The sequence below is a fragment of the Salmo salar genome, unplaced genomic scaffold, assembly GCF_965601325.2.
Source record: "Salmo salar unplaced genomic scaffold, fSalSal1 ptg000335l, whole genome shotgun sequence".
NCBI classification, from domain to species: domain Eukaryota; kingdom Metazoa; phylum Chordata; class Actinopteri; order Salmoniformes; family Salmonidae; genus Salmo; species Salmo salar.
In genome coordinates, this window is record NW_027675353.1 from 411,431 (window position 1) to 472,378 (window position 60,948).

Here is a 60,948-nt window from a genome sequence, read left to right on the forward strand (position 1 = left end):
AAGTTATGGGTCCTACAGCAGGTCTATGTTGTTGCTAGGTGAAGTTATGGGCCAATTTGTCAGCCGCTTGATATATGATATAGGAGGGAGAGTGGGGTTAAACTCTCGTTGGGGAAAAGGCGACAAAACCAATAGATAACGGATAAGGAAAGCTATATGTAAAAATAGAACATTGATATAATAAAGTATGTTGAACTGATAAACCTGGGAAATACATAGGATACAATAAAAAGCAGTAAACGCATACACATAGTGTGTAGGCAGGAAAAACATACGAATAAAATATAAACTACAGATTTAAATAAAGGTATTTTATTCTAGCTAAGATAAAACACCCAACCGCGATATAAAGTTATAGCATAGCGCAGTAGAAACACTAGTAAAGAATAAAATATAAACTACAGAGAGTAGTTAAATAAAGCCAAGTTATTTTATTCTAAGATAAAACACCCAACCGCGATATAAAGTTATAGCATAGCGCAGTAGAAACACTAGTAAAGAATAAAATATAAACTACAGAGAGTAGTTAAATAAAGCCAAGTTATTTTATTCTAAGATAAAACACCCAACCGCGATATAAAGTTATAGCATAGCGCAGTAGAAACACTAGTAAAGAATAAAATACCATAGAGCTGCTGGTTCCCTAGGGGGCCGCAGCCTAGGGGAAAAAGGATCAGATTACGATAACTAGGAGAGACAGAGAGGAGCTGGAAAAACCCTGAAAAATAGGAACCAGGACTAAGATAGACAGAATAAAATAAACAGACAGAATAATAAAATAGAATAATAAAATAGACAGAATAAAATAGGAACGAAGCAATAAGAAGCAATAAATATAAAAAGAAAATAATAGACATTATAAGGAAAAAAAAAAGGATTGAATAAAGTAAAGCTGAGGTATAGATAACCCTCAAAATGAATAGGACGCCAGTAGAAACCTTGGGGGCCAGACACCCCTTAAGTAAAGATGAAATAAAGAAAACGTCTGAAAAATGGGAAAAAAACGCACCAGAAAATTTAACACTAAGTGGCCTGCAGTGGGGACATTGGATGTCTCTGTGTGTGAGGAAATGGAGATTTTAATAAAGAACTATAAACCAAACGACAAAAGACAGAAAAGAAAGGACAAACGGGAAAGAGAAAATGAAATATTAAAAATGTTTAAAGAAGAAGGAATGGGCCTATTACGAAGCATGAAAACGGCAAGAGAACGAACCCCCACCTCACTCCCATGGACAGATTCCCCCACCTCACTCCCATGGACAGATTCCCCCACCTCACTCCCATGGACAGATTCCCCCACCTCACTCCCATGGACAGATTCCCCCACCTCACTCCCATGGACAGATTCCCCCACCTCACTCCCATGGACAGATTCCCCCACCTCACTCCCATGGACAGATTCCCCCACCTCACTCCCATGGACAGATTCCCCCACCTCACTCCCATGGACAGATTCCCCCACCTCACTCCCATGGACAGATTCCCCCACCTCACTCCCATGGACAGATTCCCCCACCTCACTCCCATGGACAGATTCCCCCACCTCACTCCCATGGACAGATTCCCCCACCTCACTCCCATGGACAGATTCCCCCACCTCACTCCTATGGACAGATTCCCCCACCTCACTCCCATGGACAGATTCCCCCACCTTACTCCCATGGACAGATTCCCCCACCTCACTCCCATGGACAGATTCCCCCACCTTACTCCCATGGACAGATTCCCCCACCTTACTCCCATGGACAGATTCCCCCACCTTACTCCCATGGACAGATTCCCCCACCTTACTCCCATGGACAGATTCCCCCACCTTACTCCCATGGACAGATTCCCATGAGGAAAAGGGAGAACGAACCCCCACCTTACTCCCATGGACAGATTCCCATGAGGAAAAGGGAGAACGAACCCCCACCTTACTCCCATGGACAGATTCCGAAAAGGAAGAGGGAGAACGAACCCCCACCTTACTCCCATGGACAGATTCCCATGAGGAAAAGGGAGAACGAACCCCCACCTTACTCCCATGGACAGATTCCCATGAGGAAGAGGGAGAACGAACCCCCACCTTACTCCCATGGACAGATTCCCATGAGGAAGAGGGAGAACGAACCCCCACCTTACTCCCATGGACAGATTCCCATGAGGAAGAGCAGCTGTACATTTCAATGAAACATGGTGAAGCCCCAAAATTGCCCTCGCTAGAAGCCTGTGTTTCAGACATAAAGAAGTGGATGGCTGCAAACTTTCTACTTTTAAACTCGGACAAAACAGAGATGCTTGTTCTAGGTCCCAAGAAACAAAGAGATCTTCTGTTGAATCTGACAATTAATCTGGATGGTTGTACAGTCGTCTCAAATAAAACTGTGAAGGACCTCGGCGTTACTCTGGACCCTGATCTCTCTTTTGAAGAACATATCAAGACTGTTTCAAGGACAGCTTTTTTCCATCTACGTAACATTGCAAAAATCAGAAATTTTCTGTCCAAAAATGACGCAGAAAAATTAATCCATGCTTTTGTTACTTCTAGGCTGGACTACTGCAATGCTCTACTTTCCGGCTACCCGGATAAAGCACTAAATAAACTTCAGTTAGTGCTAAATACGGCTGCTAGAATCCTGACTAGAACCAAAAAATTTGATCATATTACTCCAGTGTTAGCCTCCCTACACTGGCTTCCTGTTAAGGCAAGGGCTGATTTCAAGGTTTTACTGCTAACCTACAAAGCATTACATGGGCTTGCTCCTACCTATCTTTCCGATTTGGTCCTGCCGTACATACCTACACGTACGCTACGGTCACAAGACGCAGGCCTCCTAATTGTCCCTAGAATTTCTAAGCAAACGGCTGGAGGTAGGGCTTTCTCCTATAGAGCTCCATTTTTATGGAATGGTCTGCCTACCAATGTGAGAGACGCAGACTCAGTCTCAACCTTTAAGTCTTTACTGAAGACTTATCTCTTCAGTAGGTCCTATGATTAAGTATAGTCTGGCCCAGGAGTGTGAAGGTGAACGGAAAGGCTGGAGCAACGAACCGCCCTTGCTGTCTCTGCCTTGCCGGTTCCCCTCTTTCCACTGGGATTCTCTGCCTCTAACCCTTTTACAGAGGCTGAGTCACTGGCCTACTGGTGTTCTTCCATGCCGTCCATGGGAGGGGTGCGTCACTTGAGTGGGTTGAGTCACTGACGTGGTCTTCCTGTCTGGGTTGGCGCCCCCCCCTTGGGTTGTGCCATGGCGGAGATCGTTGTGGGCTATACTCGGCCTTGTCTTAGGACGGTAAGTTGGTGGTTGGAGACATCCCTCTAGTGGTGTGGGGGCTGTGCTTTGGCAAAGTGGGTGGGGTTATATCCTGCCTGTTTGGCCCTGTCCGGGGGTATCATCGGATGGGGCCACAGTGTCTTCTGATCCCTCCTGTCTCAGCCTCCAGTATTTATGCTGCAGTAGTTTATGTGTTGGGGGGCTAGGGTCAGTCTGTTACATCTGGAGTATTTCTCTTGTCTTATCCGGTGTCCTGTGTGTATTTAAATATGCTCTCTCTAATTCTCTCTTTCTCTCTTTCTGTCTTTCTCTCGGAGGACCTGAGCCCTAGGACCATGCCTCAGGACTACCTGGTATGATGACTCCTTGCTGTCCCCAGTCCACCTGGCCGTGCTGCTGCTCCAGTTTCAACTGTTCTGCCTGCGGCTATGGAACCCTGACCTGTTCACCGGACGTGCTTGTTGCACCCTCGACAACTACTATGATTATTATTATTTGACCATGCTGGTCATTTATGAACATTTTAACATTTTGACCATGTTCTGTTATAATATCCACCCTGCACAGCCAGAAGAGGACTGGCCACCCCTCATAGCCTGGTTCCTCTCTAGGTTTCTTCCTAGGTTTTTGGCCTTTCTAGGGAGTTTTTCCTAGGGAGTTTTTCCTAGCCACCGTGCTTCTTTCACATGCTTTGCTTGCTGTTTGGGGTTTTAGGCTGGGTTTCTGTACAGCACTTTGAGAATATCAGCTGATGTACGAAGGGCTATATAAAAATAAATTTGATTGATTTGATTGATTGAAGAGGGAGAACGAACCCCCACCTTACTCCCATGGACAGATTCCCATGAGGAAGAGGGAGAACGAACCCCCACCTTACTCCCATGGACAGATTCCCATGAGGAAGAGGGAGAACGAACCCCCACCTTTCTCCCATGGACAGATTCCCATGAGGAAGAGGGAGAACGAACCCCCACCTTACTCCCATGGACAGATTCCCATGAGGAAAAGGGAGAACGAACCCCCACCTTACTCCCATGGACAGATTCCCATGAGGAAGAGGGAGAACGAACCCCCACCTTACTCAAATGGACATATTCCCATGACGAAGAGGGAGAACGAACCCCCACCTTACTCCCATGGACAGATTCCCATGAGGAAGAGGGAGAACAAACCCCCACCTTACTCCCATGGACAGATTCCCATGAGGAAGAGGGAGAACGAACCCCCACCTTACTCCCATGGACAGATTCCCATGAGGAAAAGGGAGAACGAACCCCCACCTTACTCCCATGGACAGATTCCCATGAGGAAAAGGGAGAACGAACCCCCACCTTACTCCCATGGACAGATTCCCATGAGGAAGAGGGAGAACGAACCCCCACCTTACTCCCATGGACAGATTCCCATGAGGAAGAGGGAGAACGAACCCCCACCTTACTCCCATGGACAGATTCCCATGAGGAAAAGGGAGAACGAACCCCCACCTTACTCCCATGGACAGATTCCCATGAGGAAAAAGGAGAACGAACCCCCACCTTACTCCCATGGACAGATTCCCATGAGGAAAAGGGAGAACGAACCCCCACCTTACTCCCATGGACAGATTCCCATGAGGAAGAGGGAGAACGAACCCCCACCTTACTCCCATGGACAGATTCCCATGAGGAAAAGGGAGAACGAACCCCCACCTTACTCCCATGGACAGATTCCCATGAGGAAGAGGGAGAACGAACCCCCACCTTACTCCCATGGACAGATTCCCATGAGGAAAAGGGAGAACGAACCCCCACCTTACTCCCATGGACAGATTCCCATGAGGAAGAGGGAGAACGAACCCCCACCTTACTCAAATGGACAGATTCCCATGACGAAGAGAGAGAACGAACCCCCACCTTACTCCCATGGACAGATTCCCATGAGGAAAAGGGAGAACGAACCCCCACCTTACTCCCATGGACAGATTCCCATGTGGAATAGGGAGAACGAACCCCCACCTTACTCCCATGGACAGATTCCCATGAGGAAGAGGGAGAACGAACCCCCACCTTACTCCCATGGACAGATTCCCATGAGGAAAAGGGAGAACGAATCCCCACCTTACTCCCATGGACAGATTCCCATGAGGAAAAGGGAGAACGAACCCCCACCTTACTCCCATGGACAGATTCCCATGAGGAAAAGGGAGAACAAACCCCCACCTTACTCCCATGGACAGATTCCCCCACCTTACTCCCATGGACAGATTCCCATGAGGAAGAGGGAGAACGAACCCCCACCTTACTCCCATGGACAGATTCCCCCACCTTACTCCCATGGACAGATTCCCCCACCTTACTCCCATGGACAGATTCCCATGAGGAAGAGGGAGAACGAACCCCCACCTTACGCCCATGGACAGATTCCCATGAGGAAGAGGGAGAACGAACCCCTACCTTACTCAAATGGACATATTCCCATGACGAAGAGGGAGAACGAACCCCCACCTTACTCCCATGGACAGATTCCCATGAGGAAGAGGGAGAACAAACCCCCACCTTACTCCCATGGACAGATTCCCATGAGGAAGAGGGAGAACGAACCCCCACCTTACTCCCATGGACAGATTCCCATGAGGAAAAGGGAGAACGAACCCCCACCTTACTCCCATGGACAGATTCCCATGAGGAAAAGGGAGAACGAACCCCCACCTTACTCCCATGGACAGATTCCCATGAGGAAGAGGGAGAACGAACCCCCACCTTACTCCCATGGACAGATTCCCATGAGGAAGAGGGAGAACGAACCCCCACCTTACTCCCATGGACAGATTCCCATGAGGAAAAGGGAGAACGAACCCCCACCTTACTCCCATGGACAGATTCCCATGAGGAAAAAGGAGAACGAACCCCCACCTTACTCCCATGGACAGATTCCCATGAGGAAAAGGGAGAACGAACCCCCACCTTACTCCCATGGACAGATTCCCATGAGGAAGAGGGAGAACGAACCCCCACCTTACTCCCATGGACAGATTCCCATGAGGAAAAGGGAGAACGAACCCCCACCTTACTCCCATGGACAGATTCCCATGAGGAAGAGGGAGAACGAACCCCCACCTTACTCCCATGGACAGATTCCCATGAGGAAAAGGGAGAACGAACCCCCACCTTACTCCCATGGACAGATTCCCATGAGGAAGAGGGAGAACGAACCCCCACCTTACTCAAATGGACAGATTCCCATGACGAAGAGAGAGAACGAACCCCCACCTTACTCCCATGGACAGATTCCCATGAGGAAAAGGGAGAACGAACCCCCACCTTACTCCCATGGACAGATTCCCATGTGGAATAGGGAGAACGAACCCCCACCTTACTCCCATGGACAGATTCCCATGAGGAAGAGGGAGAACGAACCCCCACCTTACTCCCATGGACAGATTCCCATGAGGAAAAGGGAGAACGAATCCCCACCTTACTCCCATGGACAGATTCCCATGAGGAAAAGGGAGAACGAACCCCCACCTTACTCCCATGGACAGATTCCCATGAGGAAAAGGGAGAACAAACCCCCACCTTACTCCCATGGACAGATTCCCCCACCTTACTCCCATGGACAGATTCCCATGAGGAAGAGGGAGAACGAACCCCCACCTTACTCCCATGGACAGATTCCCCCACCTTACTCCCATGGACAGATTCCCCCACCTTACTCCCATGGACAGATTCCCATGAGGAAGAGGGAGAACGAACCCCCACCTTACGCCCATGGACAGATTCCCATGAGGATGAGGGAGAACGAACCCCTACCTTACTCCCATGGACAGATTCCCATGAGGAAAAGGGAGAACGAACCCCCACCTTACTCCCATGGACAGATTCCCATGAGGAAAAGGGAGAACGAACCCCCACCTTACTCCCATGGACAGATTCCCATGAGGAAGAGGGAGAACGAACCCCCACCTTACTCAAATGGACAGATTCCCATGACGAAGAGAGAGAACGAACCCCCACCTTACTCCCATGGACAGATTCCCATGAGGAAAAGGGAGAACGAACCCCCACCTTACTCCCATGGACAGATTCCCATGAGGAAAAGGGAGAACGAACCCCCACCTTACTCCCATGGACAGATTCCCATGAGGAAAAGGGAGAACGAACCCCCACCTTACTCCCATGGACAGATTCCCATGAGGAAGAGGGAGAACGAACCCCCACCTTACTCCCATGGACAGATTCCCATGAGGAAAAGGGAGAACGAACCCCCACCTTACTCCCATGGACAGATTCCCATGAGGAAAAGGGAGAACGAACCCCCACCTTACTCCCATGGACAGATTCCCATGAGGAAAAGGGAGAACGAACCCCCACCTTACTCCCATGGACAGATTCCCCCACCTTACTCCCATGGACAGATTCCCATGAGGAAGAGGGAGAACGAACCCCCACCTTACGCCCATGGACAGATTCCCATGAGGAAGAGGGAGAACGAACCCCTACCTTACTCCCATGGACAGATTCCCATGAGGAAAAGGGAGAACGAACCCCCACCTTACTCCCATGGACAGATTCCCCCACCTTACTCCCATGGACAGATTCCCCCACCTTACTCCCATGGACAGATTCCCCCACCTTACTCCCATGGACAGATTCCCATGAGGAAGAGGGAGAACGAACCCCCACCTTACTCCCATGGACAGATTCCCATGAGGAAGAGGGAGAACGAACCCCCACCTTACTCCCATGGACAGATTCCCCCACCTTACTCCCATGGACAGATTCCCATGAGGAAGAGGGAGAACGAACCCCCACCTTACTCCCATGGACAGATTCCCATGAGGAAGAGGGAGAACGAACCCCCACCTTACTCCCATGGACAGATTCCCATGAGGAAAAGGGAGAACGAACCCCCACCTTACTCCCATGGACAGATTCCCATGAGGAAGAGGGAGAACAAACCCCCACCTTACTCCCATGGACAGATTCCCATGAGGAAAAGGGAGAACGAACCCCCACCTTACTCCCATGGACAGATTCCCATGAGGAAGAGGGAGAACGAACCCCCACCTTACTCCCATGGACAGATTCCCATGACGAAAAGGGAGAACGAACCCCCACCTTACTCCCATGGACAGATTCCCATGAGGAAAAGGGAGAACGAACCCCCACCTTACTCCCATGGACAGATTCCCATGAGGAAGAGGGAGAACGAACCCCCACCTTACTCCCATGGACAGATTCCCATGAGGAAGAGGGAGAACGAACCCCCACCTTACTCCCATGGACAGATTCCCATGAGGAAGAGGGAGAACGAACCCCCACCTTACTCCCATGGACAGATTCCCATGAGGAAGAGGGAGAACGAACCCCCACCTTACTCCCATGGACAGATTCCCATGAGGAAGAGGGAGAACGAACCCCCACCTTTCTCCCATGGACAGATTCCCATGAGGAAGAGGGAGAACGAACCCCCACCTTACTCCCATGGACAGATTCCCATGAGGAAAAGGGAGAACGAACCCCCACCTTACTCCCATGGACAGATTCCCATGAGGAAGAGGGAGAACGAACCCCCACCTTACTCAAATGGACAGATTCCCATGACGAAGAGGGAGAACGAACCCCCACCTTACTCCCATGGACAGATTCCCATGAGGAAGAGGGAGAACAAACCCCTACCTTACTCCCATGGACAGATTCCCATGAGGAAGAGGGAGAACGAACCCCCACCTTACTCCCATGGACAGATTCCCATGAGGAAAAGGGAGAACGAACCCCCACCTTACTCCCATGGACAGATTCCCATGAGGAAAAGGGAGAACGAACCCCCACCTTACTCCCATGGACAGATTCCCATGAGGAAGAGGGAGAACGAACCCCCACCTTACTCCCATGGACAGATTCCCATGAGGAAGAGGGAGAACAAACCCCCACCTTACTCCCATGGACAGATTCCCATGAGGAAAAGGGAGAACGAACCCCCACCTTACTCCCATGGACAGATTCCCATGAGGAAAATGGAGAACGAACCCCCACCTTACTCCCATGGACAGATTCCCATGAGGAAAAGGGAGAACGAACCCCCACCTTACTCCCATGGACAGATTCCCATGAGGAAGAGGGAGAACGAACCCCGACCTTACTCCCATGGACAGATTCCCATGAGGAAAAGGGAGAACGAACCCCCACCTTACTCCCATGGACAGATTCCCATGAGGAAAAGGGAGAACGAACCCCCACCTTACTCCCATGGACAGATTCCCATGAGGAAGAGGGAGAACGAACCCCCACCTTACTCCCATGGACAGATTCCCATGATGAAAAGGGAGAACGAACCCCCACCTTACTCCCATGGACAGATTCCCATGAGGAAGAGGGAGAACGAACCCCCACCTTACTCAAATGGACAGATTCCCATGACGAAGAGAGAGAACGAACCCCCACCTTACTCCCATGGACAGATTCCCATGAGGAAAAGGGAGAACGAACCCCCACCTTACTCCCATGGACAGATTCCCATGTGGAATAGGGAGAACGAACCCCCACCTTACTCCCATGGACAGATTCCCATGAGGAAGAGGGAGAACGAACCCCCACCTTACTCCCATGGACAGATTCCCATGAGGAAAAGGGAGAACGAACCCCCACCTTACTCCCATGGACAGATTCCCATGAGGAAAAAGGAGAACGAACCCCCACCTTACTCCCATGGACAGATTCCCATGAGGAAGAGGGAGAACGAACCCCCACCTTACTCCCATGGACAGATTCCCATGAGGAAGAGGGAGAACGAACCCCCACCTTACTCCCATGGACAGATTCCCATGAGGAAGAGGGAGAACGAACCCCCACCTTACTCCCATGGACAGATTCCCATGAGGAAGAGGGAGAACGAACCCCCACCTTACTCCCATGGACAGATTCCCATGAGGAAAAGGGAGAACGAACCCCCACCTTACTCCCATGGACAGATTCCCCCACCTTACTCCCATGGACAGATTCCCATGAGGAAGAGGGAGAACGAACCCCCACCTTACGCCCATGGACAGATTCCCATGAGGAAGAGGGAGAACGAACCCCTACCTTACTCCCATGGACAGATTCCCCCACCTTACTCCCATGGACAGATTCCCATGAGGAAAAGGGAGAACGAACCCCCACCTTACTCCCATGGACAGATTCCCCCACCTTACTCCCATGGACAGATTCCCATGAGGAAAAGGGAGAACGAACCCCCACCTTACTCCCATGGACAGATTCCCATGAGGAAAAGGGAGAACGAACCCCCACCTTACTCCCATGGACAGATTCCCCCACCTTACTCCCATGGACAGATTCCCATGAGGAAGAGGGAGAACGAACCCCCACCTTACGCCCATGGACAGATTCCCATGAGGAAGAGGGAGAACGAACCCCTACCTTACTCCCATGGACAGATTCCCATGAGGAAAAGGGAGAACGAACCCCCACCTTACTCCCATGGACAGATTCCCATGAGGAAAAGGGAGAACGAACCCCCACCTTACTCCCATGGACAGATTCCCATGAGGAAGAGGGAGAACGAACCCCCACCTTACTCAAATGGACAGATTCCCATGACGAAGAGGGAGAACGAACCCCCACCTTACTCCCATGGACAGATTCCCATGAGGAAAAGGGAGAACGAACCCCCACCTTACTCCCATGGACAGATTCCCATGAGGAAAAGGGAGAACGAACCCCCACCTTACTCCCATGGACAGATTCCCATGAGGAAGAGGGAGAACGAACCCCCACCTTACTCAAATGGACAGATTCCCATGAGGAAAAGGGAGAACGAACCCCCACCTTACTCCCATGGACAGATTCCCATGAGGAAAAGGGAGAATGAACCCCCACCTTACTCCCATGGACAGATTCCCATGAGGAAAAGGGAGAACGAACCCCCACCTTACTCCCATGGACAGATTCCCCCACCTTACTCCCATGGACAGATTCCCATGAGGAAGAGGGAGAACGAACCCCCACCTTACGCCCATGGACAGATTCCCATGAGGAAGAGGGAGAACGAACCCCTACCTTACTCCCATGGACAGATTCCCATGAGGAAAAGGGAGAACGAACCCCCACCTTACTCCCATGGACAGATTCCCCCACCTTACTCCCATGGACAGATTCCCCCACCTTACTCCCATGGAGAGATTCCCCCACCTTACTCCCATGGACAGATTCCCCCACCTTACTCCCATGGACAGATTCCCATGAGGAAGAGGGAGAACGAACCCCCACCTTACTCCCATGGACAGATTCCCATGAGGAAGAGGGAGAACGAACCCCCACCTTACTCCCATGGACAGATTCCCCCACCTTACTCCCATGGACAGATTCCCATGAGGAAGAGGGAGAACGAACCCCCACCTTACTCCCATGGACAGATTCCCATGAGGAAGAGGGAGAACGAACCCCCACCTTACTCCCATGGACAGATTCCCATGAGGAAGAGGGAGAACGAACCCCCACCTTACTCCCATGGACAGATTCCCATGAGGAAAAGGGAGAACGAACCCCCACCTTACTCCCATGGACAGATTCCCATGAGGAAGAGGGAGAACGAACCCCCACCTTACTCCCATGGACAGATTCCCATGAGGAAGAGGGAGAACGAACCCCCACCTTACTCTCATGGACAGATTCCCCCACCTTACTCCCATGGACAGATTCGCATGAGGAAGAGGGAGAACGAACCCCCACCTTACTCCCATGGAAAGATTCCCCCACCTTACTCCCATGGACAGATTCCCATGAGGAAGAGGGAGAACAAACCCCCACCTTACTCCCATGGACAGATTCCCATGAGGAAGAGGGAGAACAAACCCCCACCTTACTCCCATGGACAGATTCCCATGAGGAAAAGGGAGAACGAACCCCCACCTTACTCCCATGGACAGATTCCCATGAGGAAAAGGGAGAACGAACCCCCACCTTACTCCCATGGACAGATTCCCATGAGGAAAAGGGAGAACGAACCCCCACCTTACTCCCATGGACAGATTCCCATGAGGAAAAGGGAGAACGAACCCCCACCTTACTCCCATGGACAGATTCCCATGAGGAAAAGGGAGAACGAACCCCCACCTTACTCCCATGGACAGATTCCCATGAGGAAGAGGGAGAACGAACCCCCACCTTACTCCCATGGACAGATTCCCATGAGGAAGAGGGAGAACGAACCCCCACCTTACTCCCATGGACAGATTCCCATGAGGAAAAGGGAGAACGAACCCCCACCTTACTCCCATGGACAGATTCCCATGAGGAAGAGGGAGAACGAACCCCCACCTTACTCCCATGGACAGATTCCCATGAGGAAAAGGGAGAACGAACCCCCACCTTACTCCCATGGACAGATTCCCATGAGGAAGAGGGAGAACGAACCCCCACCTTACTCCCATGGACAGATTCCCATGAGGAAAAGGGAGAACGAACCCCCACCTTACTCCCATGGACAGATTCCCATGAGGAAAAGGGAGAACGAACCCCCACCTTACTCCCATGGACAGATTCCCATGAGGAAGAGGGAGAACGAACCCCCACCTTACTCCCATGGACAGATTCCCATGAGGAAAAGGGAGAACGAACCCCCACCTTACTCCCATGGACAGATTCCCATGAGGAAAAGGGAGAACGAACCCCCACCTTACTCCCATGGACAGATTCCCATGAGGAAAAGGGAGAACGAACCCCCACCTTACTCCCATGGACAGATTCCCATGAGGAAAAGGGAGAACGAACCCCCACCTTACTCCCATGGACAGATTCCCATGAGGAAGAGGGAGAACGAACCCCCACCTTACTCCCATGGACAGATTCCCATGAGGAAAAGGGAGAACAAACCCCCACCTTACTCCCATGGACAGATTCCCATGAGGAAAAGGGAGAACGAACCCCCACCTTACTCCCATGGACAGATTCCCATGAGGAAAAGGGAGAACGAACCCCCACCTTACTCCCATGGACAGATTCCCATGAGGAAGAGGGAGAAAGAACCCCCACCTTACTCCCATGGACAGATTCCCATGAGGAAAAGGGAGAACGAACCCCCACCTTACTCCCATGGACAGATTCCCATGAGGAAGAGGGAGAACGAACCCCCACCTTACTCCCATGGACAAATTCCCATGAGGAAAAGGGAGAACGAACCCCCACCTTACTCCCATGGACAGATTCCCATGAGGAAAAGGGAGAACGAACCCCCACCTTACTCCCATGGACAGATTCCCATGAGGAAGAGGGAGAACGAACCCCCACCTTACTCCCATGGACAGATTCCCATGAGGAAGAGGGAGAACGAACCCCCACCTTACTCCCATGGACAGATTCCCATGAGGAAGAGGGAGAACGAACCCCCACCTTACTCCCATGGACAGATTCCCATGAGGAAAAGGGAGAACGAACCCCCACCTTACTCCCATGGACAGATTCCCATGAGGAAAAGGGAGAACGAACCCCCACATTACTCCCATGGACAGATTCCCATGAGGAAGAGGGAGAACGAACCCCCACCTTACTCCCATGGACAGATTCCCATGAGGAAGAGGGAGAACGAACCCCCACCTTACTCCCATGGACAGATTCCCATGAGGAAGAGGGAGAACGAACCCCCACCTTACTCCCATGGACAGATTCCCATGAGGAAAAGGGAGAACGAACCCCCACCTTACTCCCATGGACAGATTCCCATGAGGAAAAGGGAGAACGAACCCCCACCTTACTCCCATGGACAGATTCCCATGAGGAAAAGGGAGAACGAACCCCCACCTTACTCCCATGGACAGATTCCCATGAGGAAGAGGGAGAACGAACCCCCACCTTACTCCCATGGACAGATTCCCATGAGGAAGAGGGAGAACGAACCCCCACCTTACTCCCATGGACAGATTCCCATGAGGAAAAGGGAGAACGAATCCCCACCTTACTCCCATGGACAGATTCCCATGAGGAAGAGGGAGAACAAACCCCCACCTTACTCCCATGGACAGATTCCCAAAAGGAAGAGGGAGAACGAACCCCCACCTTACTCCCATGGACAGATTCCCATGAGGAAAAGGGAGAACGAACCCCCACCTTACTCCCATGGACAGATTCCCATGTGGAAGAGGGAGAACGAACCCCCACCTTACTCCCATGGACAGATTCCCATGAGGAAGAGGGAGAACGAACCTCCACCTTACTCCCATGGACAGATTCCCATGAGGAAGAGGGAGAACGAACCCCCACCTTACTCCCATGGACAGATTCCCATGAGGAAGAGGGAGAACGAACCCCCACCTTACTCCCATGGACAGATTCCCATGAGGAAGAGGGAGAACGAACCCCCACCTTACTCCCATGGACAGATTCCCATGAGGAAGAGGGAGAACGAACCCCCACCTTTCTCCCATGGACAGATTCCCATGAGGAAGAGGGAGAACGAACCCCCACCTTTCTCCCATGGACAGATTCCCATGAGGAAGAGGGAGAACGAACCCCCACCTTACTCCCATGGACAGATTCCCATGAGGAAAAGGGAGAACGAACCCCCACCTTACTCCCATGGACAGATTCCCATGAGGAAAAGGGAGAACGAACCCCCACCTTACTCCCATGGACAGATTCCCATGAGGAAAAGGGAGAACGAACCCCCACCTTACTCCCATGGACAGATTCCCATGAGGAAGAGGGAGAACAAACCCCCACCTTACTCCCATGGACAGATTCCCATGAGGAAGAGGGAGAACAAACCCCCACCTTACTCCCATGGACAGATTCCCATGAGGAAGAGGGAGAACGAACCCCCACCTTACTCCCATGGACAGATTCCCATGAGGAAGAGGGAGAACGAACCCCCACCTTACTCCCATGGACTGATTCCCATGAGGAAGAGGGAGAACGAACCCCCACCTTACTCCCATGGACAGATTCCCATGATGAAGAGGGAGAACGAACCCCCACCTTACTCCCATGGACAGATTCCCATGAGGAAAAGGGAGAACGAACCCCCACCTTACTCCCATGGACAGATTCCCATGAGGAAAAGGGAGAACGAACCCCCACCTTACTCCCATGGACAGATTCCCATGAGGAAAAGGGAGAACGAACCCCCACCTTACTCCCATGGACAGATTCCCATGAGGAAAAGGGAGAACGAACCCCCACCTTACTCCCATGGACAGATTCCCATGAGGAAGAGGGAGAACGAACCCCCACCTTACTCCCATGGACAGATTCCCATGAGGAAAAGGGAGAACGAACCCCCACCTTACTCCCATGGACAGATTCCCATGAGGAAAAGGGAGAACGAACCCCCACCTTACTCCCATGGACAGATTCCCATGAGGAAGAGGGAGAACGAACCCCCACCTTACTCCCATGGACAGATTCCCATGAGGAAAAGGGAGAACGAACCCCCACCTTACTCCCATGGACAGATTCCCATGAGGAAAAGGGAGAACGAACCCCCACCTTACTCCCATGGACAGATTCCCATGAGGAAAAGGGAGAACGAACCCCCACCTTACTCCCATGGACAGATTCCCATGAGGAAGAGGGAGAACGAACCCCCACCTTACTCCCATGGACAGATTCCCATGAGGAAAAGGGAGAACGAACCCCCACCTGTGATCTGTTTCTGTGGGCTCATATCTCAGGCTCTCCTGTAGGTTGCGAGCTATCGCCTCATCTTGTCTTTCTTGCTCTTGTACATATTCTTCCTGTGCTCGTTCATACTCCTCTTGTATCTGTTGTGTTAATAGTTTACTTCTTCTTTCTAGTTGATTTATACCAAGTCTACCACTTTCTTCCTCTTCTTCAGATTCTTCACCAAGACTGTCCCCTATTTGAGATATGAGCCCACAGAAACAGATCGCAGAGTACTCAGAGAAGGGGCAAAGAAGAAAGCAGGACACTATAGTCCCGAATAAACAATGTCCAATCCTGATTAAAGGAAATCAAGAACACTACATACCATGGGCTACGCAGGACCTGGAAGGGTTGGTTGCCCGGTTGCCGGACCTCCATGAGGGAGCTGGAAAGTGGATCAGGACCTTTGAATAATTTACAATGGGGAAATTGCTGGCGGTGGCCGACATAAGGGCATTGTTGGCATGGGTAACGAGCGTGCAGAGAATGGGAGAAATCATGCAGGAGGGAGGAATCAACGGCACAGAGTGGGAAGTGAACGAACCCCCATGGTAACTGGAAACAAGCTGAACAAGGAAAGGAAATCCAGAGAAGGTTGGCCCAGTTGCAGCTGGAAGAACTGACCAAGGGAAAGAAGAAAGTCCAGGCCTCGGTAACCACTCCTGTGCCCGAGATTGGAACAATGGCTGCTGTTTCCCCAGGAGGGACGCAACCGTCAACCCCCGGGCGGGCCCAAGTGCCTGCCCCATTGCCAGTAGCAAATGTGTATGCACAGCCCCAGAATTGGAATGGTGGGAATAGACAACAGAAAAACATGGTGGATCAAGGGAGAGGGCCCAGGAACCCGCGGGGGTCGCCTGGTGTGTGTTGGGGTTGCTACCAACCAGGACACACCAGACGTGAATGTCCCACAAACCCATGGCAGGATCGGACTGGGGATAACACCTACAATAGGCGTCCACCAACAAACAACAGCTCCGGTGGCTGGCGGCCACCTGCTGGTGGAAACCATAATGGCTGGGGCCCTACTGGGGGATGGCAGGGCAGCCAAAACCCACCCCCGGGCCCTGTGAACCCATGGTCAGGACCCAATCAGACGTACTAGGGGTGCCCAGAGAATCCTAAAGGGGAGGGTCAGTTCCCAATTCTAACCACAAGAGCTGACCAAGAACCTGTGTTGCAGGTTCAAATAGAGAATAAAGACATACCCATGATGATATATACTGGAGCCACTTACACATGTGTGAGTTCAAATTATGCCTCTCATCTCCCCATGTCTGGTAAATATGCCAAAACAATAGGATTCTCGGGAAATACGCAGCTAATTCCAATGACCGCTCCAGTTCATCTTACTGCCCTATGCAAAATGGGTATACAAATTAAATGTTCCCCCGACGGGGTGATAATAGAAAAAATAGGACTACAATTACCAGTGGTAAGCACAGGAGTCATGGCCAACGTATATTGGTTAGGAGGAATTGAGACAGATGTAGACAGAACAGCGAGGAGATGGGGTAAATTTATTCAGGCCCAAATACCTAAAGCCGTTAGAGCAAAAGCTGAATATCACTGCACAATGCAATTTGACCCTCATCAGGACCCATTATTAGAACAGCTCTGGGTTATGGGGGCAAATGGTAGGAAAGCACCAATTATGTCCCAATATATAATCATTGGAGAACAGGGAGCAGCCATGGATGTGATGGACGAAGATGGATCTGAATTTGTACAAAAATGGTTCAATGTTTCTGACTCTATCCCTCACATCACATTGCTGGTGAATCAAGGTTTCACATCAAAAGATCTAGGACCCATGATGAGGAAAGCTAAAAAGACAATATGGGACAAAACAGACAATCCATTGATCTTCCATTCCGAAGATAAAGCATTTATCAAGATAGTAACCACTACAATGATGATTGGCGATTCTAGGGAGATAGAGGTCAGTGCAGGCCAACAAGTAGTGTTAGGTGAAGGGATAGGGCTACTTAGGGAGCTTAGAGAAGAAATGGAAAAAAACCATACCATCAGAAGTATGGTCACAACATGACACCGACGTGGGGCTTGTCAAATCAGCAAGTCCGATCAACATAAAAGTAAAACCAGACGCCAAACTCCCCTGGAAAGCCCAGTATCCTATGAAGCCTGAAGCTGAAGAAGGAATAAATTCAACAATTGAAGGATTGATCAAGACAGGAGTATTGATTGAGATGCCAAGTGTTTGCAATACACCTTTGCTACCTGTGCTTAAAGCCGATGGTAAAAAATGGAGATTGGTACATGACTTAAGGGCTATTAATGATATAGCACAAGATTGTCCAGCGGAAGTTCCCAATCCTCACACGCTGTTGACTAACGTTCCCCCAGATGCCAAATACTTCACCGTGATTGATCTATGTGGAGCATTTTTTAGTGTCCCCCTGGCGGAGGAATGTAGGTACTTGTTTGCATTTAGGTACAGAGGAAAAACTCTGTCTTACTCTCGTCTCCCCCAAGGATTTAAAAATAGCCCGCACTTGTTCAATCAAATATTGAGAGCAGATCTAGAAGAATTAATGCTTGACGGCACTCTGATCCAATATGTAGATGACCTGTTAATCTGTGCCTCCACAGTAGAACAGTGCCACTCAGACTCACTAAAAGTACTGCAGCGGTTAGCAGACGGAGGACACAAGGTCTCTAAAACAAAATGACAGTACTGTCAACCCCAGGTTGAGTACTTAGGCAGAACAATAGCCCATGGAACCAAAGCCATAGCTCCAGGACAGCTAGAGGGAATTAGCAAAGCACCATTACCACAAACGGTAGCGCAAATGATGACCTTTTTAGGAATGACAGGACTTAACCTGACTGGACAAAGGAGTATGTAGTCAAGACAGCTCCTCTGAGAGAAATAATGAAGGAAGCAGGACAGCTTAATCTAAGAGCACCGCTGGAGTGGAACGCGGATGCTGTAGTTGCGTTTGAAACACTTAAAAAAGAGATGCAGACAGCACCGGCCCTAGCGGCCCCCGACTACACTAAACCATTTTTGTTATACGTAGCAAATAGGTGTGACAACTGTGCGGCTGCTATTCTCATGCAGGAAACATGTAGTGGTAGGAAGAAACAGCCTATTGCGTGCTACAGTACTAAATTAGATCCAGTAGCCCAAGGCTACCCACCCTGTTATCAGGGATTGGCAGCCTTGCATTAAAGATTTGCCTATCCACAGGGCTTAACTGGGTAGATGCTTTGCCGCTTGCACTAATGAGCAGTCGCATGGAAACTAACAGAAACACGCACTTGTCACCGCATGAAATGCTTACGGGTCGACCCATGCCTGTGCCATCACTAGGGGGACTGTACAAAGGTCCCTCTTTAGACATACTAGAAACAGAACTAAAATCATATGTAAAGCACCTAACCAAGATACATGAAGTTATATATTCACAGGAGAAAAAGAAGGAACCGGAGTAGAGACCAGAGGGGCCACGCCAGGTAATACCAGGGGACCTGGTCTACATTCGGGTGTTCCGGAGAAAGTGGGATCAACCAAGGAGAGAAGGACCCTACGAGGTGGCCGAAGCAACATCAACAGCCGTCCAGGCGAAAGGAAGCAAGACGTGGTATCATCTCAACCACTGCACCAGAGTCCCAACAGAAAGGAAGAAACAACCGGATAGAAAAGAGGATGCTGATACACCAAACGGGGACGCGACAGGAGAAGAAGCAGCGGAAGAAATTGTGGCTCCAAAAGGAAGCCAGGAAGCTAACAGGCCAAGTGGAAGCCAAGAAACAACTGATACACCACCAACTGCTCTCAGAAGAAGTAAACGAAGAAACAGGGCGGGAGAAGAAACCTGCCAACCAACAATATTCAAACCTGTGGGACCAGAGACTCCAAGGGGAGGGGGGGAACGATATGCCTGATACTCCTGGTGATATGCCTGCTGTGGCAGATATCTATGGCGAAAGCCCAATACAATGGGACCCAGAAGTACACCCCAGAGAATGGGAACAATTCTTCCCTGGAATTAATGACTACCCAGATGGGGAGCCAGGTGGGTCAGAGGAGGGAGATCCACAAGCTAAAGAAGGAAATACCCCTACAGGAGCCACTGAAGAAGGAAATATCCCAACAGAAGCTACTGAAGGAGAGACGAGCCCAACAGGAGCTGCCGAAGGAGAAACTACTCAAACAGCAGGAGGAGAAACTTCCCAATGGAGAAAAGAGGGAGACGTTCCACGGGCCAAAGGGCAAGGGACTTTTCCCACAATTGACTTCTCGACACTCACCCGGTCCCCTTGATGAACAATTGAATAGGAAAAAAAGAGAGGAACCTGCCGAACAACCGGGTAGGACAAACAAGGTTAGCATTCCAGTCCCACCTCAGATCATAACGGAAACAGGAGAACAAAGATCGGTCACGATATACAGGGTAAAACCCCTACCTGATGTCGCGTACTGTGGATGGACTCATCATCAGACGAAGGGAGAAGTGATTTGGGATCCGAAAGGATGTGACTTAACAATAACCAAAGAAGAAAATGAATGGGTGCTCAGCATAAATAACATTGAACCCGTTGAAGGAGAAGAATTTATAGTTGAACTGGCACGTACAGGACTGACTGAAGGGAGCAGTTCAACCACCATGAAAATCGAATTCACACCGGCACCCAATCTAGAGGTGCTTACAACGACTAGAACCACGACGACTGTGGCAGCTGCTGTACACACCACAGTGGTCACCACCAGAGTACCAACTACTACTCTGGGTGAAAAATCCACTATACCTACAACAAAACCAAAAGCATCAGAAACAGCAGGGTTCTTTACTGACATTTGGAACTTGTTGACAAAACCCAACAGTCCACCTCAAGAGAACGACGCGGATGAAACAGCAAATATGTTAGAACCAGAACCGCTCAAGGACAAAACATTGGAAGAAGCGGTAAAGAATGATTAGTATAAATGGGCTAGGTATACGGCGGACAGACATTGAATGGACGATTGTATCTTGTGCAGCAAATCACCCTTGTCTGAAGTGTTAATAGTACCTGAACCTGCATCATTTGACAGTTGTGCTAATTGGAAAAATGCTAATTGTAAACCGGGAAAGTACCATATTCCTTTGTGACATTGAATGCAGAATGGCCTTGGGTAGTACTAGGGGTAAAACTATGTTAAATTAGACTGTACTGGCTAATAAGGAATGTGCTGCATACAACATTAAAACTGATTTAACTAGACCTCACATAGAAAAAAGTACTGTGGTTAAGGGAAAATATTAATGTTTCTATAACTATGGTATTGGTGGGATTAACGTAGGAAACACAACTGTTAAATGTGACACTATCTGGGTGTTAGAGATTGCGGGGATTAGCAAATTTGATGAGAAAGGATTAATTACCAATAGGAGGGGTTCATGTGGCCACATCACTCAGGTTGCACCATCTCTTACTATGTTAAAGAACCAAGATAGAGGTATTGCTGATAGCTTTTGGATGTGTGGGAAAAACAAACTTCTGAATGTTCTTCCTGAAGAATGGACTGGATTATGTGCTTTAGTCAGAGCAGTCCAACAGGTTACCGTCATCAAAACACCACAGGAGGAACATGTTAAAACTAGAACTAGGAGGGAGTACGAACCAGATCCTAGAGTGTACCTTGATTCAATTGGACAACCCAGAGGTGTGCCCAACGAGTTTAAGGCCAGAGATGAGATTAAATCTGGATTTGAATCTATATTTTTGTGGGTAACACCCAATAAGAATTTAGAGTGGATTAATTATATATACTATAACCAACAAAGATGTATTAATTATACTGACTCTGCCTTGACAGCCTTAGGAGAACAGGTAAAGGCCACAAGCCAGATGACATGGCAGAATAGGGAAGCTCTCAACTGGCTTTTGGCAGAGAAAGGGGGAGTTTGTGTAATGTATGGAGATGCTTGTTGTACTTTTATTCCCAACAACACTGCACCTAATGGAACATTTTCCCTAGCTATGAATAAACTTAAAGGCTTAAGAGCAGAAGTAAAGGTGAATGCGGGGTTTGATTCTCATGTCTGGGATTGGTTGGACCTGGCTTTGGGAAAATGGGGTGCTATGTTTACTAGGCTGGCCATTATGATGGGTGGAGGTCTAGTAGCATTGGGCATTGTATTTTGCTGTGTGGTGCCTTTGGTTAAATCACTTGTGGTCAAAACCACTGTTAAAAACAGATGGCAGTACATGGAGCAGACCCTAGACATAAGAGGGGGGTCAAGAAAGAAGTTTAAGGAACATATACTGGATCCACCTCTCATAATCAATCCTGTCCCTGGTAACCCTGGACATTATACGGACAAGTATGGAAAACCTTGCAATGCTGTTGGAGGACCCCTTGATTGACCTTTTGGTAATCCTAACTGTCGTCATGGGGTAATTCTTGGGGGAGGTTATGAGTGCCATGATTGGCGTCCTGGTGGGTTTCCTGTGTATGCCAAAGACCCTGATTCAGATGAGATAGTGCTTGTCCATGTACACAAAAAATGTCTGCAACCCAGGCGTTGCAAGTGGTGCTCCCAAGAGGACAATGATGGACATTACCATCATCCTGAACCCTTATTATGTGCAATGTGTCAAAGAGAGGATTGCCCTATATGTGGAAATAAGGAATGTGCCCCTATGATGTAAATTCTGGTATGACTTTGAACAAACCTTAAGTGTATGTCGTATTTTATGTTTGTTTTATGGTTTTCATACATATATAAATGTATGCATTTTCTTTTAAATTTAAGCCAGTTTTGCCTTCCTAAAATGAGGATCATTTATTACACGCTAGGTAACAGAAGGTATTCCGGTTACAAGTGTCTACGGACCATGCCCTTAATCTTCTAGCAGTAATGAGTGATGTATGCTTAATTTCTGTTAGAAAGGGGTCCGCGAGGAAGAATCGTGTCAATTTGGAATGTTGTCTGTAACTTTTATTTTTGCTCACTCAGGCCTTGTTCAGATTCATAGTAAGAATATTAACTTTAATTAGGTCTATTATGTTTATTATTCTTTTAAATTCTTGTTATATTCTATACTCTACATAACTGAGATAACCTCAGACAAGGCTATGTACTACGTGCTCATGCTTCTTCATAGTATACTAATTTGTTATGTGTATCCTCATTTACTATTTTAAGCCTGACTGGATCTTTTACTCCTACCCATGTTTGAGATGTTTGGTCCAGTATATGATTATGTTTTATCTGTTCACATTTCGTTCAACACACTTACTATTCTATGTATCTATTATTTTGCTTCCATCCTTATTGTCTCTAGTTTAATCAGGTTTGATGTGGGACTAATTAGTCCCAGAGGAGGGATTTATGTGGGAGACTGCTGAGGGAAAGAAATATAAATACATTAGCTAGCGAAAGAGGAGACTGGCAGCTGACCCTGAGTGGAGATAACAGGTGGCCATACATCCCCAAGTAGGAACCACGCAACGGCCAGGCAAGCTGAATGTATGGCCATGACTAAATATATGCCAAGCGTAAGCATGCAAAGCATGCCTTATTTTCATATCCATATGAGGAGAATCTAGCCACCAAAATGTTAGAGCTAAAAGCAGATGAGGGCGTTATCCAGCCACTACTATGTTAGAGCTAAAAGCAGATGAGGGCGTTATCCATTGGGTTGAAAGAAAATGGTGGCAGAACGCATGGTTTTACTTCATTTACATAAAGGGTGGACCTATGTATTGTATGTGCATAAAAGCAGAGCCGGGGCCTAAGGAAGGGAGTCGTTGTTCCGCGGACCGGCTCGGCTTTACTACTCTGTATTAAAGACTATATTAAATTTACAAGTTCTTGTAAGAAGTGTTATTCTTAAGACAATTTTCCACCACACTAGCAGGCTGGTTAAGTTAGCATTAGCCTAGCTAACATCTCCGACCATGCGTTCACTGAGCTACTCTCCTGCTAAAGAAGAGGACATCACAGTAAAACAAGAAGTAGAGGGTGAGGCCGTTACTGTGAAAGAAGAAAAAGACGCGTTCAGAGTGAAAGAGGAGGAGGATGTCACAGTAAAAGAGGAGGAGGATGCAGTTTATGGAGTGAAAGAGGAAGAGGGGGAGATGACTGTTACATCGATAGAGGAGGAAACTGGACATCTGGGCCCGGTTTCCCAAACGCAACTTAAGGCATCCAATGGTTCTAACGGTGAACTTAGCCATAAGATGGTTTTGAGAAACCGTTCCCCGATTAACACTAGTAAGTACTGTCTTAACAGAGGCACAAACTCTGCAGTTGTTGAACTGATGTTTGGTGTTAAAGGGGAAATATAAAATTTCTACATCCATATTTGGACTTTTAAATGATTTATATATAGCCATTGATTCTTGAAGAATATAACACATGCCTCATGAGCTTAGTTTACCCCATCAGATCCCCAAATAAGCTTTTTTTTACTCCAACATCTAGAAACAATGTAAATCAACACTGTACAGCCTCAACATGGTTAAAACTGTAATGTTGATATCATGGATGGTCAGTCATTGCATCCATAGGTCTGTCTATGCATTTGAAAGTAGTTACATTTCTCCAAACCCATCATCTTATTACCAAAACAGTGTTTGAACCGCAGATTGGTTGAGTGATTGCTGTGTGAGTTTTTTTAAACAGCAACAAAATGGCTGCCTAGAGACTTGGTTTGGTAAACAGCTGAGGGATGGGGGAAGGAGAAATGTAATCACTCTCAAATTGAAAGAGAAAGCTATTGTAGCAACCTTCAGGCTATCCCCTGAATTCACTACACTATGAATACAAAGACTGGCTGTTCATGATGTCATAATGATAGTTTAACCAGGTTTCTAGGCTAAATAGTATATTCTAGAATTCATCCATGATGTCATAATGATAGTTTAACCAGGTTTCTAGGCTTTATAGTATATTCTAGAATTCATCCATGATGTCATAATGATAGTTTAACCAGGTTTCTAGACTATATAGTATATTCTAGAATTACCAGTGTAGATTTCCTGTGGGGGTCAAATTATTACAGCTGTTGATAAGTCATTGTATAATATTCAGACAATTTTTTCATGCCATTACATAAAAGGCGAAACATTCCTAGATTCAATAACATTCATGAATTGGTTTGAAACCTTTGTTTTAAACCCTTCTCAAAGTTGGTGCCTTGACGGATTTGTGAAAGACGGTTTGTCAAAAAACACTTATTTAAATGTTACCTTTATTTAACCTGTCTGGGCAACGTGGGACATTTGCGTCCCACCCTAGTCAACAGCCAGTGGAATCATGTCGCGCAAAATACAAATACCTCATAAATGCTATCACTTCAATTTCTCAAATATATGACTATTTTACACCATTTTATAGATACACCTCTCCTGAATCGAACCACGTTGTCCAATTTCAAAAAGGCTTTACAGCAAAAGCAAAACAGATTATGTTAGGAGAGTACCCTGCCAAAAATAATCACACTGCCATTTTCAAAGCAACTAGCATGCATCACAAATACCCCAAAACACAGCTAAATGCAGCGCTAACCTTTGACAATCTTCATCAGATGACACTCCTAGGACATCATGTTACACAATATATGCATTTTTTGTTCGATAAAGTTCATATTTATATATAAAAACAGCATTTTACATCGGCGCGTGACGTTCAGAAAATATTTTCCCTCAAATGCTTCCGGTGAATCAAATATAATATTGTCATTCAAAGAATTATAGATTAACATCTCGTGAATGCAACCGCATTGCCAGATTTAAAAGTAACTTTACTGGGAAATCACACTTTGCAATAAACGAGGTGCTATGCTCAGAAAAATAGGCTAGGCGATACAGGTTAGCGCCATCTTGGAACCATCTAAAATCAAATATACTATTGTAAATATTCACTTACCTTTGATTATCTTCATCAGAAGGCACTTCCAGGAATCCCAGGTCCACAACAAATGTAGTTTTGTTCGAAAAAGTTGTTAATTTATGTCCCAATAGCTCCTTCTTGTTAGCGCGTTCCGAAGGCTACTCATAATTTACGAAGCGCGCGCGGACTTGTCCTCACGAATGTGCAAAAAAAAATGTATTTACGTTCGTTCAAACATGTCAAACGTTGTATAACATAAATCTTTAGGGCCTTTTTCAATCAGAACTTCAAAAATATTCAAGGCGGACGATTGCATTGTCTTACTAAACGTTTCGGAGCGAGAGAGTACCCACGGGCACGCGCATCATAGTAGTAATGGCCCTCCCTCTATGACAAACTTTCCAGGCCTCTCGTTCGGTCAGTTTTTACCGGAGAAGACTCAAACCACTTTGTAAAGACTGTTGACATCTAGTGGAAGCCTTAGGAAGTGCTAAATGAATCCTAACTCACGGTGTGTTTCATAGGCAAAGGGTTGAAAGTGATTCCACAAATCAGATTTCCACTTCCTGTTAGGGTTTGTCTCAGGGTTTTGACTGCCATATGAGTTCTGTTATACTCACAGACACCATTCAAACAGTTTTAGAAACTTCAGTGTTTTCTATCCAAATCTACTAATTATCTGCATATTCTTGTTTGTGGGTAAGAGTAGTAACCAGTTTAAATCGGGTACGTTTTTTATCCGGCCGTGAAAATACTGCCCCCTATCCCCAACAAGTTAACTGGGCAAGTCAGTTAAGAACAAATTCTTATTTCCAATGATGGCCTACCCCGGACAACGCTGGGCCAATTGTGCACCACCCTATGGGACTCCCAATCACGGCCGGTTGTGATACAGCCTGTAGTGACACCTCAAGCACTGAGATGCAGTGTCTTAGACCGCTGTGCCACTCGGGAGCCCCAAAATCATGTTCTAGTGCTGTCCCCAACTAAAATACATCTTGGTCAACCAAGAGTCATCTGTTCTTTCTACAAATCGCCCCATGTGTTTTTATAAAATCAACTATATGTACGTAACTTGTCTGATGCTGTAAGCATGCTGTTTGATTAAATAATTACAGATACACAAGTTACTCGAGGGAGCCAGTCACCAATTTAACCAAGAAAAACTCTTCCCTCCTCCTCCCCCCGCTGCTGCTGGACTTCGTAAATTCTGCCGTTTTGCTCCTGAAGTTTTTTTCAGTAATTGACTACACCAGAGGTCGTAAAACTTTTCCATTTAGAGTGACAATGTATCTTACCATTTCTACCGATTTGCGTGCCAGTTAGGATTTTCATATGCATATTTTACTGGAACAGTTTAATTTAATTCATAATAGTATCTCAAAATCATTGTCTGTGATTAATCTACATTCTATCTAAATCTAAATGAAAATTATACAAATCTAAAAGTAACTTTTATTGCCATTGCCAACTATGTAAAAATAAACTTGAAACATTGTATCAACTATCAATTGGGTCCTCCGAAACTTGTGATAGCAAGCTTGCAACATTGTATAAAATATTCTCGGCCCTCAGTTTCCCGGCGCCAGTGAGTTCAGGACAGACACAGCTGTCGGCTATTTGTGCAAAGGAAAAGAAGTAATCAGGTATTTTATGACATTTCCACTGGATCAGAGCATAACATTTTTCCCTTTCATGCCGAGTGGAAATATTTTACGAAAATACTTAGAGGAACTATTGTCGTACGCAATTGATTTTGATTAGACTTTGTTTACTTGCTGTTTGAGGTGAAGGAAAAATTACTTTGAGAAGCTCCACAACTCATTAGTGGTGGTGCATTAAGACAATCAGAAATACTATCAGACATCCCCAAATGGGCACATTTATAGGCCTACATTTGCGTGCAGGCCAGGTAGACTAGTCTACCTATGCGTAATTAGGTGTGCGTCCTTACTCAACATTGACAGGAGTGTTTCAAGCAAAGACAATTAATAAATTGCGAGGTCGGATCTGGGTGGTCTGCCAGGGGCCGTTTCATTTAGTGTCCGTTTGGGTCGGCATGGGAATTGATTGTCTATAGTATGTTGTACCGAAGTTGACCGAATGAAAGGGAACAGTAGTTATAGTCATAACGTTACACTTGTCATATGATGAACTTCAACTTAAATACTGGATCTTGCTGTCGGACAGTTTTTTTTAAATTCTGAAATGCACTCGAATTACGTATCATTTAGTGGCTCCTTATGTTATGCTGGGAAAACAGTTTTCGTGGGCACAGAAATACTGAATAATTTCAGAGTTTGCTAAATCCAATGGTTTTTAACTGAGATTCATCTTGTAATCCAATGGCGTGTTGTAAATGTTATGTTTTTTTCGTCTTTTTTAAAATATATTGCAATATATTTCAATCTTTTTTTTCCATTTTTAAATTAAATACACCTTCCGGCAACCCGCCTCACCCATTATAATACGGATCTGCTATTTTTTAGGCCTTATAGCTAGAACCTCCATCAGCAGCTAACCAGCTAATTAGCTGGCAGCTATTTAGTCATTGTTAACCACTGCTAGATGTCTTTACCTTTTTAGCTCAGATACCAGCCGCTTTTAGCCTGGATAATACCTGCCAGTCTGCACAGCGCGATATCAACCCTGAGCATATCGAACTGTTTTTCTCCACTACATCACCGTATTCCTGCCGTAAGCTCTGGACCATTACACCGGATAATCGCAGCTAGCTAGCTGCTACCGAGTGACCTAGCCTCAAGCTAGCCTTGAGCCAGGCCCATCTCCCGGCCTGCTCAGTGGACCCTAGGATCACTCAGCTACACAGCTGACGCCTCCCGGACTCTTCACTAAGACGACTAGAAGCCACTACATCACCGGATTCCTGCTGTAAGCTCTGGACCTTTGCACCAGAGTGGCTATAGTGGCTAACGCCCTTGTCCCGAAGCTAGCACCAGTTAGCCTCGAGCCGGGTGTATCTCCCGGCTAGCAAACAAAATTACTCCAGCTACAATACCTCTTTTGCCAATTGGCCTGGACCCTTTGTCGACACAGAGCCCCGCCGATCCATCACGACTGGTCTGTCGACGCAATTCCGTCTGATGTGCCTTCAACTGGCCTTTGCCAGATGTCGGTGATGCCCTTGTCCCGAAGCTAGCACCAGTTAGCCTCGAGCCAGGCGCATCTCCCGGCTAGCGTAGTAATGACTACCTAACGGCTTCCCTGGTTCATATATTCCTGTTCACTGGACCCTATGATCACTTGGCTACATAGCTGATGCCTGCTGGACTGTTCATTAATCACGGTACTCTGTTTTGTTTATCTGTTGGCCCCAGCCTCGAACTCAGGCCCTGTGTGTAGTTAACTGACCCTCTGCCCATTCATCACCACTTTACCTGTTGTTGTTGTCTTACCCGTTGTTGTCTTAGCTAGCTCTCCCAATCAACACCTGTGATTGCTTTTTGCCTCGCTTTATGTCTCTCTAATGTCAATATGCCTTGTATACTGTTGTTTAGGGTAGTTATCATTGTTTTATTTTACTGCGGAGCCCCTAGTCCCACTGAACATGCCTCAGAGAACTCTTTTGTCCCACCTCCCACACATGCGGTGACCTCACCTAGCATAACTGGTGCCTCCAGAGATGCAACCTCTCTTATCGTCACTCAACGCCTAGGTTTACCTCCACTGTACCCGCACCCTACCATACCCCTGTCTGTACATTAGGCCTTGAATCTATACTACCCAGCATTCTGCTCCTTTTATTTTCTGTTCACAACGCACTAGATGAGCAGTTCTGATAGCCTTTAGCCGTACCCTCATCCTACTCCTCTGTTCCTCGGGTGATGTAGAGGTTAACCCAGGCCCTGTGTGTCCCCAGGCGCTCTCATTTGTTGACTTCTGTAACCGTAAAAGCCTTGGTTTCATGCATGTTAACATCAGAAGCCTTGTTTGTTTGACTCACTGCTTTAGCACACTCCGCCAACCTTGATGTCCTTGCCGTGTCTGAATCCTGCCTTTGGAAGGCCACCAAAATTCTGAAATTTCCATCCCCAACTACAACATTTTCCGTCAAGATAGAACTGCCAAAGGGGGAGGAGTTGCAATCTACTGCAGAGATGGCTTGCAAAGTTCTGTCATACTTTCCAGGTCTATGCCCAAACAGTTCGAGCTTCTAATTTTAAAAATGAATCTCTCCAGAAACAAGTCTCTCACTGTTGCCAGCTGTTATAGACCCACCTCAGCTCCCAGCTGTGCCCTGGACACCATATGTGAATCGATTGCCCCCCATCTATCTTCAGAGTTTGTTCTGTTAGGTGACCTAAACTGGGATATGCTTAACACCCCGGCCGTCCTACAATCCAAGCTAGATGGGCACCCTCATAGATATTATCCTGACCAACTTGCCCTCCAAATACACCTCTGCTGTTTTCAATCAGGATCTCAGCGATCACTGCCTCATTGCCTGCATCTGTTATGTGTTCGTGGTCAAACGACCACCCCTCATCACTGTTAAACACTCCTGCGAGCAGGCCTTTCTAATCGACCTTGCCCGGGTATCCTGGAAGGACATTGACCTCATCCCATCAGTATAGGATGCCTGGTTGTTCTTTAAAAGAAATTTCCTAAATAAGGATTTTCTTAAATTAGCATGCCCCTTTAAAAAATGTATAACTAAGAACAGATATAGCCCTTGGTTCACTCCAGACCTGACTGCCCTCGACCATTACAAAAACATCCTCTGGCGTACTGCACTAGCATCGAATAGTCTCCGCGATATGCAACTTTTCAGAGAAGTCCGGAACCAATACACACAGTCAGTTAGGAAAGCAAAGGCTTTTTCAAATAGAAATGTGCATCCCGTAGCTCTAACTCCAAAAAATTTTGGGACACTGTAAAGTCCATGGAGACTAAGAGCACCTCCTCCCAGCTGCCAATCTGCAGTGAGGCTAGGAAACACTGTCACCACCGATAAATCCACAATAATGGAGAATTTCAATAAGCTTTTCTCTACGGCTGGAGATGCTTTCCTCCTGGCTACCCCAACCCCGGTCAACAGCTCCGCACCCCCCGAAGCTACTTGCCCAAGCCTCCCCAGCTTCTCCTTCATCAAAATCCAGATAGGTGATGTTCTGAAAGAGCTGTAAAACCTGGACCCGTACAAATCAGCTGGGCTAGACAAGCTGGACCCTCTTTCTAAAATTATCTGCCGCCATTGTTGCAACCCCTATTACTAGACTGTTCAACCTTTCTTTCGTATAGTTCGAGATTCCTAAAAATCAGAAAGCTTCCGTGGTCAACCCCCTCTTCAAAGGGGGTGACACTCTAGACCCAAACTGTTACAGACCTATATCCATCCTGTCCTGCCTTTCTAAAGTCTTCGAAAGCCAAGTTAATAAACAGATCACTGATTATTTCGAATCCCACCGTACCTTCTCCGCTGTGCAATCCGGTTTCCGAACTGATCATTGTTGCACCTCATCCACGCTCAAGGTACTAAACGATATCATAACCGCGATCGTTAAAGGACAGTACTGTGCAGCCGTCTTCATTGACCTGGCCTGTTGTCCGAACCTCTGGCAGTCTCTATGGGGGTACCACAGGATTCAAATCTCGGGCCGACTCTTTTCTCTGCATATATCAGCGATGTCGCTCTTGCTGCGGGTGATTCCTTGATTCACCTCTCCGCAGACGACACCATTCTGTATACATCTGGCCCTTCTTTGGAGACTGTGTTAACCTCTTGCTTCGAGATAGGATCCCGTTAACGGGATTGTTTGACAAAATAGCATGGCATGAAATTTTAAAACAACAAAATTCTAATAATTTCAATTTTTTAAAACATACAACTATTTTACACCATTTTAAAGATACACTTCTCGTTAATGCAACCACATTGTTCGATTTCAAAAAGGCTTTACAGCGAAAGCAATACATTACATTATGATAGGACACCACCAAAACAAGAAAAGCCACACAGCCATTTTCCTAGCAAGGAGATGCGTCACAAAAACCCGAAATACAGCTAAAATTAAGCACTAACCTTTGACGATCTTCATCAGATGACACTCATAGGACATCATGTTACAAAATACATGTATGTTTTGTTCGATCAAGTTCAGATTTATATCCAAAAACAGCATTTTACATTGGCCCGTGATGTTCAGAAAATGTTCACACACAATGTGCACACATATTACAGAAATACTCGTCATAAACGTTGACAAATTACATAACAATTATTTAAAGAATTATAGATATACTACTTTTAATGCAACCGCTGTGTCAGATTTCAAAACAACTTTACGGGGAAAGCACATTGTTCAATATTCTGAGTACAGAGCTCAGCCATCAAAGCAAGCTATACAGTTACCCGCCAAGTCATGGCATCTGCAAAACTCCAAAATAGTGTTATAAATCTTTCCTTAGAAAATAAAGGAAAGCCGCACACTCTAAGAGCTCAGATGCAAAAATGTAATAACCAACGTTTCGACAGCGAAGCTGTCTTCATCAGGGTATCATCAAACACTGCGAGATGAGTCATTTATATAGTGTCAAGAGACACACAGGTGTTTGTAATCATGGCCAAGTATGGCCTAATATCATTGGTTAACTCAAATATTTAAAAAATGGCATACAAAGAACATACAAAAAGACAAACAAATGGATAGCATACGATCATAGCATTTGTAGTCTAAAATGTATCTAACAAACAATTACAATGGCAAAATCACAATTATCACAAGAATGGCTTCAGATCAAAGTCTATGTTGAGACCGAAGGGAGCAAGGGTCTTTAAATTAAATCTTTCCTTACCTTTGCTGATCTTTGGCAGAATGCACTCGAAGGATTCCCACTTCCACAAGAAATTTTCATTTGTTCGATAAAGTCCATAATTTATGTCCAAATACCTCCGTTTTGTTGGCGCGTCCAGAACACTATTCCAAAGGCACGAGACGGGGGCGCACATAAATAGACGAAAAGCTCAAAAGTTCCATTACAGTTTGTAGAAACATGTCAAACGATGTTTACAATCAATCTTTGGGGTATTTTTAATGTAAAAATGCGATAATTTTCCAACCGGACAATAGCGTATTCATTCCAGAAGGAAAAGAAGGAAAGGCGCGCCTCACCAAGTCCCATGTCCTCAGACAGGCCACTCATTGACTGAGCTCCTGTTTTCTGTCTAGTAACAGGAGAAGGATGAAACCCCCCTGCAGGCCCCCCTGTGGCTCAGTTGGTAGAGCATGGTGTTTGCAATGCCAGCATGGTGTGTGCAACGCCAGGGTTGTGGGTTCGATTCCCACGGGGGGCCAGTACAAAACAAATGTATGTATTCACTACTGTAAGTCGCTCTGGATAAGAGCGTCTGCTAAATGACTAAAATGTAAATGTAAATTTAAACCAGTTTCTAAAGACTGTTGACAGCCAATGGAAGTCTTAGGAAGTGCAACATGACCCCTTAGACACTGTAGTTTTGATAGGAATTCAAAAGAAAAACTACAATTCTCAGATTTCCCACCTCCTGTTTGAATTTTTCTCAGGATTTAGTAGATACAGTATGTAGATACAGTACGAGTTCTGTTATACTCACAGACATCATTCAAACAGTTTTAGAAACTTCAGAGTGTTTTCTATCCAAATCTACTAATAGTATGCATATCCTACCTTCTGAGTCTGAGTAGGAGGCAGTTTAATTTGGGTACGTTTTTCATCCGAACGTGAAAATACTGCCCCCTATCCCTAAGAGGTTTTAACAAACCTCCAAACGAGCTTCAATGCAATACAGCACTCTTTTGGTGGCCTCCAACTGCTATTAAATGCTAGTAAAACAAAATGCATGCTCTTCAACCGATCGCTGCCCGTACCAACCCGCCCGACTAGCATCACTACTCTGGACGGTTCTGACCTAGAATATGTGGACAACTACAAATACCTAGGTGTCTGGTTAGACTGTAAACTCTCCTTCCAGACTCATATTAAGCATCTCCAATCCAAAATTAAATCTAGAATCGGCTTCCTATTTCACAACAAACCCTCCTTCACTCACACTGCCAAACATACCCTCGTAAAACTGACTATACTACCCATCCTTGACTTCGGTGATGTCAGTTTCAAAATAGCCTCCAACACTCCAATCAGCAAACTGGATGCAGTCTATCACAGTGCCAACCGTTTTGTCACCAAAGCCCCATATAGCACCCACCACTGCGACCTGTATGCTCTCGTCGGCTGGCCCTCGCTACATATTCGTCGCCAAACCCACTGGCTCCAGGTCATCTACAAGTCTTTGCTAAGGTCGCCTTAACTCAGCTCACTGGTCACCATAGCAACACCCATCCATAGCACGCACTCCAGGAGGTATATCTCACTGGTCATCCCCAAAGCCAACACCTATTTTGGCTGACTTTCCTTCCAGTTCTCTGCTGCCAATCACTGGAACGAATTGCAAAAATTGCTGACTTTGGAGACTTATATCTCCCTCACTAACTTTAAGCATCAGCTATCTGAGCAGCTTACCGATCGCTGCAGCTGTACACAGCCCATCTGTAAATAGCCCATCCAACTGCCTACCTCATCCCCATGTTTTTATATACTTCTTTTGCTCTTTTCCACCCCAGTATCTCTACTTGCACATCATCATCTGCACATCCATCACTCCAGTGTTAATTTGCTACATTGTAATTACTCTGCTACTATGGCCTATTTATTGCCTTACCTCCTTACTCCATTTGCACACACTGTATATAGATTTTTCTGTTGTGTTATTGACTGTACATTTGTTTATCCCACGTGTAACTCTGTGTTTGTGTCGAACTGCTTTGCTTTATCTTGGCCAGGTCACAGTTGTAAATGAGAACTTGTTCTCAACTGGCCTACCTGGTTAAGTAAATAACTAAAATCTTAACTTTATTGACAACACCCAAATGGATACTGTCATTAACGCGGTTCTTCAATAATTACACATAATTCTTAATGCTTTAGCAAACATATTAAACAGGACATTCAAATATCCTTACAATTATAATCCAAGGTAGTGTGAAATGTACTCATAAGCAACCTGGAAATGGAGGTTACTCCCCTGAGTTTTCCCCCATTCACATTCAGAATACATTGTGAAAAACTAAAATCTTTGCTCACCATTTTTGCTCCAGGCAGATATAGTACATCCATAACTATCGCTTTCCTCATTAGCAGGGAGGAGTTTCTGCAATCAAATTGCCCTCGTGCTGCAATTTTAGCAAATACAGAAAGGGGCCTATATTGGAGACCAAAAGTTGTCTGGCACACTGCTTAGAGTTTCAACAACATTAATATCTTATTTCTAGCCTACAATCATCGATGTTACTACTAATGTGAAAACAAGACAAAATATGACTATTCTTGCTCATTTTAAGGCAAATGTCAAATTTTTACATTCATTACAGACGTCAATTGTTGTATAACATCATGGCTACGCTGTTGGCATCACCTTTTACAGTGGATTACCGCTGTTGTGGGCCTTTAAATCATCTGTATGACTTTGTTGTTCACACAGGAGAGATACTTCACTACCGTGGATCCTCTGGGGAGCCTCAACAACCTCATGATGCTGACAAGGCAGAGAAGAGTCTCTCCACATTAGAACACCTCAAGAAACACCCACAGAGATCCACAGGGAAGAGAACTCACTGCTGCTCTGACTGTGGGAAGAGGTTTGTTTCTCCAGGACATTTAAAATCACACGAGAGAATACACACGGGGGAGAAACCTTATAGCTGTGCTCAATGTGGGAAGAGATGCACCCAGTCAACAGACCTTAAAAAACATGAGAGAATACATACAGGAGAGAAACCTTATAGGTGTGATCATTGTGGGAAGAGTTTTGTTCATTCTGGGAAGCTGACTGTACACAGGAGAATACACACAGAGAAGCCTTATACCTGTGATCAGTGTGGGAAGACATTTGTTCAATCTCACCAGCTGACATTACACCAGAGAATACACACAGGAGAGAATCCCTATTGCTGTGATCAATGTGGGAAGAGTTTTACAAGATCTTGCGAACTGACATTACACCAGAGAATACACACAGGAGAGAAATCGTATAGCTGTGATCAATGTGGGAAGAGTTTTGCTGCATCTAGCAATCTGACTGTACACCAGAGAACACACACAGGAGAGAAACCTTATAGCTGTGGTCAATGTGGGAAGACATTTGTTCAATCTCACCAGCTGACATTACACCAGAGAACACACACAGGAGAGAAACCTTTTAGCTGTGATCAATGTGGGAAACGTTTTGCTTCATCTAGCAATCTGACTCTACACCAGAGAATACACACAGGAGAGAAACCCTTTAGCTGTGATCAATGTGGAAAGCGTTTTGCTGCATCTAGCAATCTGACTCTACACCAGAGAATACACACAGGAGAGAAACCCTATTGCTGTGATCAATGTGGGAAGAGTTTTACAAGATCTAGCAAACTGACATTACACCAGAGAATACACACAGGAGAGAAACCTTTTAGCTGTGATCAATGTGGGAAGAGTTTTGCTGCATCTAGCAATCTGACTCTTCACCAGAGAATACACACAGGAGAGAAATCTTATAGCTGTGATCAATGTGGGAAGAGTTTTGGTCGATTTGGGCAGCTGACTGTACACCAGCGAACACACACAGGAGAGAAATCTTATAGCTGTGATCAATGTGGGAAGACATTTGTTCAATCTCGCCAGCTGACATTACACCAGAGAACACACACAGGAGAGAAACCTTTTATCTGTGATCAATGTGGGAAGAGTTTTGCTGCATCTAGCAATCTGACTCTACACCAGAGAATACACACAGGAGAGAAACCCTATAGCTGTGATCAATGTGGGAAGAGTTTTGGTCAATTTGGGCAGCTGACTGTACACCAGAGAATACACACAGGAGAGAAGCCTTATAGCTGTGATCAATGTGGGAAGAGTTTTGCTGCATCTAGCAATCTGACTCTACACCAGAGAATACACACAGGAGAGAAACCTTATAGCTGTGATCAATGTGGGAAGAGTTTTACAGAATCTGGCAGTCTGACAAGACACCAGAGAATACACACAGGAGAGAAGCCTTATAGCTGTGATCAATGTGGGAAGAGTTTTTCTGCATCTAGCAATCTGACTCAACACCAGAGAATACACACAGGAGAGAAACCCTATAGCTGTGATCAATGTGGGAAGAGTTTTGGTCAATTTGGGCAGCTGACTGTACACCAGAGAATACACACAGGAGAGAAGCCTTATAGCTGTGATCAATGTGGGAAGAGTTTTGCTGTATCTAGCAATCTGACTCTACACCAGAGAATACACACAGGAGAGAAACCTTATAGCTGTGATCAATGTGGGAAGAGTTTTACAGAATCTGGCAATCTGACAAGACACCAGAGAATACACACAGGAGAGAAGCCTTATAGCTGTGATCAATGTGGGAAGAGTTTTTCTGCATCTAGCAATCTGACTCAACACCAGAGAATACACACAGGAGAGAAACCCTATTGCTGTGATCAATGTGGGAAGAGTTTTATAAGATCTAGCAAACTGACATTACACCAGAGACTACACACAGGAGAGAAACCTTTTAGCTGTGATCAATGTGGGAAGAGTTTTGTTCATTCTGGGAGTCTGACTGTACACAGGAGAGAAACCCTATTGCTGTGATCAATGTGGGAAGAGTTTTATAAGATCTAGCAAACTGACATTACACCAGAGAATACACACAGGGGAGAAGCCTTTTACATGTGATCAGTGTGGGAAGAGTTTTGCTGCATCTAGCAATCTGACTCTACACCAGAGAATACACACAGGAGAGAAACCTTATAGCTGTGATAAATGTGGGAAGAGTTTTGTTCATTCTGGGAATCTGACTGTACACAAGAGAACACATAGAGGAGAGAAACCTGCCCAGAGATAATCTGATAAAAGATCTCTGATCAAATATCAGAAAATACATGGAGTTGTTTCATGATATCAATAAATAAACTTCACAATGTAGAATGTTAACACATTGTAGTAGGACAATGTAGACACCTAAACGTTTGCCCCTTCATCAATTGATTTCAACATGATATGGATATTAGCCTTGGGGAAAATCCAGGCTCTGAAAGGGTTGTTACACTTACCACGTTGGTGACCCACTTGAATCAAAATGCAACACTTCAAAATGTATCTGGCTGTTTTCTACCAGTTGTCCTCTAACCAGGGATGTACACATTATTCCCAGATTCCGTGTGGTTTTTGAGCTGTTAGTTTTAACAGGACGTGCAACTTCATCTCCCTCCTGTCACACAAATGATTTTAGCATGATATCGATGAATAAGTGTTGTGTTCCTTTGTTTAGCGACCCCTAAATTTAAATGCGTCACTCCAAAATGTAGCTGACTGTCTTCTGCAGGTTGTCCTCTAATCAGTGAGGTAAAATATATCTCCCATTTCCATGTGTTTTTTAGTTGTGTTAGTTTCAACAGCACCTACAACCTGATTTCCCCCCTGACTATATCAGTGATTTATTGCTACTTGTCAAAACAAGTGTTTTTGGTGCTTGTGCAGTTTATAAGAAGCTTGTTTAATAAAAATACAAGTAATATGATTATTGTGGCAGATGTTTGTGTATATAGCACATGTTATGTTTAGGTTTTCAATACATCACAAACTGTTTCTGCATTTTGGTTTTTGATTTGGACAGCCCACCAGACATTATTTCCTAAAGGACTTAATGATGAAATGCCTATGTATTTTATGTTGTGATTCTGAACTTGAAATATTTCCCTATTTAAGATAATTCTGATGCTTTTCGTACGATATACCCAATGATTAATGAAAACTTGTCCTCATTGTGGTTTTATTTAATGCGTCTTATTTATACACTGTAGTGTTTGTGAAATGCTTGTTATGTTTGGTAGCACTTATTTATTTGTCCTTTGCCTCCAACCCCTTTCCATGCATGGAAAATATCCCACCTAGCAAAATGTAATTGAAAAGATATTGAAAATAAGACTATGCCCAACATCCAATACACATTCAGTTTTAGTTGAAAGTGAAAGTTGAGAAGATGTCGTTTTTTCATTGACTTGAAAACAACTTAAATTCAACTTACTTGCAGCCTATACACATGGACGCAGTATAATAAATTGGTCTATAATCAATTGTATTAACAATCCTACATCACTCCAGCATTTATTGACAACATCCAAGTGCTAATTGTCTTTATTCCACTACTGAAGAAGCAGGACTCAAATCACCTCATATTTCAAACATTCAGCCTGACAAAAGATACATGTTTTATTATTTTATGCCTCACCATTAAGTTAATTATTGCCAATACATATTAACAAAGGGGTGTACATTTGGTTTGATATTTCATATTTACAATTAATGTAGCATTTAGTAATCAATGATTTATGCAACCAACTGACAATTTTTGGGTACAATTATATTGACGTAATATCAGGGATCATTTTATAATGTCATTTTAGAATATCTGTGTTCATTCTCAGATGTGCCAACCCAAATGTACTAGAGCATGACATTGGGGACTGGGCCCCGATCCAACAACATGCCTATCTAGTGAACCCTGAAAAGAGAGAGAAGCTCCGCAGTGAGGTGGAAAGTTACTATGGATATTGCAGGAGTTTCCTCTTGAAATCAGACATGTCCGTTTTAAGGGCAACTTGGTAGCTGATTGTCTCAAGGCTGGGCAGTCAAAAATGTTTTGTGTTTAGCCATTGCGTTGCCATGGATCCCAATTTATTTTGACTGCACGTTTTTCCGTATTGGAGATGAGTATTGTTTGGGCTCGTTCCAAGGGGACGAGAGTTCTAGAAGCTAGTGAGTTTTAGGAAGACGAGAGTTCTAGAAGCTAGTGAGTTTTAGGAAGACGAGTGTTCTAGAAGCTAGTGGGTTTTAGGAAGACGAGAGTTCTAGAAGCTAGTGAGTTTTAGGAAGACAAGAGTTCTAGAAGCTAGTGGGTTTTAGGAAGACGAGAGTTCTAGAAGCTAGTGAGTTTTAGGAAGACGAGAGTTCTAGAAGCTAGTGAGTTTTAGGAAGACGAGAGTTCTAGAAGCTAGTGAGTTTTAGGAAGACGAGAGTTCTAGAAGCTAGTGAGTTTTAGAAAGACGAGAGTTCTAGAAGCTAGTGAGTTTTAGGAAGACGAGAGTTCTAGAAGCTAGTGAGTTTTAGGAAGACGAGTGTTCTAGAAGCTAGAATTGTAGGATTCTATAGAAAGAAAAAGGATTAAAAAAATTATACGTGTAATAAATAATAAATATTTTGTTTTCTTGTTTTTATTTGTTGATTGTATATTATTATTTAGAAATACGTGTTTTTTCTTGTTTTTAATTGTTGACAGCCAGTAGACACCATGTTTATATTGGTGAAGGTGAAGCATTGTAGATGATTAAGTGAAATGGAAGTTGTAGAGATACTCTGAATGATCGGCTATGAAAAGCCAACTGACATTTACTCCTGAGGTGCTGACCTGTTGCACCCTCGACAACCACTGTGATTATTATAATTTGACAATGCTGGTCATTTATGAACATTTGAACATCTTGGCCATGTTCTGTTATAATCTCCACCCGGCACAGCCAGAAGAGGACTGGCCACCCCTCATAACCTGGTTCCTCTCTAGGTTTCTTCCTAGGTTCCTGCCTTTCTAGGGAGTTTTTCCTAGCCACCGTGCTTCTACACCTGCATTGCTTGCTGTTTGGGGTTTTAGGCTGGGTTTCTGTACAGCACTTTGAGATATCAGCTGATGTAAGAAGGGCTTCATAAATACATTTGATTGATTGATTGATTGTACAACTGAATGCATTCAACTGAGATGTGTCTTGGGTACATATTGGTGTCGCCTGGTTAGTCAGTATGTGTTACACCTGTGCTGGCTTGTCCATCTCGTTAGTGGGAAGGTGTTTCACCTGAGCTGGTCCAGGTTCTATTTAAGAGTGTCTGGCCCAGTGCTCCAGTTGTCTTGATACATGTGGAGAGTCAACACCTTTAGTTGCTCCACCTTTTTGGTTTGCTTCCTGTCTTTAAGTTTGGTGTGGGTTTTCTTTTGTTTGTCTCTTCTTGGGCAGATTTATTGGGTCTCATGGTGGGTGTCTTTTAGGTCCCAGTTGTTGTTACTAGTCAACTTCCAGTGGACACCCCCATAGTGTCTTTCAGAGCCCCTCCTAAAAACAAGTTATATTTTGGGTTGGATATAGCATCATATTGTTAATATTTTAATCAATGGCATTTCCTTCCAATGCTCATTAGTCTTTCAGTTGTTATTATTGTTTTTTATCCTCATATTTGTGTACTAAATATTTCTGATTATTTTCATAGTTTTTTCCTGTGAAGCCATTGTGTTGCATCCATGTCTGAAATGTGCTGTATAAATAAAGCTTGATTTGATTTGAACATATTGTAAAACAAATTAACCCAATGACTGACCAATCAACAAACTATTGGTCCACCTTAGTATGAAAAACTGTATCAATCCCACTTTTCCAGCCTGCTGAAGGCGTGGTGGAGCGGTAAACACCACCCCCGGCTCTACCAGGGGCTTGAGGTGGTCTCCCACAGCTCTGCTTATGTCATGTTCTGTGGCCTTGCTGTTCCATTTCTTGACTGCCCCTGCAACACAGAAACACATTTAGTCATATTATATAAAACACTCAATGTAATGTATATGGAGCATCTATGGCCTCAGTTACACCTGGCACCAACATGTGACTTCTGTCATCTGATCTCTCCAAGCTGCATTAGGTTCAGATCTACCAGGATGGGCCTTTGACACAGTCAGGCCACTGATTATGCATCAGCAATGTAAAGAGGTGGGGTGAATGAGGGGAAAAGTAAATTTGACACAAATTACCTTCATAACAAATCAAATGTTGTTGGTCACATACAGGTGTTCAGCAGATGTTATTGCAGGTGTAGGGAAATGCTTGTCCTTCTAGTTCCCACAGTGCAGGAATATCTAACAAGTGATGTTTCTATATGATAACAATAGAGTAATATATTTAACGCCCCTCCCTCTGTCTGCCGTATTCTCTCTGTTCTTGTTTCCTTATTAGGATGCCGGTGGGCGGAGCTGGGAGGGTCGTCAGCTAAATGGGAAGCACCTGGGCCCGGGTGTGTCCCAGGATAAATAGACCTCTTCCACAGTCATGAAGGGAGACTCTCTCCATGCAGACACCTTGTTGATTTTGGTTGTGTTATCTAATAAATATATATTTTTGATACTCCTTGTCTCCACATTGTCTCCCTTTTGTTGCGAACTCAGAGCTGGTTCGTAATGGAATTAGGAATATATGGATAAACAATGTCAGAGCAGCATAGACTGAGATACAGTGGAGGAAAAAAGTATTTTATTTATTTATTTATTGTCATCTGATCACTCCAAGCTGCATTAGGTTCAGATCTACCAGGATGAGCCTTTGACACAGTCAGGCCACTGATTATGCATCAGCAATGTAAAGAGGTGGGGTGAATGAGGGGAAAAGTAAATTTGACACAAATTACCTTCATAACAAATCAAATGTTGTTGGTCACATACAGGTGTTCAGCAGATGTTATTGCAGGTGTAGTGAAATGCTTGTCCTTCTAGTTCCCACAGTGCAGGAATATCTAACAATTAATATCTAACAATTTCACAACAAATACCTAATACACACAAATCTAAGTAAAGGAATGGAATTAGGAATATATAAATATATGGATAAACAATGTCAGAGCAGCATAGACTGAGATACAGTTAATACATATGAGATGAGAAATGATATGTAAACATTATTAAAGTGACTAGTGTTCCATTTATTAAAGTGGCCAATGATGTCAAGTCTATATGTAGGCTGCAGCCTCTCTGTGCTATTTAACAGTCTGATGGCCTTGAGATAGAAGCTGTTTTTCAGTCTTTCGGTCTCAGCTTTGATGCACCTGTACTGATCTCGCCTTCTGAATGATAGCGGGGTGAACAGGCAGTGGCTCAGGTGGCTCGGGTAATAACAAAGAACATGTATGTATGCCTGGGGGGAAATTCACTTTCATACAGCAATACCAGTGGACAATTTGCACTAAATAAACATAAATGGAACATATTCCCTTTTGCTGACGTAATGAACCACTAAGGGGACATAAATATTTAATCCCAAAACTTTCCCTTTGGTTTAACTGTTTAAGACGGTCCCCTTTTCTAATAGAGGCCGGAATGTGATCAATACCCACAGCTTGTAGGTGTAACCGATGTGAAATGGCTAGTTAGTTAGCGGTGGTGCGCGCTAATAGCGTTTCAATCGGTGACGTCACTCGCTCTGAGACTTGAAGTAGGGTTTCCCCTTGCGTTGCAAGGGCCGCGGCTTTTGTGGCGCGATGGGTAACGTTGCTTCGTGGGGTGTCAGTTGTTGATGTGTGCAAGGGTCCCTGGTTTGAGCCCGGGTTGGGGCGAAGAGAGGGAGGCAGGGTTGCCTTGGTGTAAGGACTTATAGTGCCTTGCCATGGGGTAGTCGTCATTGCCTACCCGTATGGCGTACTTGTGTTCCGCTAGGCGGTCTTGAAGGCGTCTCTTTGTCCGTCCAATGTAGAACACCTTGCACTGTGGACATTCCAATCTATAGATGACATGAGTGGTTTTGCAGTTAATGAAATGCTTGACGTAATACTCCATTTTGGAAGCTGTATCAACAAAATACTTTTTCTGTGCAATATTTCTGCAGTGGTTATATTTAAAAGAGCCCTTGGGTTTGTGGTCAAGCCAAGTTTTTTGAGAGTCACCCGGAAGATAACTGTGTACTAATTTATCATTTAGGGTAGGACATCTTTTAAAGCTTATGACTGGTGGCTCAGGAAAGACTTGGCGTAGTAGAGTATCACTTTGGATAATTCCCCAATTATTTTTAATGATTATTTTAATGTTCTCTGCTTCAGTACTGTATTTTGTGGGTATTGATCACATTCCGGTCTCTATTAGAAAAGGGGACCGTCTTAAACAGTTAAACCAAAGGGAAAGTTTTGGGATTTACAAACTACAGGCCACTAAATACCCTGGTTTACATGAAGATATGGATTTACAAACTACAGGCCACTAAATACCCTGGTTTACATGAAGATATGGATTTACAAACTACAGGCCACTAAATACCCTGGTTTACATGAAGATATGGATTTACAAACTACAGGCCACTAAATACCCTGGTTTACATGAAGATATGGATTTACAAACTACAGGCCACTAAATACCCTGGTTTACATGAAGATATGGATTTACAAACTACAGGCCACTAAATACCCTGGTTTACATGAAGATATGGATTTACAAACTACAGGCCACTAAATACCCTGGTTTACATGAAGATATGGATTTACAAACTACAGGCCACTAAATACCCTGGTTTACATGAAGATATGGATTTACAAACTACAGGCCACTAAATACCCTGGTTTACATGAAGATATGGATTTACAAACTACAGGCCACTAAATACCCTGGTTTAAATGAAGATATGGATTTACAAACTACAAGCCACTAAATACCCGGGTTTACATGAAGATATGGATTTACAAACTACAGGCCACTAAATACCCTGGTTTACATGAAGATATGGATTTACAAACTACAGGCCACTAAATACCCTGGTTTACATGAAGATATGGATTTACAAACTACAAGCCACTAAATACCCGGGTTTACATGAAGATATGGATTTACAAACTACAGGCCACTAAATACCCTGGTTTACATGAAGATATGGATTTACAAACTACAGGCCACTAAATACCCTGGTTTACATGAAGATATGGATTTACAAACTACAAGCCACTAAATACCCTGGTTTACATGAAGATATGGATTTACAAACTACAGGCCACTAAATACCCTGGTTTACATGAAGATATGGATTTACAAACTACAGGCCACTAAATACCCTGGTTTACATGAAGATATGGATTTACAAACTACAGGCCACTAAATACCCTGGTTTACATGAAGATATGGATTTACAAACTACAGGCCACTAAATACCCTGGTTTACATGAAGATATGGATTTACAAACTACAGGCCACTAAATACCCTGGTTTACATGAAGATATGGATTTACAAACTACAGGCCACTAAATACCCTGGTTTACATGAAGATATGGATTTACAAACTACAGGCCACTAAATACCCTGGTTTACATGAAGATATGGATTTACAAACTACAGGCCACTAAATACCCTGGTTTACATGAAGATATGGATTTACAAACTACAGGCCACTAAATACCCTGGTTTACATGAAGATATGGATTTACAAACTACAGGCCACTAAATACCCTGGTTTACATGAAGATATGGATTTACAAACTACAGGCCACTAAATACCCTGGTTTACATGAAGATATGGATTTACAAACTACAGGCCACTAAATACCCTGGTTTACATGAAGATATGGATTTACAAACTACAGGCCACTAAATACCCTGGTTTAAATGAAGATATGGATTTACAAACTACAAGCCACTAAATACCCGGGTTTACATGAAGATATGGATTTACAAACTACAGGCCACTAAATACCCTGGTTTACATGAAGATATGGATTTACAAACTACAGGCCACTAAATACCCTGATTTACATGAAGATATGGATTTACAAACTACAAGCCACTAAATACCCTGGTTTACATGAAGATATGGATTTACAAACTACAGGCCACTAAATACCCTGGTTTACATAAAGATATGGATTTACAAACTACAGGCCACTAAATACCCTGGTTTACATGAAGATATGGATTTACAAACTACAGGCCACTAAATACCCTGGTTTACATGAAGATATGGATTTACAAACTACAAGCCACTAAATACCCTGGTTTACATGAAGATATGGATTTACAAACTACAGGCCACTAAATACCCTGGTTTACATGAAGATATGGATTTACAAACTACAAGCCACTAAATACCCGGGTTTACATGAAGATATGGATTTACAAACTACAGGCCACTAAATACCCTGGTTTACATGAAGATATGGATTTACAAACTACAGGCCACTAAATACCCTGGTTTACATGAAGATATGGATTTACAAACTACAAGCCACTAAATACCCTGGTTTACATGAAGATATGGATTTACAAACTACAGGCCACTAAATACCCTGGTTTACATGAAGATATGGATTTACAAACTACAGGCCACTAAATACCCTGGTTTACATGAAGATATGGATTTACAAACTACAAGCCACTAAATACCCTGGTTTACATGAAGATATGGATTTACAAACTACAAGCCACTAAATACCCTGGTTTACATGAAGATATGGATTTACAAACTACAAGCCACTAAATACCCTGGTTTACATGAAGATATGGATTTACAAACTACAAGCCACTAAATACCCTGGTTTACATGAAGATATGGATTTACAAACTACAAGCCACTAAATACCCTGGTTTACATGAAGATATGGATTTACAAACTACAGGCCACTAAATACCCTGGTTTACATGAAGATATGGATTTCTCACCATTCCTGTAGGGTTGTGATAGGTCCATTCCTGTAGGGTTGTGATAGGTCCATTCCTGTAGGGTTGTGATAGGTCCATTCCTGTAGGGTTGTGATAGGTCCATTTGCTATCATCTAGTGGTCTTTCTTCTCAATGGCCCTCAGCTATGTTTAGACTGTTGTTCATGTTTTGTTGGGTTCAAGTGTACTAGGGAATAGATTGCTTTCTTGTTCTTGACTTCTCTCCCAGACATGTTTAGGGTTGGAACTACCTTGCTGGGTGTTCTAGTGCCTCTAGCTTGGAGTTGTATTACCTTTCCTTTTTTGTGATGACACAGCCACAGTGTTTCACTTTTTAATATGTATAGTATTGCTTACTAGGTGTGTCCAATCAATTTTGTAACCACTCCCTCTCCAATTAGGGCTGATTGGAAAAGCTGTTAAAAAGAGGACATTGTATTATTTCTTTGTACTCCCTGACGAAGGCCATGCAGCCGAACCGCGTTGGATTTTTTTTTAAACATTGTTTCTATTGAACCTGCCATACTAATAAAGGCATTTTAATTCTTTATATGAAGAGTGCCTTGGTCCTCCTTTCTTTTTGATGACCTACTCACCCCTTTACCAAAGAGCACCTTCTGTCTACCAACATTTACTATTGTGTACCTTAGTAGCGCTTCCCTTCCTCCTCTTTCTACTAGTTGAAAATAACTTCTATTTCACATTATAATCAACTACAATGCTTCACCTTCACCAATATAAACATGGTGTCTACTGGCTGTCAACAACTATAAACAAGAAAAAATATATATATTCTCCCCACTAGCTTCTACAATACTCCTCTTCCTAAAACTCACTAGCTTCTAGAACTCTCATCCCCTTGGAACGAGCCCAAACAAAACTCATCTCCGACACGGAAAAACGTGTAGTCAAAATAAATTGTGATCTATAGCAACGCACTAGCTAAACGCAAAAAAACTAATCTTTTTGACTGCCCACCCTTGAGACAATCAGAAACCAAGTTGTCCTCACCACAGACATGTCTGATTTCAAGAGGAAACTCCTGCAATATCCATAGTAACTTTCCACCTCACTGCGGAGCTTCTCTCTCTATTCAGGGTTCACTAGATAGGCATGTTGTTGGAACGGGGCCCAGTCCCCAATGTCATGCTCTAGTACATTTGTGTTGGCACATCTGAGAATGAACCCTGATATTCTAAAAACAGGGCAACAATGTCATTATAATTGTACCAAAAAAATTGTCAGTTGGTTGCATAAATAATTATCACTACTAAATGTTACATGAAATGTAAATATTTGATTGCATAGTCATATTTTCAACGTCATTTTGCTAGATGGGATATCCCCAATGTCAAAACAGTTTTAACGTGTCCAAATCAATAACCAATATGCAGAAACAGTTTGTGATAAATTGAAAACCTAAACATAACATGTGCTATATACACAAACATCTGCCACAATAATTATATTACTTGTATTATTTAAAACAAGCACCTTATAAAACTGTACAAGCACCAGAAACACTGTTGTTTTGACAAGTAGCAATAAATCACTGATATCGATTAGGGGGGAAATCAGGTTGTACGTGCTGTTGAAACTAACATAACTAAAAAAACACATGGAAATGGGAGATATATTTCACCTCACTGGTTAGAGGACAACCTGCAGAAGACAGTCAGCTACATTTTGGACTGATACATTTAAATTTAGGGGTCCCTAAACAAAGGAACACAACACTTATTTGTCATAACTCATCGATATCATGTGGATTTTTTTTTCTTTTTACCGTTGTTTTACCAGTTAAGTTGACTGAGAACACATTCTCATTTACAGCAACAACCTGGGGAATAGTTACAGGGGAGAGGAGGGGAATGAACGAGCCAATTGTAAGCTGGGGATGATTAGGTGGCCGTGATGGTATGAGGGCCAGATTGGGAATTTAGCCAGGACACCGGGGTTAACACCCATACTCTTACAATAAGTGCAATGGGATCTTTAATGACCTCAGAGAGTCAGGACACCCGTTTAACGTCCCATCCGAAAGACTGCACCCTACACTGGGCAGTCACTGCCCTGGGGCATTGGGATATTGTTTAGACCAGAGGAAAGAGTGCCTCCGACTGGCCCTCCAACACCACTTCCAGCAGCATACGGTCTCCCATCCAGGGACTGACCAGGACCAACCCTGCTTAGCTTCAGAAGCAAGCAAGCAGTGGGATGCAGGGTGGTATGCTGCTGGCAATCAATTGTGCGAAAGGAGGGAGATGAGGTTACACGTCCTGTTAAAACGAACAGCTCAAAAACCACACGGAATCTGGGGATAATGTGTACATCCCTGGTCAGAGGACAATTTGTAGAAAACAGCTCGCTACATTTTGAAGTGTTGCATTTTGATTCAAGTGGGTCACCAACATGGTAAGTGTAACACAACTCTTTTTGTTAAATCACATAAATAGTAACTCTTCCATTTCAGAGCCTGGATTTTCCCCCTGAGGCTAATATCCATATCATGTTGAAATCAATAGAACAGGGGACAAACATTTAGGGTTCTACATTGTGACATCATTAAAATACTCCTTCTACAATGTTAAAACATTCTACATTGTGACATCATTAAAATACTCCTACTACAATGATAAAACATTCTACATTGTGACATCATTTCATTGACATCATGAAACAACTCCTTCATGTATTTTCTGATGTTTGATCAGAGGTCTTTTATCTGTGAATCTCTTGTCACATTGATCACAGCTATAAGGTTTCTCTCCTGTGTGTGTTCTCTGGTGTAGAGTCAGAGTGCTAGATGTAGTAAAACTCTTCCCACATTGACCACAGCTATAAGGTTTCTCTCCTGTGTGTGTTCTCTGGTGTTGAGTCAGAGTGCTAGATGTAGTAAAACTCTTCCCACATTGACCACAGCTATAAGGTTTCTCTCCTGTGTGTGTTCTCTGGTGTTTAGTCAGAGTGCTAGATGTAGTAAAACTCTTCCCACATTGACCACAGCTATAAGGTTTCTCTCCTGTGTGTGTTCTCTGGTGTAAAGTCAGATATCTAGATGTAGTAAAACTCTTCCCACATTGACCACAGCTATAAGATTTCTCTCCTGTGTGTGTTCTCTGGTGTAGAGTCAGAGTGAAAGATGCCGCAAACCTCTTCCCACATTGACCACAGATATAACGTTTCTCTCCTGTGTGTGTTCTCTGGTGCACTGTCAGCCCTCCAGATACACCAAAACTCTTCCCACATTGATCACACCTATAAGGTTTCTCTCCTGTGTGTGTTCTCTGGTGTAGAGTCAGAGAACCAGATTGACTAAAACTCTTCCCACATTGATTACAGCTATAAGATTTCTCTCCTGTGTGGATTCTCTGATGAATTTTAATGCCTGATGAGGTGAATCTCTTCCCACAGTCAGAGCAGCAGTGAGTTCTCTTCCCTGTGGGTCTCCGCTGGCGTTTCTTGAGGTGTTCTGATCTGGAGCAACTCTTCTCTGCCTCTTCAGCATCATGATGTTGCTGAGGCTCCCCAGAGGACCCACGACTGTCCCGCCTCTCTCCTGTGTGAACAACAAAGTCAGACAGATGATTAAAGGCCCACAACAGCGGTAATCCACTGTAAAAGGTGATGCCAACAGCGTAGCCATGATGTTGGACAACAATTGACGTCTGTAATGAATGTTAAAATTATTTGATATTTGCCTTAAAATGAGCAAGAATAGTCATATTTTGTCTTGTTTTCACATTCGTAGTGACATTGATGATTGTAGGCTAGAAATAAGTTATTCGTGTTGTTGAACCTCTAAGCAGTGTGCCAGACAAGTTTTGGTCTCCAATATAGGCCCCTTTCTGTGTTTGCTAAAATTGCGGCACGAGGGCGATGCACATGCAATTTGGTTGTAGAAACTCCTCCCTGCTAATGAGGAAACCGATAGTTACGGATGTACGATATCTGCCTGGAGCAAAAATGGTGAGCAAAGATTTTTGTTTTTCACAATGTATTCTGAATGTGAATGGGGGAAATTCAGGGGAGTAACCTCCATTTCCAGGTTGATGATGAGTTCATTTCACACTACCTTGGATTATAATTGTAAGGATATTTTTGAATGTCCTGTTTAATAAAATGTTTGCTAAAGCATTAAGAATTATGTGTAATTATTGAAGAACTGCGTTAATGACAGTATCCATTTGGGTGTTGTCAATAAAGTTAAGATTTTATTTATTTATTTAACCAGGTAGGCCAGTTGAGAACAAGTTCTCATTTACAACTGCGACCTGGCCAAGATAAAGCATAGCAGTGCGACACAAACAACACAGAGTTACAAGTGGGATAAACAAACGTACAGTCAATAACACGACAGAAAAATCTATATACAGTGTGTGCAAATGGATTAAGGAGGTAAGGCAATAAATAGGCCATAGTAGCAGAGTAATTACAATTTAGCAAATTAACCTCTATGGGCTAGGCGGGACGAATTCGTCCCACCTACGTAACAGCCACTGCTATCCTGTGGCGCGATTTTCAAAACCTTAAAAATCCTATTACTTCAATTTCTCAAACATATTACTATTTTACAGCCATTTAAAGATAAGACTCTCGTTAATCTAACCACACTGTCCGATTTCAAAAAGGCTTTACAACGAAAGCAAAACATTAGATTATGTCAGCAGAGTACCAAGCCAGAAATAATCAGACACCCATTTTTCAAGCCAGCATATAATGTCACCAAAACCCAGAAGACAGCTAAATGCAGCACTCACCTTTGATGATCTTCATCAGATGACAACCCTAGGACATTATGTTATACAATACATGCATGTTTTGTTCAATCAAGTTCATATTTATATCAAAAAACAGCTTTTTACATTAGCATGTGACGTTCAGAACTAGCATACCCCCCGCAAACTTCAGGGGAATTCGCTAACATTTTACTAAATTACTCACGATAAACGTTCACAAAAAGCATAACAATTATTTTAAGAATTATAGATACAGACCTCCTCTATGCACTCGATATGTCCGATTTTAAAATAGCTTTTTGGTGAAAGCACATTTTGCTATATTCTAAGTACATAGCCCAGGCATCACGGGCTCGCTATTTAGACACCCGGCAAGTTTAGCACTCACCATAATCATATTTACTATTATAAAAGTTTCATTACCTTTTGTTGTCTTCGTCAGAATACACACCCAGGACTGCTACTTCAATAACAAATGTTGGTTTGGTCCAAAATAATCCATCGTTATATCCGAATAGCGGCGTTTTGTTCGTGCGTTCCAGACACTATCCGAAATAGTAAAGAAGTGTCACGCGCATGGCGCAATTCGTGACAATAAAATTCTAAGTATTCCATTACCTTACTTCGAAGCATGTCAACCGCTGTTTAAAATCAATTTTTACGACATTTTTCTCGTAGAAAAGCGATAATATTCCGACAGGGAATCTCCTTTTCGGCAAACAGAGGAAAAAATCCCAAAGGCGGGGGCGGTCGGGGTCACGCGCATAAGCCAGTGTCTCTTGATCGGCCACTTGAGAAAGGCGATAATGTGTTTCAGCCTGGGGCTGGAATGACGACATTCTGTTTTTTCCCGGGCTCTGAGCGCCTATGGACGACGTGGGAAGTGTCACGTTAGAGCAGAGATCCTTAGTAAATGATAGAGATGGAAAAGAAGTTCAACAAATGGTCAGACAGGCCACTTCCTGTAAAGGAATCTCTCAGGTTTTGACCTGCCATTTGAGTTCTGTTATACTCACAGACACCATTCAAACAGTTTTAGAAAATTTAGGGTGTTTTCTATCCATATGTAATAAGTATATGCATATTCTAGTTACTGGGTAGGAGTGGTAACCAGATTAAATCGGGTATGTTTTTTATCCAGCCGTGTCAATGCTGCCCCCTAGCCCTAACAGGTTAAAATGGTGTAAAATAATCATATGTTTGAGAAATTTAAGTTATAGCATTTTTGAGGTATTTGTATTTCACGACACGCGATTCCACTGGCTGTTGACCTCGCCTAGACAGGTTAACCTCTCTCGGGTATGTGGGACGAATCGTCCCACCTAGTCAACAGCCAGTGGAATCGAGTGGCGCGAAATACGAAAAACCTTAAAAATGCTATTACTTCAATTTCTCAAACATATGACTTTATGTGATTCATATGATGTATGTCGTGACAAAAAAATTCAAAATATTCCATTACGCTGTTTAAAATCAATTTTTATGCTATTTTTCTCGTAAAATAGCGATAATATTCCAACCGGGCGTAGTTGTTTTCGGTCAAAGGCTGAAAGAAAAACATGGCCACTTCTCGGGGCCGCGCATCTCCTGTCTCTGAGCCACCAGCCTGACCCCTCACAAACAGCACTCCTGTACCTAGCCCAGAGACAGCAGAGCTCTCATTCCACTTTCTGGCACCTTCAGAGAGCCTATGGGAGCCTTAGAAATTGTCACGTTACAGCAGAGATCCTGTATTTTCGACAGAGATGCTACAGAAGCACAAGAAATGGTCAGAGAGGGCACTTCCTGTATGAAATCTTCTCATGTTTTGGCCTGCCATATGAGTTCTGTTATACTCACAGACACCATTCAAACAGTTTTATAAACTTTAGAGTGTTTGCTATCCAAATCTACTAATTATATGCATATTCTCGTTTCTGGAAAAGAGCAGTAACCAGTTTAAATCGGGTACGTTTTTTTATCCGGCCGTGAAAATACTGCCCCCTACCCTAGAGAGGTTAACACAGTGTCCAAAGAAGGGCCAGATGTATACAGAATGGTGTCGTCTGAGTAGAGGTGGATCAAGGAATCACCCGCAGCAAGAGCAACATCGTTGGTATATACAGAGAAAAGAGCCGGTCCGAGAATTGAACCCTGTGGTACCCCCACAGAGACTGCCAGAGGTCCGGACAACAGGCCCTCCGATTTGACACATTGAATTCTATCTAAGAAGTAGTTGGTGAACCAGGCGAGTCAGTCATTTGAGAAACCAAGACTGTTGAGTCTGCCGATAAGAATACAGTGATTGACAGAGTCGAAAGCCTTGGCCAGGTCGGAGAAGAGGGCTGTACAGTACTGTCTTTTATCGATGGCGGTTATGATATCGTTTAGTACCTTGAGTGTGGCTGAGGTGCACCCGTGTCCAGCTCGGAAACCGGATTGCACAGCGGAGAAGGTACGGTGAGATTCGAAATGGTCAGTGATCTGTTTGTTAACTTGGATGTTGATGACTTTAGAAAGGCAGGGCATGATGGATATAGGTCTGTAACAGTTTGGGTCTAGAGTGTCACCCCCTTTGAAGAGGGGGATGACCGCGGAAGTGTTCCAATCTTTAGGAATCTCGGACGATACGAAAGTGAGGTTGAACAGACTAGTAATAGGGGTTGCCACAATGGCGGCGGATAATTTTAGAAAGAGAGGGTCCAGGTTTTGCAACTCTTTCAGAACATCAGCTATCTGGATTTGGGTGAAGGAGAAGATGGGGAGGCTTGGGCAAGTAGCTGCGGGGGGTGGGGAGCTGTTGGCCGGGGTTGGGGTAGCCAGGAGGAAAGCATGGCCAGCCGTCGGGAAATGCTAATTGAAATTCTCAATTATTGTGGAGTTATCGGTGGTGAGTGTTTCCTAGCCTCAGTGCAGTGGGCAGCTGGAAGGAGGTGCTCTTATTCTCCATGGACCTTACAGTGTCCCAAAACTTTTTGGAGTTAGAGCGACAGGATAAAAATTTCTGTTTGAAAAAGCTAGCCTTTGCTTTCCTAACTGACTGTGAATTGGTTCCTGACTTCCCTGAAAAGTTGCATATCGCGGGCAGTATTCAATGCTAGTGCAGTACGCCACAGGATGTTTTTGTGCTGGTCGAGGGCAGTCAGGTATGGAGTGAACCAAGGGCTATATCTGTTCTTAGTTCTACATTTTTTGAAAGGGGCTTATTTAAAGCATCAGACAAGTTACGTACATATAGTTGATTTTATTAAAACACATGGAGCGATTGGTAGAAAGAACAGATGACTCTTGGTTGACCAAGATGTATTTTAGGTGAGGACAGCACTAGAACATGATTTTGGGGCTCCCGAGTGGCACAGCGGTCTAAGACACTGCATCTCAGTGCTAGAGGCGTCACTACAGGCTGTATCACAACCGGCCGTGATTGGGAGTCCCATAGGGTGGTGCACAATTGGCCCAGCGTCGTCCGGGGTAGGCCATCATTGGAAATAAGAATTTGTTCTTAACTGACTTGCCTAGTTAAATAAAGGTTACATTTAAATAAATAAGTGTTTTTTGACAAACCGTTTTTTACAAACCCGTCAAGGCTCCAAATTTGAGAAGGGTTTAAAACAAAGGTTTCAAACCAATGCATGAATGTTATTGAATCTAGGTATGTTTCGCCTTTAATGTAATGACATGAAAAAAATTGGCTGAATATTATACAATGACTTATCAACAGCTGTAATAATTTGACCCGCACAGGAAATCTACACTGGTAATTCTATAATATACTATATAGCCTAGAAACCTGGTTAAACAATCAATATGACATCATGGATGAATTCTAGAATATACTATATATCCTAGAAACCTGGTTAAACTATCATTATGACATCATGGATGAATTCTAGAATATACTATATAGCCTAGAAACCTGGTTAAACTATCATTATGACATCATGGATGAATTCTAGAATATACTATTTATCCTAGAAACCTGGTTAAACTATCATTATGACATCATGGATGAATTCTAGAATATACTATATAGCCTAGAAACCTGGTTAAATTATCATTATGACATCATGGATGAATTCTAGAATATACTACATAGCCTAGAAACCTGGTTAAACTATCATTATGACATCATGGATGAATTCTAGAATATACTATATAGCCTAGAAACCTGGTTAAACTATCATTATGACATCATGGATGAATTGTAGAATATACTATATAGCCTAGAAACCTGGTTAAACTATCATTATGACATCATGGATGGCCAGTCTTTGTATTTATAGTGTAGTCCATTCAGGGGGTAGTCCTGGGCTGAACTCAATCCTGGATCCAGCGACTGTCAAGACAACACCTTATAACTGTTACACCAAGATGTCTGAACTTCTTGACGAGGTCGCTAGGTGTTGGGTTACGGTTGCTACAATAGCTTTCTCTATGAATTTGAGAGTGGTTACACTCCTCCTTCCCCCATCCCTCAGCTGTTTACCAAACCAAGCCTCTGGGCAGCCATTTTGTTACTGTTGAAAAAGCCCACACAACCCAGCAATCTGCAGTTCAAACAACAACAAAGCTGTCATTCCACCACTGTTTTGGTAATAAGATGATTATGGGGTTGGAGAAATGTAACTACAGACAGACAGACCTATGGATGCAAGGACTGACCATCCATGATATCAACATTATAGTTTTAACCATGTTGAGGCTATACAGTGTTGATTTACATTGTTTCTAGACATTGGAGTAAAAAAAGTTTATTTGGGGTTCTGATGGGGTACAACAGTTGAACTAAGCTCATGAGACGTGTGTTATATTCTTCAAGAATACATGGCTATAAAAAAATCATTAAAAAGTCACAATATGGATGTAAAAATTGCAGATTTCCCCTTTAACACCACACATCAGTTAAACAACTGCAGAGTTTGTGCCTCTGTATTTAAGACAGTACTTACTAGTGTTAATCAGGGCCCGTTCATCGTTAGAACCATTGGATGCCTTAACATGCCTTTGGGAAACCGGGCCCAGATATCCAGATTCTTCCTCTTCTTCCTTCTTCGATGTGACAGTCATCTCCCCCTCCTCCTCTTTCACTCCAAAAACTGCATCCTCCTCTTCTTTTACTGTAACATCCTCCTCCATCACTCTGAACGCGTCTTCCTCTTCTTTCACTGTAACATCTTTCTCTTCTTCTTTCACGGTAACAGCCTCACCCTCCACTTGTTTTTGTATTGAAACAGCCTCCTCTTCCTCCTCCTCTTTGACGAGAGCTTCTTTCTCCGTCCAGCAGACATCTTCTTTAACAGGAGGAGAGTAGCTTAGTGAGCACATGGTCGGGGATGTTAGCTAGCTAGGCTAATGCTAACTTAACCAGCCCGCTAGCTGACCAATAACAAAAACACCGTAAATATGAAATTAAATCGGATAACTAACTAGACGACAGAAGTGGGTTTAAAACACAGTGGCTAATATACACTAAAGCATCTAAAGAGCTTTATTGTTCGGCTATTTTGTCTAGCGAGCTACCGTGGTGTCTGACTAACTGTTGCTACTGTTGAAAGAAGCTTTCCGTCCACTACATTATACGTCACACCAACAGCATTACCTTAAATTCCCACACCGCCATCTGCTGACTGGAGTGGGTAACGCAGTTGAGTAAAATGTTTATTTTATTGTCAGACAAAAAGTTAAAGTGTAGGAAGCATGAGTTTTTACTCACCAGCGTAACAACACAGTGTGGTTAAAGACCTAGTAAGCTAGTTGTAGTCACGATATGGTTACCTATAAGTACAAACAGCTATGTTTTTGCATTATTACAAATGTATTAACTTATTTCGGGAAATCTTCTAAACTACCCACAATGCACTATTTCCCAACGTCATATGTATTATCAACTCTATGCTACCGAGTTTGTATGCCAGTGTAACGGTGTAATGAAGTTACATTTAAAAAATGTATTTAACCATTATTTAACCAGGCAAGCCAGCTAAGAACAAATTCTTATTTACAATGACCGACCTACCCCTGCCAAACCCCTGCCAAACCCTAACCCAGACGATGCTGGGCCACTGTGCGTTGCCCTATGGGACTCCCTGTCACGGCCTGTTATGATACAGCCTAGTTTTGAACCAGGGTCTGTAGTGATGCCTCTAGCACTGAGATGCAGGACCTTAGACTGCTGCTCGTGTCTTTACATTACAGTCAGTGATAAAGGTATGGGAATCTGGGTAATCCAAAGCAGATTTATGGAGAATTTGAAAATTGAGTGGTCCTGGGATAGAAATGTATGAAGTTGACATTAGATCATAAACCATCCACTTTTTAAATCATACATTAGCAATTTATGTTTTAGTAACTTCTGTTGTTGGTTTGGCCTCTCTTTATATGTTATTTGCCGAATCTCAGTTTTCCATGTGGGTTTTATGCTAAAGTTCCCTCTATCAAGTTGGTAGCAAACTGGAAAATGCATCTTCTTTAGGAGTGCTATTTATATCCTGATCATTCATCCACACTGCATCTTCTTTAGGAGTGCTATTTATATCCTGATCATTCATCCACACTGCATCTTCTTTAGGAGTGCTATTTATATCCTGATCATTCATCCACACTGCATCTTCTTTAGGAGTGCTATTTATATCCTGATCATTCATCCACACTGCATCTTCTTTAGGAGTGCTATTTATATCCTGATCATTCATCCACACTGCATCTTCTTTAGGAGTGCTATTTATATCCTGTCACTACTGATCATTCATCCACACTGCATCTTCTTTAGGAGTGCTATTTATATCCTGATCATTCATCCACACTGCATCTTCTTTAGGAGTGCTATTTATATCCTGATCATTCATCCACACTGCATCTTCTTTAGGAGTGCTATTTATATCCTGATCATTCATCCACACTGCATCTTCTTTAGGAGTGCTATTTATATCCTGATCATTCATCCACACTGCATCTTCTATAGGAGTGCTATTTATATCCTGATCATTCATCCTCACTGCATCTTCTTTAGGAGTGCTATTTATATCCTGATCATTCATCCTCACTGCATCTTCTTTAGGAGTGCTATTTATATCCTGATCATTCATCCACACTGCATCTTCTTTAGGAGTGCTATTTATATCCTGTCGACTACTGATCATTCATCCACACTGCATCTTCTTTAGGAGTGCTATTTATATCCTGATCATTCATCCACACTGCATCTTCTTTAGGAGTGCTATTTATATCCTGTCGACTACTGATCATTCATCCACACTGCATCTTCTTTAGGAGTGCTATTTATATCCTGATCATTCATCCTCACTGCATCTTCTTTAGGAGTGCTATTTATATCCTGATCATTCATCCACACTGCATCTTCTTTAGGAGTGCTATTTATATCCTGTCGACTACTGATCATTCATCCACACTGCATCTTCTTTAGGAGTGCTATTTATATCCTGATCATTCATCCACACTGCATCTTCTTTAGGAGTGCTATTTATATCCTGTCGACTACTGATCATTCATCCACACTGCATCTTCTTTAGGAGTGCTATTTATATTCTGATCATTCATCCACACTGCATCTTCTTTAGGAGTGCTATTTATATCCTGTCGACTACTGATCATTCATCCACACTGTGTGTCTCATCAATGCAGGTAATTTATGACATGTATAAAGTATGTGTTTTATAAACTCATGAACTCCAGCCAGTTTATCAGCCCGGTTCTGTTAGTTTAGGTGGATTATACTTCTTCACCACCAGAGGGGGACGTTGAGTAATATTCCAGGTTAATTTGATATATTTTGATACTAAAATGGATGACAGTTTATTCTGATGTTGTGAATATGAGATTACACATGGAAACTATGTATTTATTTTATTATAGTAAATTAGGAATTATTAGGAACTGTTAAATCCACTATATGATCATAATAACTTTGACAGACATCTTGATTGTTTTTTGTTAGTATATTATAGGGCAGATTTATGGAGAGTTGCTGTGGGAGTGCTATTTATATCCCGTCACTACTGATCATTCATCCATACTGTGTGTGTCCCATCATTTCAGCTTTGGAAATAAATGAACTGTCCATCCATTGCTCCTTCCTGTGTTGACTCACTGACTTGAGAGACGGGACCAGGAAGGTCACACTAGGTTGATATCTAGCTCAAGCTTGCAAACGTTAGTCACACCTCATGCTTTTCATGAACTGTGTGGTTGTGTTATCTAGAGGGAACCCGTTAGCACAGTAGCTCTGGTGCCTCTTGCCGTGGGATATCAACCTGCTTGCTGGTTTTTTTGTTTTTTTTGTTGACACAACAGGCTGAAAAGCGTCAATGCTTCAGGAAGCTTTGTTTCCCCATCACTACTTTTCAGCATATTCTCTGTGAAGTCGACTACGGGATTTTTGTCACTTTTTCCACCTTGGCTTACTGCTAGCGCACTAGCTGACTGACTTCTGGAATCTATCTATTTTGGATGTTGAGGATTTTCCCAGCCATCATTCTGTATGTCTCTGCTCTTTTGATCTGCAGTTATGTTTTAGTTGGGTTTTGTTAATCGGGTTCTAACTGGTCTCTTGTAGTTGGGCTCCAGCTCGCTGACCATAACTAGTTGGCTAAATAGCTAATGTTAGCTGGCTGGCTAAGATAACTGCATATAGCTAACATTCTTTGATATTTGGTTAGATAGCGTTATGTATTTCCAAAACGTTGGTTTAAACGATTGGTTTAATTTGAAGTTCTTTCTGTTGTTGTTTACATCACAGGGAATAGACCGGTCTTCCATATTACATCACACCTGCCTTTGGCATTCTTCTGAATTCTGATTGGTTTTATGTAATAACTCCAAAAATAGAACAGTGAGGTGTAACTTTGCATTGGGACTTAAAACAATTTTTGGGAAAAATATTTTATTTGATCTTTTATAAACTTTACCATAACCTAACCATTTTATTTCTCTCCGTCTCACCCACTTTACATGTGTAGATAATAAAGCATTTGACCTTTCCACTGCGTTAACAATAGAGGATTGGTTGATTTCCAGTTTAAGTATTTAAGATGATTAACGAGAAAAGTATTGTCCAACCATCGGGTTACTTGTTTCATGCGCATCAAAGGTGAGGGTGAATTTCAGATGTTCACTGCTTGTATTGATGAAGGAGTGGAATCGATGAAGTTCCTCTGCTGTCCCCTGGAATAGATGGAACACGTCATCAATGAAGACTTTTTCAGAGCCTGATGAGCTGCTAGAATGGATTGTTAGGGCTGACAATCACATTCTTCTCTAACAACCCCACATACAGAATGGCATAATTTAGGGTGACCAAATTTTAGTTTTCCAAAAAGAGGACATGTCCGGGAAAAAGAGGACGTATGGTCACCCTACTGTAAATGCAATATATTTGGAAAAAATCCCATTATTTTCCAGTGTTTCTTTGATGTATTGCGCGATCGTATCAGCTGTCTCATTTGGAGTGTTTTTAACTTCGACTAATTTACTTTGCACGCCACCATTCTTCCAATCAAAATACTGAATAAGCAGAGGGAATATTTCCACAGCACCGTGATTGCTCCCATCAGTAGAAACACCACAGTAAGGTATGTCTTCTAGTGCTTTCTGAGCTATGTCGACAGAATGTGGTGCTATCACAGCGTTAACAATTGCTTCGGTCTTAGTACGAGCGCTTGAAAAAGGTCAAAGCAATGCAAAACCCCCAAAACGCACACAATGAATGGAGACTGTAGGAAGCAAAAGCCGAAACCCGGACATTTTAGGCGATTTAGAAATCCCGGCCGGACGCATTTTTTTAGGTCCAAAAAGAGGACATGTCCGGGAAAAAGAGGACGTATGGTCACCCTACATAATTAGATGCTATTTTTAAACTACAATGACCATAATGCACTGCGTGCCTACTTGTCTTGTCTGTGTTTATTTTACACCTGCTATGTAAAAGAGACAGAAGAATGCACAATG

General features: G+C 43.9%; 2 protein-coding genes across 2 annotated transcripts; one reads left to right on the forward strand and one right to left on the reverse strand.

Moving 5' to 3' along the window:
- Nucleotides 1-19,842: 19,842 nt before the first annotated feature.
- Nucleotides 19,843-46,458, forward strand: LOC145875771 (uncharacterized). The gene is made up of 5 exons (XM_082971585.1): nt 19,843-20,134; nt 35,285-36,218; nt 36,555-37,358; nt 37,423-37,598; nt 46,451-46,458. Exons 1-5 carry the CDS (start codon nt 19,843-19,845, stop codon nt 46,456-46,458), a joined length of 2,214 nt encoding a protein of 737 aa, XP_082827711.1.
- Nucleotides 46,459-47,544: 1,086 nt separating this feature from the next.
- On the reverse strand, nt 47,545-59,785 carry LOC145875772 (uncharacterized). The gene is made up of 2 exons (XM_082971586.1): nt 59,773-59,785; nt 47,545-49,826 (listed from the first exon to the last, which is right to left on the reverse strand). Exons 1-2 carry the CDS (start codon nt 59,783-59,785, stop codon nt 48,940-48,942), a joined length of 900 nt encoding a protein of 299 aa, XP_082827712.1. The 3' UTR covers nt 47,545-48,939.
- Between the last annotated feature and the right edge of the window lie 1,163 nt (nt 59,786-60,948).

Bases quoted from the DNA above. Each gene is read 5' to 3' on its own strand.
- LOC145875771 (XM_082971585.1), top strand. From the start codon at position 19,843: ATGGCGAAAGCCCAATACAATGGGACCCAGAAGTACACCCCAGAGAAT. The intron at 36,219-36,554 runs ATTACACCAGAG...TAGCAATCTGAC, and splicing joins ACAAGATCTAGCAAACTGAC to TCTACACCAGAGAATACACA. The intron at 37,359-37,422 runs ATGTGGGAAGAG...ACCCTATTGCTG, and splicing joins AAACCTTTTAGCTGTGATCA to TGATCAATGTGGGAAGAGTT.